The 72089-nt window shown below is 46.2% G+C and overlaps 1 pseudogene; it reads left to right on the top strand.

Moving 5' to 3' along the window:
* The first annotated feature begins 42004 nt into the window (after positions 1 to 42004).
* Positions 42005 to 47932, top strand: LOC146196148 (uncharacterized; annotated as a pseudogene).
* Positions 47933 to 72089: the final 24157 nt, after the last annotated feature.

The following is a 72089-nucleotide window of genomic DNA, read 5'->3' as shown; positions in this document are numbered from 1 at the left end:
CTACTCCTGTGGATTGGGGAATGGATAGACGTGCTGCCGCAAGAATGCATGCTGTAAATATTTCATTCATTTTGTCTATATCAATTTTCTCTGAATAAATTTCATTTAGACTGGCTTCTTGCCTGAACAAAGACCAGTCAGCTAAATGCAGTTTCCACCGCCTGGGTTTTGTCGGGATGACTGATGGTGAGGATGATAAGCTGATCATGACAGGAAGATGGTCGCTTCCGTACGGATTATTTAAAACTTCCCATTTAAAATCTGTAAAAATAGAAGGTGAACTAAAAGACAGATCTAAACAACTCGCTTTGCCTGTGGCTGGGGAGTAGTATGTTGGATTGCCAGAGTTTAGGAGACACACATTGCTGCATAAAATAAAATCTTCTATAAGCTGACCACGATTATCTGTTTGCTCGCTGCCCCAAAGACACGAATGAGCATTAAAATCACCAACTAAAAGATACGGCTCGGGAAGCTGTTGTAAAAGGTCTTCTAAATCATCTAGTGTTATCTTCATGTGTGGTTGGAGGTATACTGAACATACTGTGATGGTTTTATGTGTTAATAATGTGGCTGCTACCGCTTCAAGTCTGGTATTAAGAGTCAGCTCCTGAGCAGCGATTCCAGTTTTCACGACGATGGCTACACCACCCGAGAGTCTGCTGGACAGCTCCCGGTCCCGGCGGATGATTTTATAATTTTTAAGGAAATTTTTGTTCTGAGGACCTAAGTTGGTTTCCTGGAGACACAAAGCCAATGGGGAGAATGTAGCCAGGATGTCCTTTATGTCGCTGTAATTATTTAGTAGTCCTCTACAATTCCAATGTATTATACAAGCCATCTTATTTTATGAAAAATGTGAAAAACTAGCTTAGGTTTTTTTTTGGCCCAACGACTCGGGGCCTGTCTTTTTTTTGACGGTCTAAGCTGTGCCGTCGTCCGTCTGACGTCGAAGGCACAGCCCTACCGGGGCTCGTGTCCATTGCCTCCTCTTCAGAGGCAGCGGAGGAGCGCGCCCCAGATAAGTGTTCTTTCGTGTTAGGCCTCGCCTCATGAGGAGAGACCTTCAGGTTTGTCAACCCGGAGGGCTGCATAGGCTTCTTTTGAGATGGAGGTGGGGGAGCAGCATGAGCCACTTCCACCTGGGGCGCGGGTAGCCATGCCCGAGGCTCACTCTGTGTGGCCTGGGCAGGTGCTATATGTTGGTGTGGCACCCCGCGCTGTTGTGCCATACCAGAATAACTTGGTTTTGCAGTGAACTGAAAAGCAGGAGTAGTGGCCAGTTTTTGTCGCGCTTCTTTATATGACAAGTTTTCTTTTGTTTTGATAGTGATTACTTCTTTTTCAGTTTTCCACGTGGGGCAAGACCTTGAATAAGCAGGGTGTTCTCCTTCACAGTTAGCACACTGCAATGTGGTTTCGGTGCATTCATCAGTTGAGTGTTCTTTTGAAGCGCATTTCGCACAAGTTCGGCGACCGCGACAACTCTGTGAGCCGTGGCCGAATTTCTGGCAGTTAAAGCATCGTCTAGGGTTCGGTATATAATGTCTTACACTTATCTTCAGGTAGCCTACTTCAATGGTGTCAGGGAGAGCACTGGAAGCAAATGTAAGGACAATGTGCTTTGTCGGGACTTCTTTGTTTTCTTTTCTTATCTTAATCCTCTGGACATTTACAACGTTCTGATCAGCAAGTCCTTCTAACAGTTCTTTTTCTGTCAAGTGTATGAAATCATTTTCTGAAATCACACCTCGGACAGTGTTCAGTGATCGATGAGCAGTGATCGAGACAGGTATGTCCCCGATACACTCAATGTTGGACAGTTTCAAGTATTGCATGTAGTCTTTCAATTCAAGCAGTAGGTCTCCACTTGCCAGTTTTTTCACCTTGTAACCTGCACCTAGTGCACTTGTCAGTGATTTCTCAACTATGAATGGGGAGATAATTCTCGCTGATTTTTGCTCTTCTTCACTATGTATCACATAGTACTTTGGGAAGACTTCTTTGTTTTTTTGAAAAAATTCATGGGTTACATCGGTCCGCCCTCTTTTGAGAGGGCGATCAGTTCCAGAAAGAGAAGCAGCCATAAAATGTGATATTTTTCGGCCAAAGTGGCAGCCACCCACCATGGAGCCCAACAAGGGGACGGGAAAGGAGCTTGTACAAAGAGTCCTGGCCACGTCAGCTGTACACTCTGACTATAACCAAATACGGCGTAACGCAGGGTGGTTAGCCACACAAGGTTAACCCTCGCCGCCAGGAAAAAGGAAAAAGCGAGAAGGGAGGAGAAGACAGGAAAGTTCTGAGAAAGAGGATAGGAAAGTGAAAGATGGAGGGGAGGATAGGAAAAGGCGACTGCCGATTTCCCCCGGGTGGGTCAGCCCGAAGGTGCCGTCTATGGGAAGCGTGGGCCAAAGTGGTGTGTTGCCTCCACCGAGGGGCCTTAAGGGTCCATACACTCGGCATTGGCTCAACCACCAGGATCCCCTTTTCCCCAGACACGACGATGCCACGCACGGCTAAGCGTGGGTGCTCGGGGTCCGTGGTGTCGCACAAAACACACAAACACCTGCTTTAACAGGTGCCCCCTGCGGGGGAAAAACTATACTTTTGTTAAACTCACTACAATGTTCACTGCATTTCGTTGCTGCTCATTGTGGTTAGGGTGGGGATTGAACTGTTCTTCATTCTATTTGTTCATTTCTTTCAGCCGGCATTATGCTTCATGTTGTAGTATACCCTCTCAATTTTGCTGCGTTTGTTGTAAATTTTTGTACTGCAACATCTCGAAGATCGCGCTGTCGAGACAGAGTATGTAACAGTGATAAGCTGTCATTTTCTTATTCTTGGCTATTTTGCTTTGTTTGTCACATGTTCATATAAAGCATATGTATTCCTCCAATTGTACTCCTACAATATGCCCTTGAGGTACTTGTATATATGTAAAAAGAGTGCACATATGAAGCTGGTGCCAGGCTGCAATATATGCGGAGGAAGGCGGGGTGGGAGCAGGCATGACCTACTTCCGGGACACCACTGATTAGTGAAATGGCTTGTGACTAGTCGCGCAACTGGAAATTCGAGCAGTGCCCGATCCGCCCGCGGCAGTCGCTTTTCGACCAAAACGATCACGCGACTGCTGCTAGTGGCAAGTGTGAACGAGCCTTTAGGACTCACTTGTGCATGGGTGGAAGTGCTGTTCTATTTACTCCATTTTATTCCAAACTGCTTTTCCTGCTCCAAAATGCAATATTGCTCCAAAACTGCACCAAATTGGCTGCCTCGAGGTTCTGCAATCAAATTTTGCGGAACACGGGAACGACGTCCCAGCATCGGGGACAAAGATAGCGCACTGTGCGCTGGCTTAATACAAATCAATTTTTGTAAGAAAGAGAAACATGGAACATAAATAAATTTTTGTTCGCAAGTAAATTTAGTATGAGCCACAGGCAATTGAAGGGAATGGCGGAAAAAGCATGCACGGTGCTTGTGACATAGCACCTTCTCCCAGTCCTTTAAATCGCTGGTAGAGAGAGAACAGAGAGCAGCAAGCGAAGCTAGATAGCACCAACTACAGTGAGCCACGAGGAAACCTGTCAGACTGCAAAAGCTGCATGAATTATTCTAATGGTTCAGCTGTGAAAACAAGATTTCACCATCGAACCTCTTTGCAAATGGCAAGATTTTCAGGCCTACAGCAGACATAATCATACTTGAAGCATTAAGCATTGGTACGCCAAAGTTGTCAATCTCTAGGAAGCATCTCAACAGTGTTGGAAAGCCATACAGGGCCTATGCCAAGATGTTAAAGATGAGCCCCAGCTTTGCTCAAGTAAAGAATGAACTATTGGCAGGAGGCAGTGAAGTAAAAATGCTTAAGGATGAAAAGGCTACCATTCAATGGCATCTATCGTTCCTGATGGCACAACTGACCAGTGCTCAGGAATTCATCAGCACAGAAATAGGATCAAAAGGATATGCACAAGATTAGTGTAAATTTCGTGCCCATTAATACTCTAAATTAGTGGCACTGCTGGAGCACATCAATGTGGTAGACTCGACATTTGAATCTATCAAGTCAAAATAGGCAAATGCATTAGGTCAAAGTATGTGTTCCGTTATGAAGTGCGCAAGAAACCATTCCATTTGCTGCTAGTCTGTTCCAAGTTGCTGCTAAGGTTACCCTGTGTTATACTGTATATCTTTACTTGCTTTGGCTGCTTGTCTTGTCAGCGATGAGTACGAAGTTGGAAAAGCATTGAACTTACATAAAAAGGAATCGCATTGGATGGTTTGGTTTGTGGGTTCAACATCTCAAAGCGACTCGGGCTATGAGAAACGTTGTAGTGGAGGACTGGAAATTTCGATCACCTGGGATTCTTCACTGCGGAGTGAGATCGCACAGCACACGGGCACCTTGATTTTCGGCTCCATCAAAAAGCAGCCACCGAGGCTGGAATTCGATCCCGCATCCTTGGGAACAATAGTCAAGCGCCGTAACCACTGCACCACACCGGTGGGGCAAATCGCATTAGAGATTTTGTTTTTGAACAAGAGAAAACTACAATTATCAGAGGCGCTAGACCTTAGAAACCTGCTTCAAAACATAATTCAAAAGCTGCAACTCTCGTTTCATTGCTTCAAAGCTGCTCCAAAATGGCTTTATTACTGTTCCCAAAGCTGCTTCAGAATGCTCGAGCCTGCTTCCATCCCTGTTCGTGGTTCTGTGCAAATTTAGTGGTGATTTTGCCAGCCAGTTCATTCGTTCAGTTAGGGTTATACATCGCTTAAATAATACACGGCATTTAGTTATTGTGATTAAAGCTAGGCTGATTCCGCTGTACATATGGCAAGACGATGCCACTTCCCTGCGTCTAGAAAGCAGTTTGAGACTTCTCAACTGTATAGGGAGGGCAGCCAAGCTAAAGGCAATTAAATGCGGTTTCGGGCAAGTGTCACTTGCATAAAACATTTTGCAAGGCACTCCTGCTGCCTATTAATGGGCTTTTACTACTAAAGTGGACATGGGTTTTTACTGTTTTTACTAGTTAAGTGGTTTCCCGGTGCAGCCTTCAAAGGCGTTTCCAACCTTGCCTTGTGATGGTAAAAAAAAAAAAAGAAAACTTAAACAGTCGCTCATTCGTTACTACACTCCTACAGAGTGACGGCAGGCATTGAAGAGAGATTGCACTTTATCTGCACATTACCCAACTGTTTGGGCTTTAATAACCGTTTAAAAGCTCTTACCTTTAAATTTGCTGTGGTTTTTGCTGTTGCTTGGGAGTCAGCTATCAGTTTTCTGAATTTATTCTATTTTAGCCACCCTCAAAATTTTGTGCTTGTCCATTGCTTGAATTTTTCTTTTATTTAACCTGTCTCACAGTTAGCGAGATACTGGTGCACATTTATATTTTTTCTTACACATAATGCTTTGTAATTTAAGCTGAACGTTGCCCTGTGAACACTGGATGGTTGTGTGAAAATGTTTGCCACTGTTTGTGACGCCCAGCAGAGGTTTACATTGTAGCATAATATTAAACTTCCTGATTGCTTTAGTGAGGCCAGGTAGCACTATTCTTCAACCTCATTTGACTCAGATATTTTGGAGAATGTTCAATCAAGCTTTAGTCTCATGTATCAGGTCAATGATTTGCTACATTCAAATCCATGAAGACAAAAAATAGGTATGAAACTGCTTTACATAGAGAATTTCTAGGTAGTTTTATACAAAAACTGCAGAAAGCTAGCAGCTGTCACTTGCAGAATCCCGCTATCATACTCACGGCAGACAAGCGAAATTATGAAGAGCGTGTAAGGCCGCAGTGAAAAGCGACTCGCACGTGGAGTCGAGCTGGAGGTCGAACCCCCCACGTGCCGAGGCCAAGGAGCGAGCGCTGTTGTTTTTTTTTCTCCTTTTCTCCCCTTTTCTTTGGCGCCGGCGCGCGGGAGGCTTGGTTTGTTTCGCCCCTTCGCCCCGAGGCATCGCCAAGAAGCGAACGGCAGACGCATCCTTATCGGCCGGGAACAACAGCAGCACGCTTCTGCGAACCACTTTACGGCCAGCTCGTCCAGCGATGTCCCGCCGTGGCGCCAAGCATGGGTGCAGGGAGATGCCGTTAATGAAGCTTTTTGCACTGCCGCAAGCGCTCACTAAATGTCCTGCAGAAGGCGACAATAGGCGCGACCCTTGGCCCTCCCAAGTAGGCAATCAGCCCAGCGGCCTCCCGCTGTGTCGCGAGACATTGGGTCCGAGCAACGGCGACTGTACACTACTCCCCCCCCTTTTCCTCGAAAGGGACGGCTGGGTGGCCTAGTCTCCAGATCCTCCGCGGCGTTTCTTTCACAAAGGCGCCAGCTGCAAGGTCGTGTCGCAAACACGCTGAGGAGGGGAGGCAAAGACAGGCGCCGTGTGAGAGGGTTTGGGGACCAGCGAGTAGAGAGAGTGTGTGTTTTGAATGTTGTATTTTTATTTGGCGTAATTAAGGACCTGGGTCCAAGATTATTCCCAACCCACGGGCGTTGTGGCATGTTTTTAAATAATTTGATTGGCTGCTTCATTTTCGGGGCGGATCACCTAAGGTGACCGCCCTTGGGTCTTTGTTGATGTCTGGTATCAAAAAGCGGTCCTCGGACCATGTTCGACAGTCAAGATTGAGGCTCCGTGCTTAGCACGTATTTGCACCCCCTAGGCTTTAACCGAAATGCTCGGTAGGAAAGTAAGGGCCTGTAAAGTGACTTCTCTGTGTGAGAGTCTTCATTTTCTTTTAAGTTACAGTTGTCTGTGTGACTTGTTGCTGTAACTGTAAAGAGACAGGGGGAGATATAACAGATGACAGCGAGCAGTCGCAGCAAGCGACAACTCAGCCTGTAGCATAAGCGCTACGTGAAGTAGCGGAGATGTCGGTGTCCGATGCGGTTGTAATTCGCCGCATGGAACTAGATTTTGAGCTGGAAAAATTGAAAATTCTTTCACAGGAACGCCTAGAGTTACAGAAACTTGGGCTAGATCCAGCGGTTGCAATAGCGATAGCGGGAAGCGGGCAGACGTCTGTAAGGTCAGACATTGACGATCAGCGTCGAATGGGGCCCGATCCAGTCTCCCAATGCGCTAGTCCTTAAAGGGACACTAAAGACAGCCAAAGATGGTATGAAAATCTAATAAACTACATATGGTGACACTGTCGCCGCATATCCGGCAGCAAAAAATCTTATAATTGCTGAGATATTGCGATAAGAAGTTGAGGTTTTTTCTTGTTCCCGCCGGTCGAATTCAAACTGTGGCCTCCAACTACGTAGTTGGAGTTGAGTGACGCACACTATGACGTAAGCGGAGACTCCGTGATAGCTAGCGAGCCGGCGCGGCCCGCGGCGTCGCATCCCTCAAGGGCCAACTTGGCAACAGCGTACTCGCAATGACGGCCTCAGCCGAAATAAATAAAACGATGCAAGAGAGTAATCTACCGATCGATGGGCCCATAAAGGAAGAAAAACAAAACATAGAGCGCTTGTATTGCACAATACTTTACATGTTTCTCAAGCTTTTGCGCTCCTTCTTGCACTGTGTATAAACAAACCGAGCCCTCTGTCATCGCAACGCTTCCTGACATGTTTACATACAAATAAGATTTAGTTACCAGCAAAATAGTGTCCTCGCTGCTGCGCTTGTCAGTTTTGAAGCTTCGTCGCACTTTTTTCCTTCAAGGTTTGTGCTACAGCTCCGTGTTCAGCGAAAATTACGTCCACGGTAGCAGAACATGACCGAAGTGCCGGCGCCACTACATTTGCCAGCGCTGTGAAATTCCACATGTTAAAATGGATCCAGTGCACAATATAGTGCGCATAGGCATCCAGAACATTAGTTGCAAGACGTGAGAGCAGGCAGCATGCGCCGGTGATCAAGAAGTTGTAATTTTTAGACAGGCAGCAGAAACACTTTATTGTAAATGGGGCCATGACATAAAAACTAAAAATATTTGCAAGGTTCTCGTGGCGCGGCGTGGCCGAGCGGTTAGCGCCGAACGTTACGGAGCAGGCGGTAACGAGTTCGAGTCTCACCGCTTTTGGCGGTTTTTTTTTTTTTTACAAATCGATTTTTTTTTAACTTTTTGTAATGTATTTCTGGTGCTTCGTTATTTTTAGTTTTTACTTTTTACCCGAGGCCCTTTTTTTCGCCGGGCGACGAGCGCAATTAATATATATCGACGCTCTCCTTGGTATGAGCGGCAAGTATGCACCCCTTTTGTTTACGACGCCTGCAATAGCACGTTGAAGGTCTTGTTGACGCAGTATATGTTGGTCAGATGTGCCATGATTTAGTGAACAATTGAATGATAATGCGTTTTTCCTTCAGTACTTAGCATATGTATGCTTTTCGTGGCGTACGTAGCTGCAGTCAAGCGGTCAGGTCGCAGTCGAAGCGGCAACGGCGGCGATTTGTTGGCGCAGAAGTGTGAACGAAGGAATGTGTCGGCGGTAGCGGATTTCGCTCGCTCGTGCCTCCGAATGCTCAAATGGGAACCATCAAGGCGCATCTGCTGCTCCAAGCTCATAATTCAGGCGCTGCAGGTTCAAACAAACTATCCGAGTGCGCACGAAATGCCTGAGCCGAAACATAACCAAAACTGAAGTGGGCGCCTGTGGCGCCTCCAAGTATATTTTTGTATTTGCCTTGCAACGTTTACGTTGCCTTTTCGCCGTCGTTTACGTATGATAAAAGCGTGTTATCATGTTTGAGAAAAAACGTACTACCGCATTCAAACATGCAACGTAATTCGCATTTGTCAGCCTCCGGGATCCCTAGCGCGTCACGTGATTTGTAGTTGCGAGCCTCGCCGCGTTTGGCTGTGGTGGCGATACCTGTATTTCTGCTATTCTTCTTTACTACCTTATAACAGCTCTGTTTTCAGTAAGAGTGGTCTTTTGTAATCAGGAACTGGTATTCTATCGATGCAAACCCACTTCCTTTCTCTCTTTAGTGTCCCTTTAAGGGACTGAAGCGGACGTGCCGTTATGGTTCGAGGAAGTCGAGAGAATTTTCACGACGTACAAGGTGCCAAACGAAAGCCGCGTTCACTTAATCATGCCAGCACTAGATGAGCGTGTCAGGTACCTTCTCCGTAACCTCGGGGACGATGAGTGTGGCAGCTAAGAGTCGGTAAAAACAGCCGTTTTAAAGGAGCTGAAGCTTAACCCCTCAGAATACCTCGAACGCTTTGAGCGCGCGACGAAACGCCGTGATGAAACTTGGGCGCAGTTCACCTCGCGCACTAAGACGTACTTTCAGTACTACCTTCGGTCACGGGACGTAGAAACCAAAGACGACCTGGTATCATTGATCATCGCAGATCGCATAAAGGGTAGCTTGAGCCCCGAGGGCTTACAGTATGTGCGTCTTCGTGAGGAGGAGAGGTGGCTAAAACCGGATGAAATATCCGACATTCTCCAAACGTTCGAACAGGCTAAGGGCAAGGGGCGCGCAGCGAAACAAATTGTGTATGCGGAAAAACCGAAGGGACCCCCGCAAGCGGCGAACAATGATAGCAAACAGCCAATTCAGTGTTATGAGTGCCGCGCATCTGGCCACCGAGCCAAGGAATGCCCTCGCGCTTCACAAAACGTGCAGAAGAAGGAGACACGCGCTCGAGCTCAAAAAGTAGCTGTAGCCAACGTAAAGGCATGCGAAACACCGGCGTCAGTAACCTCCCAGACAACCCTAGTAGCAGAGATGAAAACACCCCAGTCATTCGACGAGGTATGCAAATCGAAGCTACAGCAGGTGGAGATTGAGTGCGCAGGGATACCGGCGACAGCTATAATTGATACCGGTAGCGAGATAACCTGGTTAGGGAAGGCCTCGTGCCAAGTATATGTCGGGAGCCATCCGGCTTGATAAAGCTAGTTTCGGCTTTTGGGGAGACGGTTAACGCAAAACTGGTCATTCTTGCAGTAAGCATCAGGCGGCCCACCACACACATAGCAGGGCCCGAGGCAGTAGACATTGTATGCGCGCTTTCTGATAAGCTGGCGGAGGGAGTGGATTGTTTGCTCTCCAGGGAGGATTGGGAACTGCTTTCGGAGATAGACAGTCGTTACGAGGCACTTGTTATGAATAAGGCCTGCCCTCTGTCTGAAGCAGTTAACGTGTCTGTCACCATGGCGGAGCAGAGTGCAAAGCTGAGCTCTACATCACACAAGGAGCAAGCGGCGGGGCCTGAGGCAGACAAACTAATGAGTGGTGAGCAGGGTGTGGCGACGGAACAGCCCTGTGAAGTAGATCTGGAAGAAAGCGAGAAGGAAGATGTAATCTCGATCCAGGATGACGCGGACGCAGCCCTAAAACAGCGCCAGGTATTCAGATCCGACCAAGTATCAGACGAAACCTTAAAGAAAGCGTGGGCTGACGCAAAGACAGGCATGTTTGTTTCAGACGGCTTGTTGTATCACTGGGACTCGATCTCCGGTAGCAAAGTGAAGCAGCTTGTGCTCCCCCTTAGCAGGCGTGAAGAGGTACTCTGCCTTGCGCATGAGTCCCTTTGGGGAGGCCATTTGGGGCCACGGAAGACAAAGACCAGAATTAAGTACAGCTTTTTCTGGCCAGACTTAGAAGGGGACGTAAAGCGACACTGCAGGACATGTCACGGCAGTCAAGTCCGCTCAGACAGGCAAATTAAAGATAGGGTTCCCATCACACCTTTCACCAGACCTGACCATCCGTTTCAGGTCGTAAATGTCGATATAATCGGGCCGCTCGATGTTCCGTCGAGCAGGGGTCATAGGTACGCTCTCTGCCTCGTTGACTTGTGCACGCGGTGGCCGGAACTAGTCTGTTTGCGATCCCTAACCGCTAGGGCAACATGTGACGCCTTGCTTACGATTTTCAGCCGCACAGGCATACCTGAGGTAGTCTGTTCAGATCAGGGAACGAACTTCACGGCGCAGCTGACGCGCGAGATGTTAGCAAGACTAAGATGCGCACCGAGTTTTTCGACTCCTGAGCATCCGGAGAGCAACGGGACAGTGGAAAGGTGGAACCACGTTTTGAAGAACATGTTGTTCCATGTTATTGAGAAAGATCCCAAGAACTGGGATAGACTGGTCCTGTTCGTTCTCTGGGCGTACAGGGAAGTCCCCCATGACACTACAGGCATGGCGCCGTTCCGGCTCTTATTCGGTAGAAACCCTATCGGACCGCTAGCAATTCTGCAGCGAACATGGACAGGCCAGCAACCCCTCGCGAACACACTCAGGGAAGAACCCGCGAAGTATTTGCGAGAGCTACGTGAGCAGCAGAAGTAGCGGGTTTGACGGCGAGCGCACGTCAGGGAAGTTATGCGCAGGCGTATAACAGGCGCGCACGGAGCAAGACGTTTGTCGTCGGAGACCAGGTATTGCTCTTTGACACAGACCCTGGCAGTAAAATGGCCCCCAAATGGCTCGGTCCATTCGTCGTAACCGCGCAAGAGAGGCAGAACTCGTACAGAATCGACAAGGGAAAAAAGGCTACAGCACTAGCGCATGCGAACAGGCTGCGACCCCACTACGCACGTGTCAGCCATGTCGGAGTAGTTTTCGAGGAAGACGAGGAGTTTGGTGAAGTCGAGTACACCCCTCGGTCTGTGCCTGATAGATGTGGTGGTTGTCTGATAGATGCGGAGAAACCTGCACACCTAACTACTCAGGACCGCCTCAAGATCTCGGAGGTGTTTGCCGCTTACGCTGATTTGTTCAGCGAAACGCCGGGAGTCGCACGAGTTGGGGCACATAAGGTAGAGCTGCACAAAGGCCACCAGCTCAAACGCACTTTCCAATATCGCGTGCCGGAGTTATTAAGGAGTGAGGTGAGCCGCCAGGTAAACGAGTTGCTAGACCTCGGGCTGGCGTATCCGGTGGAAAGCGAGTGCGCCGATGGGTAAGAGGGATGGATCGGTGCGCATGTGTGTTGACTATCGCGCTTTAAACGCAGCGACGCGCACGGATGCCTTTCCAATGTCACCCCCTAAAGAGCTCATCATGAGGGTGGGCCGCGCTAGGTATATCACTCTTATCGACTTGCGACGCGGATACTGGCAGGTGCCGGTAGCTCCGGAGAGCCAACATCTGACCGCCTTCGTAACTCACGAGGGACAATATGCTTGGCGCGTCATGCCGTTCGGGCTAAAGAACGCCGCGGCCACCTTTCAGCGGATAATGAACACCCTCCTCTCGAAACATCAGGCTTATGCGGCCGCATACCTCGATGACATCGCCATTTTCTCTTCCTCGTGGACTGAACACTTGCGGCACTTAGAAATAATTTTTTATTTGTTGCGCGACGCCAAGCTTAAAGTGAGCTGGGAAAAGTGTCAGGTCGCACAGGCCCACATTAAGTACCTAGGACACACAGTGGGAGGCGGAACCCATGGGCCCGACCCAGAAAAGATATCGGCCATTCGTGGGCTCGTGCCCCCCACAACAGAGACAGCTACGGAGTCTGCTAGGCTTATGTGGTTACTACCGCGATTACGTTGAAGGATACGCCGAGGTGGCAGCACCACTCACGTCTTTGACGAGGCGAGGTGTACCTAACACGATTCCGTGGAGCCAGGAAGCGCAAAACGCGCTCGACAGGTTCAAGTTAGCTCTGTGCGAAGCTGCATCGTTGAACACCCCCGACATTAAAAAGCCATATTGGCTGTTCACCGACGCGTCCGACGTTGCAGTGGGGGCTTGTTAGGCGCAGATGGGAGACGAGGGACGGGAAAGGCCGATAGCGTTTGACAGCCACCGATTCACGCCAACGCAGACCGCGCTGGTCTACGATCGAGCGGGAAGCATTCGCCATTATCTGGGCCCTAAAGAAATTTGATCATTGGGTCTACGGGGCAGAAATTAACGTGGTGTCTGACCACAACCCCCTCTCCTATCTCACTACTAGTACGCCTCATGGGGCAAAACTCGCGCGGTGGGCGCTGGCCCTACAGCGCTACAATGTGACGGTGACCCACAGGAAAGGGTCAAGCAATGGTAACGTCGACGCGTTAACCCGTGTCCCCAATGTGACTTGGGGCGTAGAGCAAGCACACGCTTGAGCCATGGCATTTCGGCGACGCGTGAATGTTCCCGCGTACCCGGTGCAATGTGTGATGTGAACGGTGGAGTGCGCGTGAACTTGGCGTGAGGACATCCAATTGCTCGCGCACGGGACTTTCACGAACACTGTCCGGTCCGCCGATGCGAATGTGTGATTTGTTTTGTGTTATACCCATCTTATGTCGCGAGATTCATTTGGTGTTCCATTCACATGCGAAGTGTCACATGTTTTGTTTTCTTCGCGGGTTGTTGCGGCCTTTGTTGTATTAGGCTGAAATGACCGGATTCCAAGCTCATTTACCCTCTTAGGAGGGACGTGTAAGGCCACAGTGAAAAGCGACTCGCACGTGGAGTCGAGCTGGCGGTCGAACACCCCACGCGCCGAGGCCAAGGAGCGAGCGCTGTTGTTTTTTTTCTCCTTTTCTCCCCTTTTCTTGGGCGTGGGCGCGCGGGAGGCTTGGTTTGTTTCGCCCCTTCGCCCCGAGGCGTCGCCAAGAAGCGAACGGCAGACGCATCCTTATCAGCCGGGAACAACGGCAGCACGCTTCTGCGAACCACTTTACGGCCAGCTCGTCCAGCGATGCCCCGCCATGGCGCCAAGCATGGGTGCAGGGAGACGCCGTTAATGAAGCTTTTTGCACTGCCACAAGCGCTCACTAAATGTTCTGCAAAAAACGACAATAGGCGCGACCCTCGGCCCTCCCAAGTAGGCAATCAGCCCAGCGGCCTCCCGCTGTGTCGCGAGACATTGGGTCCGAGCAACAGCGACTGTACACTGCTCTGAGACAGTGCCCCCCCCCCCCCCTTTCCTCGAACGGGACGGCTGGGTGGCCTAGTCCTCAGATCCCTCGCGGCGTTTCTTTCACAAAGGCGCCAGCTGCAAGGTCGCGTCGCAAACACACTGAGGAGGGGAGGCAAAGACAGGTGCCGTGTGAGAGGGTTTGGGGACCAGCGAGTGGAGAGAGTGTGTGTTTTGAATGTTGTATTTTTATTTGGCGTAATTAAGGACCTGGGTCCAAGATTATTCCCAACCCATGGGGATTGTGGCATGTTCTTAAATAATTTGATTGGCTGCTTCATTTTCGGGGCGGATCACCTAAGGTGACCGCCCTTGGGTCTTTGTTGATGTCTGGTATCAAAAAGCGGTCCTCGGACCATGTTCGACAGTCAAGATTGAGGCTCCGTGCTTAGCACGTATTTACACCCCCTAGGCTTTAACCTAAACGCTCGGTAGGAAAGTAAGGGCCTGTAAAGTGACTTCTCTGTGTGAGAGTCTTCATTTTCTTTTAAGTTACAGTTGTCTGTGTGACTTGTTGCTGTAACTTTGCTTTGCCTATGTATACTATTTTGCTTCTGTAAATATATATCTCCTCCTGACCATCATCAGATCATCGTCTTCTGCTTCTTCACTGCCGAATGACCACGTTTGGAGAGGCTTCAGCCCCTCCGAAGATTGGCAACGAAGGAGCTAAACATCACTGAGCGTTTCACGATTCAGGACATAGCCAGTGGTAAAGTGCTCGGCTGGGGATCCAAGGAATAGAGATTTGAATCCCTATGGAGGCAAGGTTTATTACCTTATTTTTAACTATTGCTCCCGAAAGCGTGACACCTCTGCTGACGGCCTCTGTCGACAATGATGAGGCATTAAAGGCTTTAACCTTAATATGGCTCGCAGGTTGTTGTTTCAAGTGTTAACATCTGAAAGAGGTATGGCTTCGATCCATTTAGTATGTGAGACCAGGATCACTAGTCTTTTAATCGGACCGACAAAATTTATGTGAATATGTGACCCTTTTTCATTGATTGGTGACCAGTTGACTGGTGAAGTGGCCGTTGGCATCGGCAAGTTCAGATGCAACTCTCACAAGTAGCTGATATTTGCCTAATGTCTTTTCCCAACCCTGGCCACCAGAACAGATCGCACAACTGCTTCCGTAGCCGACCCCTGATCCGTTTCATGCAATACTCTAGTACGAGCTTTTTTTTGGTGCTATCACAATTGTCCCAGTACACTAGCTCATGCACCACTGACAATTTCAGTTTCCAGTCAAAGAATGGCAGTAGGAAGTTGTGTAAGGAGTTTGCAGTTTTCGGCCACCCGTCATTATGTAACATTTAACCTAAATTAAAAGGTTTGTGACTATCAAGGCCTTTAGCTCACTTTTCATGCCACCCTCGCCCAGTCTTTTCAGAGAAAAGATGTATTCTGGAGGCTTATCATTGAAGACAGGTTCCGGAGTGTGTGGTAGGTGGCTTAGGGCTTCGGAGTTGAGCCTTCCCGGAGTACACTGCAGCTTGTAGTGGTAGGCCCCCCGAGGCAGAGTTCTGAATGCATGCAGTGGCCATTGTTGGCATCTGGTCTCAGCAGGCCCAGAAGGAGCTGGTGGTCAGTTACCAGTGTGAATTCTCACCTAGAAGGTAGTCACGAAATTTCATTGCACCAAAAATAAGTGCCAGGGCCTCTTGTTCTATTTGGAAACAGTTCCATTCACCTTGTGTTATTGTTCTTGAATGGAACTCAATTGGCTTATGAACGTTCCTACATTTAACAGAACTGCTGCCATATTGTGAAAAGAGGTGTTGCATTACAAGACTCAGGGTAGATGTAAGCCTTTGTTTAGCTGTTATAAATGCATTTTCCTGTGCCTGTTTCCAATGCCAGCATGCATTCTTTTTAAGAGTTGATATGACAGGAAAAGAGTAGACAACATGAAGACTTCATATAAAAGTGAGTATTCAGAGAAATGTATGCAGTTCCTCGACATTCTTTTCGGTTGGGTGAAGCCATCTCGGTCAATTTGGTGCCCCAGATAAGATAGTCGGTCTGCGCAGTTCACACTGATCGTATCGAAGTTTCACTTTGCGTTCATGGAAGCGTTGCATGTTTCTTAATAACTCGCTGCTAGCGTTTTTCTTTTTGATAAGCACGTCGTCTAAATAGGCTTGTGCACCCGGAAGGCCTGCCAGCACCTTTCTGCGAAATTGCTCGTGCAGATGCTATCCTCAAAGGTAGCCTATTAAAACAGAAAGGGCCTTTAAGCGTGTTAATGATGCAGATTTTCTGTTTACTGGCCATAAGCAACTGAGGCTATCATGCGCCAAGCTCGAGGTTAAAAAACCAGTTTGGTGTATTTATGGATTGTAATTTGTTCTGGGTTATACTGTATGTATGCATGATGTTGGCTTCTTTTAAAAACCAATAATGCAGGATAAGTTGACAAGGGTACTTTCACTTAAAGCCAATGCTTGGTGAAAAGGAAAGTTCGTTGTAGAACTTTGTGAACTGTTCTTGCCTTGGTGTTTCAAATTTTTTACATGAGTATAAGACATGGTTTACAGTGAGGCGATCACTGCATACATCACATAGGGGTTTGTGAGTAGGAAATTTGTGTGAGATATGTGTGGCCTATACGAAAGTGACATATCACTTCTTTAAAACATTTCTGGCACCTCCTATTCTCCCAACAGAGGCTTTATCAAATGAAGTTTACTTACTGCATTATTGCAAGTGGACCACCATATATCTGTGTTTAGAATGTGCTAACTTCATGCAATCTTTAAATGGTAAACATACTTTATATGCTGCTCTTGAGCTTTAGCCACACATGCATCTACTCTCTCATTCCTTTTGATTCCTACGTGACTTCGTACCCAACAGTTTTATGTTTAGTCCCTGTGCAATGGCATTTGCTGTTGTGCGTGATATTGCCTATTAATGGATTAGCTGCATTTCTAGGGTGAAGGGCGGTGAGTACACTCAGGCAACCAGTGTAATTGATACTGTTCTTTGCATTCTCATTTACAGCTGTTTCAACTGCTAGGGAGACAGCGTAAGGTCCATCTCACATGATGCGATTTTCGCCCTACGAAGCCGCGATTCTTGTCGGTCTAGCCGCAGAGGAGGTTCCAATTCAGTCACAGCATCGGCGTGCTAGTTCTGCGACCAATGAGGAGCGTCGTGACGTCACGTGACGTCTGTCCACATGAAACGACTTGGCGCGGCTATAGCACAGCTATAGTTTTGGCTAGTTTTGGATATGGCTTCCATCCCAGCTGGCAGCATACTGCCAGCTGTGGAGTCGCCTCAGGGGTAAACAAATGCACGTGATGGCTTTGTGTGGCAAATGCAAAGCAGATTGTTAGTGGAGCTGCACAGATGAGCATGTCGTCGGTTCACCAGGAGCTTACCCGCGCCTCTTTTAATAAGCTGCTTATAGAGGAAATGTCGAGGCGTCCACTTTTGTGGAACACCAAGTCTAACGACTACCGAAAAAAGACTTGTAAAGCCAGCCTGTGGGAGGAAGTGCGTAATGTTCTGAGGGTAATCGATAGCACAAGTTTGTCTTGCGCCATCTCTTTGTTCGATAAAGAATGCCTGTTTGTTCTTTTCTTTTTTTTCTTGTCAACGTAGAATCTGAAGAACTGAGGACTGGGCGAGTTTGTGCTGATCCATCATATAAAAACCGGTGTTTACGAACACAGACCGGACGAGGCAAAACAAACAGAAGGCACTGAACTTACAACTTAGATGTAATTTGTTCAGCGCCTTTAGTTTGTTTTGTCTCGTCCTCTATCTGTTCGTAAGCAGTGATTTTATTAATCAGAGCGGAAGCAGTAGTTCATCTGTTAAAAGCAAACAGCAATGAGCTCGGCAGGAGAACGCTTGTAAATTTGTCTCCAGTGGAACCTCGCAAAACTCCGAAAGTCAGCTTTCCCGCACAAGAAAAACCCCACTACCATGTCCGCGCACCCATCGTCAATGTAAAAGTTAGGTACAGCACATCATGCACGAACCTGATGATTCATTCTCTATTGAATGGTGGGAGAGAAGGAATGGAGGGGGGCTCATGAATGGTACAGCAGCAACGGCAACAATATTGTCACGGACAAGAGGGCTAGATGTGACTAAGACGACGGGACGAAGCTCAACCAGCCGGCAAAGTTCCGCGCACAGCACGCGAGACAACTTCGGCGTCCTCTTCTACCAGGTGTCACCTAAAAACATCTGGGACACCAGGTGGCATTACTCCCCCTCCTAAAAAAAACGAAAGCACAGACTGGGCGCGAGCGATGGGCGATGCAAGTCAGTACAGAAAACGAATATAAAACAGAGGCGGTGCCCTACACAACTAAACAAGTGCATAGTACACCGCACATTACTGCGTGAAATACGGTTTCATGCGGACAACGTGCACCACCTCGGAGCGTGGTTGTCGACGCGAGGTCTGCACAGTACCCGCTGGAAGGACTTCGTATGTCACTTCTGTGACACGGCGCAGAACCTTGTAAGGTCCAAAGTATCGCGACATCAGTTTTTCAGACAAGCCGGGCCGGCGCACCGGTGTCCACACCCAAACTTGCTCTCCTGGTTGGTATGTGACGTGTCGATGACGGAGGTTGTAGCGACGCGTATCCTTTCCCTGCTGTTGCTGAATGTGGATGCGGGCAAGTTGACAAGCTTCCTCGGCGCGCTGAGCAAACTGCTCAGCGTCTGGGATGAGAGGATTATCCGTGCAGCACGGAAGCATGGCATCTGACATCGTCTGAACGTCGCGTCCATAGAGCAGGCGAAATGGCATAAAACGCGTAGTCTCTTGGATGGCAGTGTTGTAGGCATACGTGACGTACGGGAGAATCTCGTCCCAGGTCTTGTGCTGGGAGTCTATGTACATTGCAATCATGTCGGCGATCGTTTTATTGAGTCTCTCCGTGAGGCCGTTCGTCTGTGGGTGATAAGCAGTGGTTTTGCGATGGCTCGTGTGACTCAGCTCAAATACGTCGTGCATAAGTTGTGCCGTAAACGCCGTGCCTCGATCGGTGATTACTTGGGACGGTGCGCCATGGCGCAACACGATCTGCTGCATAAAAAACTGGGCGATCTCAGATGACGTGCCACGCTTCACCGCCTTGGTTTCCGCATACCGTGTGAGATAGTCGGTCGCAACTATAATCCATTTGTTACCGACCGATGTCAGCGGAAATGGGCCCAGAAGGTCGATGCCGATTTGGTCAAACGGTGTTCGGGGAGGCGCAATAGGTTGGAGCAAACCCGCTGGCTTGAGAGGTGGCGCCTTTCGACGTTGACACTCACGACAGCCTCTGACGTAGCGATGAACGGCGTCAGCGAGTTTAGGCCAATAATAGGCTTGACGAACTCGGGCGAGTGTGCGTGTAAAGCCCAAGTGGCCGGAGGTGGGCTCATCATGGCAGGCAAAAAGGATATCGGCACGGAGGTCGGCTGGCACTACGAGGAGGAACGCTCGGTCAACAGTGCTGGAGTTCTGTTTGTATAGAACGCCATTCCGGACACAGAAAGCAGACAGGTTTCGAGCAAATTGCCGAGGGATATCAGCAGCGCGACCCTGCAGGTGGTCAATGACAGGTCGAAGGTCCGGGTCAGCTCGCTGTCGGGTCATTATGTCTGAAGCACTCACCAGTCCAAGAAAACCGCTCTCATCGTCCGTGCTCTCATCGACTAAACCGACGGGTGCGCGCGACAGCATCTTCGTGCTTCTGGCCAGATTTATACACAATGGTGTACACCTGGTGTCCCAATATGAAGAGGAATGCAGGAAATGGAGGACGCCATTATTGTCAAAAGAGACGTCGCTTGCGCTGCACCCTATTTCTGCCCCCAAATGTAGTACTGCAATGATTAAAAAAAAATATATATATATAAGCAGACAATTGAAGGGAAAATGAAGGGCTTGTTATTACAGAATTTAAAGGAGCAAACAGTATATGAGTCCAAGGCAAACGTGCAGGATAGTGCCGATGATGGCAGTCGAATAGGAGGCTGTAGGTTCGACTCCCACCATCGGCGGCTTTTTCCTAACGCTTTGCATTTAATATTCTTTATTCCTAAAATCATCATGACTAATTCTTGTCAATACAAACAACAAAACAAAAAAACTATCCCGCATGTTTGCCTTGGACTCAAAGACTGCTCCTTTAAATTCTATATATATATATACACAGTCAAAACTCGATTTAACGAAACCCGATTTAACGAAGGTATCCTAATTCCCCCTCAGACGCCCATAGGGTTCAATGCTTTGACTAACCCGAAATAACGAAACCGATTCCATGATCTGTCCCGATTTAACGAACCTTTTTTCGAGAAATAAAGGTGAAAAAGTGTTAATTTTTGGTCTATTTTGTAGACAGCACCCCAAAATTTATTGATTGTGAGTCAGCGGTAACAGCGCGGAGCATCTTCATCCCGTCGCTTTTTTCAAACTGTGCGGCGCAAAACGAGTTTTAATTTTGAGTCGAGCTCACGAGATGGCGCCAGCAGTAAAAAAGTTTCGTGCCACATTTCATAGATGGTGCTGTTGCAGTTCGCGTGTTTTTTTGTGTGTCTTTGTGTGTTGTGCTCTGTGTTCGCTCTTGTGCGGATTTCCCCGTGCCTTTGAACGCACGTCTTTGTCAAGCTCAGCTTGTTAGGCCTCCATCAGTCTAGCCTTGCTATCGTGAACACGGACGTGGTGTGTGCGAGCAAGCGCGCCGCTAACCCTCCTGACTAGCAGATGGAGCCCTGCAAGAAACGAAAAAGGCTTACCCTGGACGAGAAAGCGGACATAATTCGTGCTGTGACAAGTGGACAGAAGAAATGTGACGTGGCTGCATACATGGCATTCCAGCGAGTACTCTCTCCACAATATTGAAAGGGAAAGATGACATCCTCCGCGCCACTTCGTCGGGGAATCTCTTGCGCAAAAAAAATACGCTGAAGACCACTCCTCAAAGCAAAATGGAAGAGGCCCTCTTCGCCTGGTTTATGGATTTGCGGGCGAAGAATAGTATTCCCGTGAATGGAGACCTGCTCCAACAAAAAGCTAGCGCGCTAGCAGCGCCGGTCGTGGTGTTGGCGCTACCCACTCGAAAGTAGCGCGGGGGGTCATGACAATGTACGGACCGCCAAAGATTGCAATAGTTGTATGATTACCAACTTTGGCGCCAATTTGTCATTAGCTGTGTGGCTTGCCGTCCCGTCGGCGGTATTTAGGGAAGATTGTTGCGCCGCTAGCCGAACCGTCCTTTGGGTCGGTGCTACCGGCGTGAATTCGTCACGCGCGACTGCGACGAAAAGTGAAAATGGTACGTGCTAACTGATATGACCGCGATAAGCTGGTACGGTTTATGCGGATGCAAAATGCATTATGTTCAATGGATGCTCAGTCGGGGACTTGACTTTACTACTTTTAAAACGAAAGTACTGTTTAAGCAGGTATGTTTTAACGAGGTTTTACTGTAATTGAATGTACTGAATTATGTGCCCAAGAAATGCCTCATTCAATTTAACGAAGTTCTCGATTTAACGAAATAATTCACGGCTCCCCTCAACTTCGTTAAATCGAGTTTTAGCTGTATACATAACCTGCACGTTCACTGCAATTTGTGCATTTCGTGCTATAACTGCTTATAGTGATGATTTCCATCAACTTCATTTGGTACTTTCATTATAGTTATGATTTCACAATTTCTAGGTTTTTAGTCCAATTGTGTTTCGTTCTAGCTGTACTTGCCAATGTTTTTTACATTACTGCCTTTGTCAGCACGTTCAGCTGATGCATATTTATTCAACCCTGCAGAACACACACCAGTGTTGAGGATGAAACTTTTGATCTAGATGACACAACATCCCAGCCGCAATTGCCAGAGCCCAGCAATGCAGTGGTCTCAATTGCGGATTTTTCGTTACCGTACTGCCCACAGCCAACTACTTCACAGACGTCCACCACTGAAGCAAGTGGCGGTCGTGAATGGCCCAAAGAAGGCACCAAAGTGGCACAAGGCACAAGAATAACTTGATGCTGTGAATTTGGAATTGAATTCTGTGCGCAGTGCCCATATTGTCCGGAAGCTAATGGATAGTGATGACTATTTTTGCTGTGATTAAAGAAGTAGTTAGTAAAAACACCAGAAAATATGCGCCATCACTTAGAGCTTGAAACCGTCAATAATTGTGGGCATTACAGTCAAGGAACATATCCCCCTTATTTTATAGTGAGGCTGCCAGACCAGACACAATAAATGCAGTATGTGTGCAATGTCTTTTATTTGGTCTGTCAACCACAATTGGCAACAAAAATAATTCGATAACAAAGAATCCTGATACAACACCATAAATTTAGCACTTATATATTGGCAAATATTAACACATAGTACAGTAGAATCTCGGTGATACGAAATTCAAAGGGAGACGAAAATTTTCGTATCACCCGAAATTTCGTATCACCAAAAAACGAGCAAAATCCGTTTTCAAGCCTTCCAACAGGTACGAAATATTTATTTTCGTTGAAAGAAATCGCGTATATCCTTCTGCACCTTCTTTTCCGCGAGATCTGATAACAGAGAGTTTTGAAAACTGAAAAATTGGGCCGCTGTCTTCTCCCGCACAGACTTGGAGGTCACGGCGCGCCGCAGAACATCGATGGCGTGCATCGTTTCTGCTGCCGTCGGCGGTGGGTTATCAACGCTTTGGTTGTCGTCATCTTCATCACTGCATGGAATGCCAGGCTGTGATGACGCTTCCTCCGCAATATCTTCAACCATGCGGAGACCACAGGTGGCGAGGTCGTCGTCCGCGGTGACGAAATCGTCGACTCGCAACAGTCGACGTCAAGTTGATTCCAGACATCGATGGGAATCGGGTCTGGCACTTGTGAGGCAGTAGCCACAGCGGATTTCTAAACCCCACACTTTGCGAAACAATTGGCAACGGTCGTAGGAACGACGCGATCCCAGGCAATTGCAAGACAATACACAGCGTCAGGAAGAGTGATCTGGAGATTCGTGTCCTTACTTTCAATCTTCGCGAGGAGGCGGCGCACCAACAAAGCTTTAAAATGGTGCTTAACATTCCTTATAATCCCAGCACCTAGTGGTTGCAAATGACTTGTTGCGTTCGGGGGCAGGAACACCACCTTAACACTCTGTAGTGTCATTTGTTTTGGATGGGCGGTGCACTGGTCTAGCAGCAAAACTATTTTTCTGTTGTGGCAAGACATCTTGCGGTCGAGGTATGTGACAAATTCCATAAAGAAGACGTCATCCATGCTTTTTTGTTCGCCTTGTAGACGCAGGGCAATCGACCGGCTGTCTAGCATCGGGGCTTTTGATATTTGCCAATGACTGTCAGTGGCATCTTTTCCGATCCATCGGCATTGCAACAAAACAAAACTGTGATCCGCTGCTTGCTCTTTTGTCCGCCCCGGAAGGCATCACCTATAAAGCACAAACTTTTTTCGGGCTGGAGATTGTAAAACAGCCCTGCTTCATCTACATTAAAAACATCACGTGCCTCATATCCCGCTATGTAAGACGGCAGTGTGGTTGTCATCCAGTGTTCCACGGCGGAGGCGTCGACTTTTTTTCCTTCGCCACAAACGGTCTTGTAGGAAAGATTATGACGCACCTTGAACCGGTGAATCCATCCACCGGAGGCCTGAAAGTCATCAATTCCAAGTGTGAGTGCGATGTCCGCTGCCTTCTCACGAAGCACTTTTTCGTCGATGTTGACGCCGGCCGCCGTGACCTCTCTGAACCACATTAGAAGAGCCTCTTCCAACTTCACATGGTGGGCAGTTTTGGCTTCTTTAGAATTCATCGCGAAGTGCTGCACATTCTGCATAATTTGGTCGCGCTGACCAACGATCGTTGACAGCGGCAGGCCTAGCTCCTTGGCCATGTCAGTGTGCCTTTTCTTGGGCTCTTTGTCCACCTTTTAAAATTTCCAATTTGTCTTTAAAGGTCAGCGCCTTTCTCTTCCGTGACATTGCAGTATGATGTATCTTTTCGCGTTGCCGAGATGATCACAAACGACGCTCTATCAACGCGTTATCAGCCTCAACAAATGAGAAAACGAAGCAACGTATTGCCGCTGCAGCGGAGACTCCGGAAAGCGGAAGAGCGTGGCCTGCGGGGCGGCGGAGAAATGTGGAGAGGGCCGCCAGGCCGTGCCCACAACAACAACAATAGCAGAAAGCAACGAGATAAAAAAAAATGCGGGGGGAGGGGAGAGAAAGAAAGAGAACGGGAAGGGGGGGGGGGCAAGATATCGCCGCAGGCCGTGCACACAACACCAATAGCAGAAAGCAACAACGAGATAAAAAAAAATGCGGGGGGGGGGGGAGGGGAGAGAAAGAGAGAGCGGTGGGGGGGGGGGGGGGCAAGATAACGCCGCCTTCCTTCGCCAACTTCGCTGCTGCCGCGGGCGGGTTGCCAAGCCGGTTTTTTCCTGCTGTATTTTTTTTTCTTCTTTCGCGCGCGTGTGCGTGATCCGTGCTATCAGTGCTGCGCCGCTGCGCGCTCTTTTCTCACTGTGCGTGTGTGCGTGGGCCTCGACCGGTCTTCATACCGAAGTTCGTATCACCCGTAGCGAAAAGAAAAAGTGTTCTGAACATCTGATTTTTTGCCCACTGAACGCAATGCAATTCGGCCGGGGAATTTTATGAATTCGTATAACACCGAATTTCGTATCAACCGAGTTCGTATCACCGAGATTCTACTGTATTTACTGCCCTCCACTTTTTTTATTCTTGATTAAAATACCCACAGCACATTCATTCATACCACATACTATGGAACCTGGAATAGAAATCTGCTTAGTTTTTATTCATGTCATAACTCGCAACTCTTGAGAGCTTTTCTACAGCTAAACCACTGAACTGTCTGTAGTGAATGCATACAAGTTCGTATAAAAATATGCCAACAAAGTTCGGGTGATATACTGCTTCCTTCCCCAAGAAAAAAACATGCATTATTGCTAAACCATATAATCTTTAGGTAGGCATGCCTTGCATCATACCTTTAAGCAGAGGGTTTGCAGCACCTTCCAGAGGAGCCGGCAAGTGAAATGAACAACCCCTGGAGCTCTGGAGATGCCAACCCTGAAGCCCATGGCCACATCCTGCATGTGCATCCCTGATGCAAAGTATCTAAAGAGTGGAATGGAAGGTTTATGCTAATGCAAGATGTTTGCCACTGTATTCCACTTTAATGCCGAGAAACAAAGTACACATCCAACAATTCTTTTCCTAAAATTAGGTTACGTTCCCTGAAACTGCAGTGGTTTTTCCCAAGTGGTTGTCATGAACATGCATCCTTACTACCTTCTGACTGGATTAAAATAAGGGAAAATAACCTGGGCTCAATCCACTCAATTTCTTTCAGTAGAAATTGCACTCAAGCTTTACGAATGCTGTGGCAACAAGATTACGGATATCTGGGGTTCAGTAAGTACTTGCGTATAGTGATCACGATCACTGATAACAAGAATGAAAATTATTGTGATGCAAGTGGGCATCCGACATCATAAATAGCAGTAGACACACAAACTTGTGCACAGCCAAGCTTGCCTGAGGGATTACCTGAGGGTAATCGCGAGCCTCATCTGGGAAGGAAGTGGCTCACGTATGATATACTCTTTGGCGAGTGCCTCTTCTAGGAGAGCATGCAGATTTTCAAAACGCTCCGGCAACTTCCGGTAATACTTCCGGAAGTAATCCGGATCTTCCAATATCAAAAGCGGCATCTGCACAGTGAGATCATGGCGAGAAAACAGCCCAACGTGAAGAAGCACGCTAAGCGAAAATCAAAACCTTTCAACTTATCGCCGTGTAAAATTCTGACTGTGCCTTCCTGTTCTCCCAGATTGGGCGCACCCACCCCGTCTCGTCGTCGGCGAGCTGTCTAACAGCTTCTGCTTTTCCAGAAGGAAATACTCCTTTAACAGCAATAGCCGGACATCTTCCGGCTCTACAGAAGCGCTGAGCGCCGGCATATCGACGTCTTCATCCTCTTCGGCGTCGCTGTACTTTTCAGAATGAGTACCGAGGAGTATCTTCTTTTTCTCCAGTGCATATTATTCGTACAGAAGCAGAATTCTGACATCTGGATGGAGAGATTATAGCAAAACAAAGCCACAGAGCGGGTGCGGAGCTATATTGACACCTAGGCAGCCGGTGCTACTTTCATGTCCGAGTGGATTCATTCGGCACAGCAGAGCTCTTTTTGTATAGTGAGACTGCCTGTTTTCGTAAATATTTAGAATAAAAATACATGTGAGTATAATAATTAAATATGTTCTGTGCATGTGTTTTCTACCAAACGTCAAACAACCCTGTGGGTATCTCAACGAATTCGCACGCGGGTTTGGTGCTACAACATTTTCTCTTTTATCTTCTATTACGGCGCTGCCTACACAAAATGCTGTTTCAAAACTATCGGTATAGGATATTTTATAATTTCTGTAAACAAAATTAAACGGAGCATGCTTTTTCTTTTACCCTTTTTCACTCTGTGCATATTTGAAACTGGTAGTCGTGGTGCGTGTGAACCGGAAGTAGATGCAAGTGTCCTTTCACTTGAACAAATATTTCTTTATCTCGAGTGCAGAAGGTGTTATTTTAATTTGACTGAAAAAGCGTGCTCCGTTTACTTATGTCCACACCTGTATATGTGCTGTGCAATGTCATTCAGTGCTGTGCAGCGTCTCGCCTGAGTTGAATTTGGGACGAACTCCAAAACCAAATCTGACTTATAATAAAAACTAACATAGCACACTTCAATACAGACGAACTGCACCCTACCCCTGCATCCCCTCAACCACCTAAAAAAATATTTAGTTTACAGTGCGTCCAGTCTACTCTTGATCTTTGAACACCTTTATATGCATGTCTTTCTCATTCATGAAGCAGAAAATTGAAGGGAAAATGGGCTCGTTATGATACAATTGATGAAAGGAGCCGACAGTCCGAATCCAAGGTAAATGTAGGTTTCTTTTTTGTAATACTTTTGTGGTTGATATTGACCAGAATTAGTTCTGTAATGAGTTTAGGGAGAAAGATAATTAAATGCAAAGTGGAAGGAAAAATAACATGCAGTATATAGATAAAAATAAGATATCCCCTATGTTTACCTTGTACTTGCAGACTGTTGGCTCCTTTTATTCTCATTCATGTGCAGAATAATGAAACTGCCATTAACGCAATGTTGATTATGCACAAATTTCCTTCCTTTTCCTTGCATGGCAAACCATCATCGCCACGAAGCCCGAAAGACTTCAGCACTACACAGGTTTCTTCTGGACAGGTTAGCACTGTGATCACGGTATTACACATGTATACACTTAACCCTTTGATGCCCAACGTTGCTCTCGGGCAACAATTCAAACATTTTTTTTTTTCTGTTGCGCATCTTGCGCTTTTGGTATGGCAGCGCCATCTAGTGTGTCTATACAGAAGCATTTGCTTCTGTAGCTAAAAAACAGAGGGCAGCACTCATCCAGTAGCTACAACAGCAGACAAGTTTTTGGACTCCGAGGAGCAACGTGTACATTGCTACGCGAGGTGAGATATTTTTATTTTGATCAGCAACTAGGCGCTATTTGCAAACTTTATAGTATGTGAAGCTCATCGATTATGAGACGGGAACTGTTTGTGCGCAATCAAATCGATAGAAAAGTTTAGAGTGGCCTGGCGCAAGGCGTGCAAACTATTATGTTGCTCAGGAGCAACATCGGGCACGTGTGGGTGGCATGTAATAATGAGCAAGCTTAGGGCGCCGAGCTCTTGCAATTGACGAACTGCTCACAGGGGGCAGAATTTCATTGGATTTGCCTTTTTTTGTGCTTGCATGAAGTGAGAGAAAAGAATAATGCCTTTATATTCAGATGGAGAAATCAAGACGACGGGCCCTCACGGACGAGGAGATCCAGGAGATAATTTTTTTGCCTGATGGAGAAGTGTCTGATATAGACACAGACAGCGACCCCGATGATCCAGACTACGAACCAACTAAAGAAGATTCTTTTCTTCATAACTGCCCTTTGGAATTTGTCACCAACCTTCGGAGCGACAATGCACCAGAAGGCGAAAACAACGAAGTTCCAAGCGCGTCCCCTGAGGCTCTGTCAAGCACCGCTCAAAAACCTAGGGGCACTAAGAAGCCAAAAAAAAAGAAGCCAACGCGGAATTGGCAACGCAAAGACTTGCCACTCATGGATATTTCATGGAAAGGTGAGCTGCCACCCCCACCTGCTGATGTGCTGACTCCTTACGAGTACTTTTCAGCATTCTTTGACGCCCGAATGGTGGATTCTTTGTGCTTCCAAACGAATTTGTTCTCTACACAAAAGAATGGTACTTCTATTGGCGTCACACCCGAGGAGATGCGGAAGTATTTGTCAATCCTTGTGATATCGGGAACAGTACGCATGCCCCACTTCCGCATGTTCTGGCAGAACGGAACCCGTTTTGCTGTGGTGGCTGACTTGATGTCAAGAAATCGCTTCGAGGCCATTCACCAGAGTTTGCACATGAATGACAACTTTCTAGCGAAGCCGAGAGATGCAGAGGGCTACGATCGTCTGTACAAGGTGCGCCCCATTGTAGACCTTCTGAAACAAAATATGAAAAAGGTGGCACCAGAAGAGCGCCAAAGTATTGACGAACAAATTATCCCTTTCAAAGGAAGATCCCCTCTAAAAGAATACATGAAATCAAAACCCCACAAGTGGGGATACAAAGTCTTCACGCGCGCAGGTTCCTCTGGAATTATTCACGACTTCCGAATTAATGAAGGTACAACCACAACGAATGAACATGGATTCGGCATATCTGGAGATATCGTAATCGACTTGGTACAGGACTTGGAACCGCATGTCAATCATAAATTATATTTTGATAATTGGTTCAGCAGTCTGCGGCTTGTGGAGGAGTTGAAGTCGAGAGGATTTCACAGCGTTGGAACAGTACGAGCTGACCGGACAGAGAAATGCCCTCTTGCCGCCGAAGCAACACTGAAGAGCCAAGGCAGAGGATCCGTCGATTTCCGGACAGACTCCAAAACAGAGATTGAAGTCACAAAATGGTATGACAACAGCTCTGTTGTCCTCGTGTCGAGCTACGCAGGGGTTCAGCCGACCGACACATGCAAACGATGGAGTGCCAAGGAAAAACGCACCATTGAGGTTCCTCGACCTTTTTCAGTCAAAGAATACAATGCCTTTATGGGTGGTGTGGACCTTGCTGACATGCTTATAGAACTGTACCGCACCGACCACAAATAAAAAAAAATGGTACATGAGGATATTTTTCTGGTTCATAGACGTCTCCATTGTGAATGGGTGGCTTCTCTACAAGCGGCACTGCATGCAATTGGGCATCAAGAAGAGACTGCCTCTGCTCACCTTCCGCGGACACATTGGGCAAGCCCTGGCTCAAATAAACACAAAGCCTCTGAAAAGAAAGTCCAGCATGGCAGCAGGAAGTCAACATGCACCTCCGAAGCCAATCACGTGACCTCTGGCACCACGGCTAGTAGCGGATGTCCGTTACGATGGTACGCACCATTGGCCTCAGTACGGCAAAAAGAAGAACAGGTGCAAGTTTTGCAAAACAGGCTACACCTACCTCTTCTGTGAGAAGTGCAGGATGCATTTGTGCCTGCTACCGACAAGGAATTGCTTCCACTCCTTCCACTCCAAGTAGAACTGCAAATGCCCGATGTTGCCCAGGAGCAACAATTCATTACGAAGTAATGAATAAAGAAATATTTTTTCTTTCACCTGTTTCGTGCTTTTGGATGCTATTTTAACTTGTATTAGCAAAATCAGCAGCCTGAATTGCGTGCAAGTTTTGCAAAACAGGCTACACCTACCTCTTCTATGGAGAAGTGCAGGATGCATTTGTGCCTGCTACCGACAAGGAATTGCTTCCACTCCTTCCACTCCAAGTAGAACCGCAAATGCCCGATGTTGCCCAGGAGCAACAATTTATTACGAAGTAATGAATAAAGAAATATTTTTTCTTTCACCTGTTTCGTGCTTTTGGATGCTATTTTAACTTGTATTAGCAAAATCAGCAGCCTGAATTGCGAATTGCAGGTTTGGGCATCAAAGGGTTAAATTTATGCTGCATATAAAACTTTGCAATATGTTGCACACATATATGATGGCTCTATTGCTACAAGCTACTATATAAACTAGAACTGTTGATATGGCTTTATGCTTTCATGCAGTTATGTGCTCAACCATTGCTTCAGGCACCTACTGGAAGTGGTCCGAATACCACAGCTTTTCCTGTAGAGGTGAGAATATTTTGGATAGTTCGTTTTGTCCAGTGGATGATGAAGTCTTTTGACATATGTACATCCATGATTAATTTTCAACTGTACTGAACAGCTTTGTATTATATTGCATATGATGGCTCTATTGCCTGAGTAAGCTATGCAAATTAGTACAAGTGTTATGTCTACTTCCATGCACACATTCGATCATTGCTTGAGAAACCTTCTGAAACCAATTCAAGTGTAGTCCTTCCTGTAGACATGAGATTATTTTGGAGTTCAAATAGTTAATTTTGTTTAGTGGTTGATGCAAGGCTTTGGTGTGCACTGGCACACCAAAAAAAAGAAACTCTCAGAGCACATATATTAACTGGATTAACATGGGAGACCAGACGTTCAAAATTAATGAGCTGCTGGATAGGTTCATGGAACAGTGTATTAGTCTACTCTCCTGCATTGTGTCTTTTGTTCGTGCTGCTAACATGCCTCCAAATTTCGCAGAGGTCTTTAAACTCATCAAACTACAGCTTGTCTATGCAATTTTTTTAGACATATCAGTTCTCCACTTTTAGAATATTTGTGAATGTGTAGTAGGTTGACAATGTTTGCATTTTGTTACGGGCAGTTCACTCTATACAGCACCAGAAAATGAAATCAGGAAAAATTTCAAATCTGCAATCATCCTTATAATTATGAATATCTGTCTGCAGAAAGCATCGCAAGCGGGGCCTTCAGCTACTCGCACGCATACTGTGGCAACACAGACAATGTGGGAATGCCATTCTGATTGTGTCATTACTGATAAAGCTGTAATAGCGTTAGGAAAATGCATTAAAAAGGACTATATGACTGATTACATTAAACACAGATGGGGTGCTTGCCAATAATTCTAAATACATGAAAATTTTCCAGGTACACAGGTGTCTATTGGACTGAAATCTCTAGTCAGCACAAAGGTTGAAACAGAGAAGCCTGCCAACAGAGAAGTCGGGATAAAGGCTGACCAGGGAGCCTGTACAGCTAGAAAAACACACCTAACTGCAATGGTCCTTGATCCGCTACCACCTGTGCCAGGGCATTTTCAACCTCCTCCTGGCTCAACACCCATCCCGATGGAAGTGGATGACTGTGTGCACCAAAAACGAAAACGAGCCGCTAACTGCAGACAAGGACATCCGTTATGTGCTGCCGTCTGATGCCAGCTTCTGCAGGTGTTGGTATTTCCACTTCAATAGAGTCTCATTATTTAAAACCAGAAGCCCCAGCTGCAGACACATTTTATAGTGCATTACACTTTTTCTGCTTCCTGTTGATAGAAAGAAAAAAAAAACTGCATACCTACTATTAACTTTGACAGCAGCTTCATTGAGCACAACATTTTACAGTCAAGACACTCCGAGATGAACATCCACAGCTGCCACATATTAGTTCATAATATTAACAATCACATGGCACCAATCGCTGATGTCACTGCACTTCTTTTTCAGTGACCATCAAGATGAAACAGGCCAGTCAGCGATTGAGGAACCCCTCTACAAGGAGCGAAAATTCCTTGTGTTCGAGGGTTGCCTGCGGCAGCTTCTTCAGAACTGCACGTGCGGGCAAACAAGAACCCTTCACTTCAGCATAGTGGGAAGTCTTCTCACTGTGAAGGGGACATGCTCACTGCAGCATTTTTTCCTCTGGAAAAGCCAACCACTCGTTGAAGCAAAGGCAGCAGGAAACGTCCTCCTGGCTGCACACATCTTCTCTGGCTGCGGTATAGCTTCAGTTCTTCGGTTCCTGCTATCCATAGGGGTGCAAGGCATCACAGAGAGGACCTACTACAACTATCAACAGGCATACTTGCTACCTGCCATAAATGAGGTTTGACGATAAGGATATCTCTCGTACAAGCCAAAGTATGCATTATTAACTCCATAACTAGATGTCGCATCCTTTCATGATAAAAACTTGAAGCTACGATAAAACATATACAATGCAGCACATAAGCAACAGCAGTGGCATTGCAGTGCAATGCACCTGCTGTTGCACATCTCTGTTGCCTTTGGCTACATGTTTAATAGACCAGCTGCATGCTCTAGTACTGAAGACATCATTTTTGCAATCATTTTTTTTTAGTAAATGTGCTGCGAGAAGCATGAAAGGCAATGCAGCACTTGAAACCTGCCCCCCTCATCCTAATATGCATTAAGGCAACCATATGACTGCAAGTTTGCAGCCTCTAAATTGAACATATCCTCCTTTGCAGCTTTTTCAGCAAGGACAAGCAGAACTTGTTAGTGAGCTTGTAGGCACAACAGACCTGGCAGGAGATGGTCGCTGTGACTCACCAGGCTACAGCGCAAAGTATATGACTTCCAGTGTACTAGCTATGCAAAATGGAGCCATTTTACACACTGCACAAGTTCAAGTCGACGAGGTAAGCCCGAGTCTGATTCTTTCCCAAATCAATTCCATGCTTGAATTTCCTGCCCTGCTTCAATGGCTAAAGTGATGCCACACCCTAAACTTCAGCCAATAATAAAGAGCAAGTGCAAGGCCAATGAACAAGAGAAATTCAAACATGGCACAGAACTGGTTTTGGAATCGTTATAATTTCTAACTATTTTTATAATATGCTAACTACTGTTCACCTGTGCAGTCACCAGAGGTACCAGATTGTTTCGATGGCCAAATAAGGTCTGATCAAGTGCTTGACCACAGTGGCAGAGATGGGAATTGGCATTTCTTCACTGACTACAGGTATCATCTAATTTTCTTGCACATGTTAATCTTCATTACAATAATATATATGTCACTATCATTTCATCAAGTGTTTAGTCTGACTTATGGGGGTCCAATGAACCAAAACTCCAAGTCTATGGCTATAAGTGGTGCCATACTAAAGAATACAGAATAATTTTGACTCCCTGGGTTATTTAATGTGCCCTGAAGTAACCTAGATGATTTACATTTATCCTCCACCGAAACACGGCAGCTGCAGTTGGGAGTAAACATGGGTCTCCTGGCTCTGTAAGTGGCAAGAATTAAGCAAGCAGAATAAATATTAAGCTTGTCTTACCCTTGCAGATAGGTACCAACTGGCCCAATTTATAGCTGTGATTACACAAATAGTCTGATTGAGATTAATGTACCACCATTAAAAGTGCTATGTTTACCTCTGCTCTTACCATTTTGAATGGGCGTCACAGAGTTCCTGTTCTCCTTTTTAAAATTTTTTTTTCTTAGACCAGTGCCCAGCTGCTGCGGTCTGCGGTACTGCAGTACAAGCAGACCAGGCATGAAGCACTTATTCGATGTCTGGCATATTGCTAAAGGTAAGGAACCATATTTTCTCCTCTCCTTGACAAGCTTGTAAGCATCTCTTTCCTCGTGAAATGTAGGTCTCAAGAAGAAACTACTTGCTGCCAGCCACAAGCATGTGATTCTCGCAAGATGGATTCAGTGCATTATAAATCACCTCTACTATGTGGCTCGATTGAGCAAGAGAAATGAGGAAGTGGTGATCGGCATGTGGTGAAGCTTGCTAAATCATGTATGTAACAAGAATCACGGACATGATGGTCCTTACAAGCAGTGCCTACATAAGCCACTTCAGGACAGAAAATGGCTGAAACCAAGTATGTAGCATTTCAGATCCTATATAGAATGTCTATACAGCCCTTTTCGCATGACAGTGGTGGGATTGGTGATGGACCTCCAGTAGTAGGCTGTGTGTCTCTTTTCAGCACACATCAGGTGAAGAAGCCAGTCATGCCTGTGCACATTAGCCGGTAGGTAGCCTGTGAACACTTGGCAGCAGCCTCGGCCTTCTTGCGTTCTCAGCCCTAGGTACCTGGAATAGTATTTTAGGGCAGCCTTGGTGTAATTTAATCAAAACCTGTTAATCTGTAGCAGTATGTAACAGGCTTATTGCAAAGGTAGTTTGGCACAATCGGCGCAGTATTCCCACTACTGTAGTGATAACATGGCATTCAAGCGTATTGGCTAATAACCCAATGTAAACAATCCATTTGTAGCAACACAAGCGTTCCTGGAGCTGAAGAAAATTGTGGAGAGAGCCCACTGCTGCTTCGAGACGAGGCAAATCTCTCCAAATGCACAGATGTTTTCAATGGATTCATTTTACAGCGTGCTCAACCAATTTGCCCCAAAGTCAAATGCTTTTTCAGAAGAGGAGATGCAAGAAAGGTACATAAGCTACAAAGAGCAGCGACAAAACAAGTCACACTGCCTGCTTCATTCTTCAGGACTCACCTCATTGTGATCCATTTCAACGAAAATGTTTCAAGACAACAAGCTTCCACCCGGGCTGGCAAGGAAAGGTGGAAACTGAAAACTTCAAAAGCAAGTCACTTCACTGTGAGTCAAGTGAAGGAGGAGCTAAGGTACAGTAAGCCCAGCAATGAAAGCTGATCACTAGGTTGTGCAAATATGATTCACAATGCAACAGCCGAGCCCGCTAAAGTGAACATGACATCATGCATATTGTATTTGTCATATCCAAAGTTGAACACACCTGTTCCCTTAAAGTGGACCCTATCAGCCACTTTCTAAGCTCTTCAGCGTAGTCTGACCGATACCCTACCTGTGGACAATTCATTTTAGGGATGTGATAATACAAATGGAGGTTGAGGTGTACCTGACATGTGCATTGGTGGTAGCTTGAGAATCTTCTTGATTGTTGACAAAGTTGTAAGGATGCAGGGGCAAAGCTATAAGTAGCGTACGTTCATGCAGACTGTGTCACCCTAGTGCAAAACGCCACAGCAGCAAACTGCGATTCTAATAGTGACAATTCACTTCTGCTATGTTCTTGTTCGGAAGTTAGACCTTTTAAACCTAAAAGCAGAAAGCGGCTAGACTTCAACTGAAAACCTTCGCTTGCTGCTTGAGTTCTCTATCCTTTTGCTCCGCACTTCTTGGCCACTCCACCCAAGGCTGACAGAAGCACTTCTGTTTGTGTGTGGCCTGCACGTGCAAGCATCGCAGAAGGTGAACATCAGAATGGGTTGCAAATGCATTACTCATGGCTCATACTGAGACTGCAGATCACTGCCACAGGTTTATCATCGTCTCTGTGCAGTAGCTTCACTTTCTGTGCTACTCCTGTCGCTGTTTACTAAACTTCTTTGAATTCAATTTACATGCTTTTTCCAGTTTGGCACATACGAATGCAACCAGTGATCTTGTACAGCCTGTCAGGTGCACTTGGACAACTCTATGTCCATATTTTTTTTTCTGCGGGAGGGGGGGGGGAGATTAACAACACTTTTTTTGAGGGATCATGGGTGCCCAGCAAGCTCAGCACTGGTGGGAAGCCCATGCTTTTTGGCCTGTGGGGATGTTAATTGTGCTTCCTTGTTCACTGTAACCAAGCAAAGTGGTCACAGCTGTGCATTTCATGTTAGACACTGCAATAGCTCTAATGGGTATTTTGACGATTTTCCCCTTGAATAAACCACGCTTTTTGTTTAGAAGTGTTATTCAATCTCATTTGTATTTCCTCTCCAGGGGCTAATGTGTTTTTATGTGGTATGCTTACTAAACAGGAATACGATGTAGTATATAGGCAGTTCTAAGATGTATGCTGAGAGGACTGCTTCCTTCTTTTTGCACAGACTATGTTGAAGCACTGCTGCAGGACACGTTGGAGCGTGCACAAAGCTCATACAAAGAAAGCTTTCAGAAGAGGCCCCAGCCCACTCCTCATCGCATGGTTGCAATGTATGAAAGGCCAGACAAAGCTGATCTCATAGCCACCAAAAAAAGCCGGTATGCAAGCACGGCCACCCCAAGAGCCATGAGCAAAGCCACAGAGTAAGACTAAGCTGTTCTGCCCGCTCACCACTAAGGAGATATTGCAACAACCAACATGCCAGGATGTTTGGTTTGTGGGGTTTAACATCCGAAAGCGACACAGGCTATGATAGACGCCACAGTGGTGGAGTCCAGAAATTTCGACACCATAAAGATGTGCTGGTGCAAAATGACAACAGCTATGTTTTATTGGAAAATGCAGCTGTTAATCCACTACGGAGGACTGTATACTTGTGGCACAACCAGTGGAAAGCTGCCAAGTTTGGACCGTTAGGTAATCCCTTACTAAAGCTGCAAGAAAAATCAGCATAGTATGCAGCTCAAGGTAAGGCAAGCCACATAAAAACTTTGTGGCATAACAATATATCAAGTGCTTTGTCTATCATAACTACCTGATGAGGAACTTGCTTTAAATGCGTTGACATGTTTTTTTTTCTGTACTGAAAAAGACCTATGTAAGTAGTGATTCCATTCTACTCCTCACTGCCCTCCCTTCGGTGTGAGCTGAAGCAGTACCGTGCCTTAGCCTCTGGGAATGACAGACAGCAAAGGCAAGGTGTGGCTTAGCTGGAGCAGGTGATGAAAGGAGGGAAGTATAAATGTGAAATAGACATACGTTCACATTTGCCGCTAGCTTGACTTCTGATTTCAGATGCCTGCATTGCAAGTTATTACCTATATCACATATTCATTGCACGTTACTGCAACACACTCTTTCATAGAATGGGTGCCAAATAGAAGCGTTTTTAAAAATGAATTCAACACCGTTTCAGTAGATAAAGCCAAAAATTTAAGCTTTACAAGATACCACCATAACATGCATTAAAATAAGCAACACCTTACTGAAGAAAATACATGGTTCCTGGAGCACACCAAAGTGAAAGTGATGTGAAAAAGCGAAGCCTATAATTTTTAAATCAAAGCTTTTTTGAGATCAAAAGCCTTAGGAAGGTGTGAGAAAACACCTGAAATGAATTGTTCACTAGAGTAGTTAACTAAACACTGCTAATACAGGTTTCAGGTTTCGAAGGCAACATAATATTACCTCCATGAAGCGTTTCTGGTGACTGCATGACTTCCATTCTTCAACAACTGGTTTCACGAGGTGCAGTTTGTTGTTTATTTCATTTTTCCATGAGGCTTGTGACTTTTTCCTGAGTTTTCTTTATATGAATTTCAAAACATCTTTAGGTTACATTTCCTTCTCCTATTTTTGCTTTTCAGGCAGCTGCTGCACATGCATCAGCTGTCTTGTTACCTCTGATTCTGACATGGCTAGGTACCCAGCACTATTTTGTAACCTCGTGTTTTGGCTGCTATTATGCAATGCATTATTTTTCCCATTAAGGGTTCTGTTGCATTTTTAGAGTGTAATGCTGTGGTTGAGCTGAGGGATTCAATGTAGATTATACTCTTTAATATTGCATTATTTTTTCTACAGCTATGGATATGGCGTAACATTCCGCAGTTAACACTGATCCACAATTGGGCAACCTGTTTTTTGGCGATTGTTTTCTACGACACCACTACCAAAATACGAGGTTGTTTTGGAACCATCAGTATAAAATGTTTTGTGCTCTATATTTTTCCTCTAAGGTCAGGAATTCTTGTAATGTGTGTTCGTGTGGAGTTCACTGTTTGTCAAACTGTGCTAAAGTAAGGTTGCATACAGAAGAAAATTTATACCAAGGTGGTAAAGGATCAGGACATTAAAAATACTCGATAGACTCCCCGATATTGCACAATTCTTGGCACATCTGTTCAAAGCAAAGGAGGAAGTCTGACTACTCGTGGTTTGTTGTTAAACAAGGTTTTGGATGGGCAATTTGTGGGGTACCAAAGGTGTGTTGGTAGTGAAATGATATTAAGGATGTATTAACAATATATCATGGTTTTTCTGTCCTCAAGAGATGGCTTGTTGGTTTCTACATACACTTTTAACAGGTGACGTACTGCATGCCCCAGCCGAAAGATGCTAACCTAAGTTGTGGGCTCGGTCTAGTCGTTTTAGGCATGAGGGTCTTGCAGACCCGTAAACTATGCAACCATAGTCCAAGCTTGAATGTAAAACTGAACGATAAATCTGCAGAAGGCATGTCCTGTCGGATCCCCAGTGTTTATGTGACAGCACTTTAAGTATATTCAAAGATCGGGAGGCTTTCTTTTTAAGAGTGTTTATGTGTGGCAGGAAAGTCAGCTTTCTGTTGAAAGTAATGCCTAGAAATTTATGTTCGTGTTTTACTGGTAGCGCAATGTCATTGAGGTAAACTGTAGGGTCCACTTGCAAACCTCATCTAAGTGAGAATAAAACGGCTACCTATTTCTGTGCAGAGAACCTGAAACCAATTCTATCTGCCCATGTCGTTAGTTTATTAACTGTTAATTGAATTTTTCTTTCGCATGTTGATACATTAGAGGAGTACACGCTATTTGTAGTTCGACATAGACTGAATGCATGATGGTCATTGGGATCATTTTTGCTATAGAGTTCATTTTTACTACAAACAGCGTTGTGCTCAAGATGCACCCCTGAGGGACTCCATTCTCTTGAGTGAAATGTTTTGACAGAGTAGCACCGAGATGAACTTGGAATGAACGGTTGGACAAAATCTTTCAAGCATTCTAACATTCTACTGCGGATGCCTCCCAGGTACCGTAGGATTCCATACCTCCACGTCGTGTCATAACCTTTTCTAAATAAAAAAATACGGCAAGGCAGTGTTGTCTGTGTATAAATGCTTCTCGTACCATATTTTCCAAGCGCGCAAGATGGTCAGTCATCGAACATCCTTTTCTAAATCCACATTGGCAGGTGTCGAGAAGTTCGCGAGATTGAAGTGTAAACATAAGCCTGATATTTAGAACACTTTCAAACGATTTAGCGAAGCAACTGGTTAGAGCTATGAGCCTATAAATGCTTGGGGATGTTGGTGGCTTTCCATGTTTCATTAAAGGAGCAATAATGAGTTTCTTCCAGGCCTGTGGTATTTCTCTCGACATCTATACTGTGTTAAAAAATTTTAAGAGATGCTTCAGCTGCGGATTCAGAAACATGAGCTAGCATTTGATAGTGTATTTCATCTGGGCTTGGTGCTCTGTTTGCCGGAAGAACTGTTTATTTCCTGTAGTGTAAGGGGACTGTAGGTTTTTCTGTCCTTCCACTAGGCTTTTACACTTTAAAAATGATTTTAAATAATGTGATGGGCTAGATACCATGAAAATATGTTCACCTGAAATGTCCGCTTGCTCTTCAATGCTTGTCTGGATATTTGGGTCTGTAAGAAGAGGAACTATAAACGGGGAGTACTTGCCATTTAATTTATTTACTTGCGCCCACATATCCTTGGATGTTATATGGCTGTTTATAGAAGAGATGTAATGTGCCATAAAATTTTTCAGCATTACGACATACATAGCACGCTTTAGCTCTAGCCTTTTTGAAAATTATGATTTTCTTGTGTCGGGTACCTGCGAAATACACTCCATGCCATTTGTTTTTTCTTTACCTCCCTGCAATCTTATGCCCACCACACTTTACAGTTCTCGCACTACTCCAGTAGATTGAGGGATGACTCGATGTGTGGTAGCTAATACCTCTGTAACACAGGCTTTAAGGTCTTAAGAATTAAGGTTCTTTTCTGCAAAGGCAGTTGACGCGCAGCTACGCGGCAAAGTCGCACGTGCGCCCTTTGCGATAAAGGACCGTAGTGGGAAAGGCGGTCATAAGCGGCCTTTAGCTTCGTAAAGGTGCAGCCCAAACCTAAGTGCCACCGAGCGGGCTAAAAAAAAAAAGAAAAACAAATGTTGACACAAATGTAATTTTAATATTATATTTAAGCCTACACGATTCTATTTAGCATTAACTATGCATTTCAATGAACTTAAAAATCTCGAGTGTTGATAGAAGACTTTGAACAATTTCAGCAGCCGCATCGACATACGTCTGTTGTGATGTGCGTCTTCTTTCTTTGTTGCTTTTTCTTGCGCCATTTGTTGTTTGCTTGCTTTTTACTATTTATTTCCTTTTGCCACACTTTATTCAGCTGTTTTCAATATTTACTCTGATTTTTAAAATTTCCTGTATTTTAATTTTCGACCAAATGTTGATGGAGCCGGTTGATGAGGCCTGTCAGGCGGGCACGCAAAAGTCTGCGCCGAGAAATGCGGCCAGAGGGCCACATGTGCATTGGCCATAGCGCGAAATCTGGGCCCTTATCCGCTTGTGGGAGGACCACATTTCAGCTCTTCGAGGTGCCAAGAGGAACAGGCCCTACGAGGCCATTGCCCGTGCACTGGCCGAACAAGGCATTATCAAAACAAAAGAGCAAGTCCATTCGAAGATTGAGAACCTCACAACGGAATATCGGACTATTCTCTTGGATGAGTGATTGCACAGGTACGACGTCGTATTCACCAAACTGAGGCCTGGCGCAAGTTGAGCACCACTTCGCGCGCTTCTTCGACCTCAGAAGATTTGACAGGCCTGAATTGTGTACTGATGTGTTTTGTACGGAGGCATTTTGGCAACTTTGCACGCTTTAAAAATTTTTTATATCAGAACGAGCTATGGCACGTAGCGGTGAGTGTGAATCGGCTGGTATGATGAAGCTTCATGTTAAATTTTAGTTCACCAATTTTAACTACTTATGCAAGCACTTTTACAGATGGGCATGCTGCTGAATATTACTCGGCGCCTGTATTGAAATGTGGATAAAATGTAGCTAAACAAGCCAGTGTTTACATAGTGCCGGCCGCTGATCACAAGCTACAATCTGCTGGAGTCGAATAGATCAAATCCCCCCCCCCCTTTTTTTTTAGTTGCGCGAAGTACTGCGTTTTTGTTCTTGCAGGCTACGTCGTGCATATAGTCTCATTTGCTTATATACCACGGAATCACGTTAACGCATTAAGTTTCTCGACATTTTGTCCTACACTGCTGATCTCATTTCAACCCTCATGAAAAAAAAGGGCTAGTGCATTGGTTTGGAGCTAGCATGCAGAAATGCGTACTTACCGCAGTAGCCTTGATAACTCAATCGCAGCAGCTAAAATGGGCAACGGATGAAAAAATTCTTTGGTTTGTCCAGTTGCTAGGAGCCTAGTGCTCTCTGAACTCTGATTACTTACAGGAGGTGGTCACGGAAGCACAGCGGCCAAGGTGCCATACCTTGGATTTTTTATTGGGAAATAAACAGGTTCCTGGGCAGCTTGTTCGTAAACGACCGTTCTTTCGTGGAGGAAAGCAACTGCAACCCTCTTGGCACAGTCGAGAAGGTAACTTCCATGGAATAATATGCATCTCCATCTATCTCCATCTACATAGACGGCATTTCAACCCTTAATATCTCAACAAATATATATGACAGGCTAAATACACAAAGTAGAAAAGTGCTAATGGGAAAATTCAGTACCCTGCATTCCAGCCAGAAATACGGCTAGGCTCAGATCATGCGGTTAGGATGAAATGTCATTGCTTCAAATCTGAAGCCCGACTGCTCAACAAATAACTTCATGTCTGGCTCAGCAAAGGCTTGAATTTCTATTTCAGATAACTCTGCAGATGTAATATGACAAGTTTATTAAACGTAAGGATACAAGGTTGGGAAGTCATGCCAAGGACCAAGTTAAAACATTAGCAGGTGATCACAGCTGTTATACACAAAAGTATAAGGCAGACAGAAGATTATGTAAACTCTTGTGGTAGCTACGAAGATGTCTTGCAATTATACAAGTAAACATGGTTTTCATGTTGAACACTTTGAGCTCACTGAAAATAAAAAGAGGACTGCTTGTTGGTTGAACTGTTTAATTTCTTTGCTAGCTGTCTCTATCTGGATGTTTTTATTACTTAAAAGCGCTACCCTACTACATCGACAGCCTTGAATGCTGTTCATGTTTCATCTTGCTTCAAACTGTTTTCATGCAGATCATCACTGCCATGGAGACAGGCAGCGGAGATGAGTGTTCATTTCATCTTGATGATGAAGGTAGTGCATCTACTGCTGCAGAAGTGCATGCAGCAGATATTCAAACGAGCATGCCGCAAGCTGTGGTTGGCAGTAGCCAACCACAGCCACCTGCTGTTGTTGCCACTACCCAACAGCAGCCAAAGCGGAAGCGACCACTGACTACAGCAGAAGAAAGTCAGCTCTCAATGATAGCAGAACAGTGCCTCCTGCGACAAGGATTGGAAGACTACAGGAAGCAAAAGCTTGTGCTTCGGGAGTGCCAAATGAAGGCCGAAGAGCTTGTCGATGTAATGAAAGAGTATTTCAAAGTCAGTTTGTGTTATTGTTACATACATGCTACTATTGATCCACATCCTGCATGGACTCAAGGCAGATTTTTTGCTGCGATGCTGGCAGCTCAACAAGGTCTATAGCAGACAGCACTCATCACGTCTAGTCTCCTTACAACTGCTGGTGATGAAAATGATGCACGAGTGCTGCCCGAACATTAGCTCCCCTGTCAACTTCCATTTCTGTCGTGTGAGCAGGCTGCTCAAAAGCTTTGTCGTGTCAAGCAACTTTATCCAACCATTGTGGTTGTAGTCGGGCCCTGAAATGCTCACAGATGTTTAGTGTGCAGCAGGCTCTGATGATCATGGGAAGATGCCTTATGTTGCACTCCATTCTTTTCATAGTTGAGCGAAATCGAGCTTTCAACCTCCCGAAAGCATTTTCTACAATCCTTCTTGTCTTCAACAGGTGATAGTTGAAGAGTTTACTTTCTTCCCGCAAAGGTCCATTATGACAGATTCTGGGAGGGTGCTTGAGGCATAGGTAAGCACAATGTTTGGTTTGGATTTCCTTGCGTCTTGGCTGATTTTAATTCTTTCATTCCGTCTAACAGTTCTGCAGTGAGGTATTTCAAGTCATTGTTGGATATTACTCTGCAAACGGTATTCAGCGATCGGTGTGGACTGACTGTCACGGGGATCTCTGAGAAGGATGTGATGGTTGTCAGTTTTTCATATTGAGCGTGTAGAGTACCTCCAAAAGGAGCTCACCACTCGCCAGTTTTTTATCTTGTAGACTTGTCCTACAATGCCTGTCAGAGTCTTTGCTACTACGAAAGGTGATATTAGTCTTGTGCTTTCCCTGGGTTTTCAGAATGAATCACATGGAAGCGTGGAAAGCTCGTTGCATTTTTCGGGAAAGACATGCAGGTCATTTCAGTGCACCTTCTTTTGGTGGGAGGGCGATTGGTTGAAGAAGAAGAAGCCATTTCGTTTATTATTTGGCCATGGTGTCAGCCACCCACCATGGAGTCCAACAAGGGGACGTGACAGGAAATTAAAACATAAGTCCTGCCTATGCCACCTGCGTGGCCAGCCACTCAAGGTTAACCCTCGCTGCCTGGAAAAGGGAAAAACGTACGAAAATAGAAGACAGGACAGTTGTAGGACAGAAATCAGGAAAGTGAAAGATGCAGGGGAGAACAGGAAAAAGTGACTGCCGATTTCCTCCGGTTGGGTCGGGCTGGAGATACTGTCTGTGGGAAGCTTGGGACAAAGTAGTGTGTTGCCTATGCCGAGGGGCCTTAAGGGTACAAATACACGGCGTTCGCTCTACCACCAGGATCCCCTTTTCCCTAGACACAGCGATACCATGCACGCAAACATCTGCTTTGTCAGATGTTCCCTGCGGGTCGGATTTTTTTCGCAGCTTCATAGAGTAGTATTTGGTTGTGTGCATCTCATAGGTCCGACATACTGAAACAGACACCATCGCTTCAGCTGACAAATATGTCATCAATATTGCGCAATTAATATGGCTCGGTGGCACAAGGTGGGTTCAAGGTGATCGCTCATATTGTCCTCTTTCCTGCAGACCTCAAGTGGCCACCTTCGCCAACTATCCATCTTAGAATCCGACCATTTTTTCCCCCGGTTACAAAAAGAAATCACCTGAAGAAGAAAGGGCACTCAGGTATTAATTCTATTGAAATGCAAAGTTTAAAACATAGATTTGCAACACTTATGGCTATAAATTTTTACGTGAAGTTACTATGTACCTAAACTAGCCATATGAGAGCTAGATCGATTAATACTTATGCCGTTTATATATACCTTGTTTAATGTCAATTGCAAAAGTGCTTAATTAAGAAAGACCAGTGCACCTCAGGAAAGAGGGGATTGTCACAAACAAGTATAGGGCCAACTTCAAATGAACAACCTCAAGATAATGTCAAGCTGGGCAAACAACATGAGCTGCCAACTGACTGCGGTGATCCATTTCTGAGAGATGAATCAGTTACAGGCAGCAAAAATGATCTCTTGACGGCAAAAGCCGATGTTGTAAGCATGTTGTTTTATTCACAAGCCTGCAGGCATGAAATCAGTAGAATTGCCCCTGAAGCATTGTAATTTTTGCTTCTCAAGGTAATTCGGTTTCGATTATCAGTTTCTAATGGCAAATATTACTATCTCGAAAGGTTACTGGCATGGATAGGACCTATAAGAGGAGCTGCGGCTATCAAGGCTTCAAATCTCTCAAGCAAAATGAAGATGCATTACAAGAGGTATGTGGCATAACACTGCCCGTGTTTTGCATTCTCTTGAACTTGCTGCAGCCAACTTCAAGGTATCGGAGCACAGACGTGACAAAGACAAGCTTGTCCTTTTTCTCGATAAACTCTGTCTAGGTTTAACGTACTTGCTGCAGCTAGCTTAGAGGTATCGCGCACAGACGTGGTCTAGGTTTAACGTACTTGCTGAAGTGCATTGCGCATAGACGTGACAAAGACAAGGTTGTCCTTTTTTCTGCTAAACTCCGTCTAGGTATAACATACAGTGCTCTCACAGCAACATTTGGAGTAACGTCTACAACTGCATCAAACATATTCAAAAAAACACTCGACACACTAAGCATAGGATTGACTGAGTGGGTGTTCGTGCCATCTAGAGAAATTATTAAGCTAGTTTTGCCAGTTGTATTAAGGGGAACTACCCCGATTGCACGTTTATTACAGACTGTACTGAGGTGAGGACAGAGATGCCTTTGCACCCAGACTACCAGCATTACAAGGGAGGATACACGAAGTTTCTGGTGGGGGATCATTCCCAATGGGGTGCCTCGTTTACGCCATGGTTCAGTACCCACTATATTTCCAGGCTGCCCTTCGTATTTTTCGAAGGTGCAGCAGACGTCGAGAGAGGCGCCCGATGTGAAAAGGAGCAGGGAAGAAGCTTCTCATCTCGCACAAGACTCTCTTGCTTCGTTCGCAGCCGAGAAGAAAAAGTTTTGTTTTTCAACATTCGAAGAAATGAAAACATGCCTTCCAGCACAATCAGTGCCAGAACCCTGGACTGTAATCTATGAGAGAAAGTGTACAATGTTTTTGAACATAGTGGACAGAAGTGAACCGTGCCTGAAAGCTTCTGTGACAGTGTTTGATCTTTGCGTTTGCGCATGTTTTCAGGGAGCTTCTATCACGAGGCTTGGGAGCAGTGTTGTACCCGAAAAGGTTCATCATGTACGTTCACTGCTGTTGATTTTGGAAAATCTGTGCTTGTTATCCACTGAAAACAAGGCCGCTGAAAACCAAAGCTGTGAGCACTTATTCATTGCTATAAGTGTGCTTCTTGAGAAGCTGGAGATTAGTATTGCAGATAAAAAAATAGAGACTGTAAAATTTTTAAAAGATCAGTTATTGCTGCTTAGTACAAGTCGCATTCAGTACAATGCACAGCTGATGGTGTCTACGTGCATTCTGTACACAATATCAGCTCATGCTTATAAGTTCTTCAGAAGTACGGGAACACTGACCTTGCCCCATCCGAGCACCATAAGGAAAGTTTGCTCCTCATTCCAAATGTCTCCTGAAGCCGAGTCCTCAGACAATACTTTTTTACAGTATGTGGTGCAGAGATTCAAGCAGCTGAAGCCCCACGAGCACCATGTCATTTTGATGCTAGACGAAATACACATTAAACCTTGGCTAGATTATAAAGGCTAGATTATAAAGATTATATATAAAAACATTTGTGGTGCTGCAGTCAATTCTAGTGATGCTGCAACGTCAGCTCATGTGTTCATGATTCAGAGTCTTCTCAGTAGTTTTAAAGAAGTGGCACACATTGTTCCTGTGAAAACGATGACTGCTGACCAGCTGCATTACATTCTAAAGAAGGTTATTCTACGCTTGGAGCATACAGGCTACAAGGTTTTGGCAGTTGTCTCCGACAACAATTCACTGAACAGAAAAACTATGATGATGTTTTCAAAACCATATAAATTAAGAATTCTTTACCCACATCCTGCAGACCCTTCACGACCACTTTTTTATGTGGTTGATGCGGTACACCTTTTGAAAAGCATACGGAATAATTGGATCAATCAAAAAAACCCAGGCACCTGTCTTTTTTACCCCCATTTTGACCTGTCCAACAACAGCATCCATCCTGATCGTATCGATTGGGCATCATTTAAGGATGTACGAGAGCTGTATAAACAAGAAGCAGCAGAACTTTTGAAGTGCGGATATGGGAAGTGCTCTAGGGCACTAAATCTCAGCAATTTTGAGCGCCAAAATGTCAAGTTGGCATTGCAGGTTTTCAGCCCATTTGTAGCGGAAACCTTGAGGGCTAATAAGAGTGAACCAGCTTTACACCACGCGGAATCAACAGCAGATTTCATCTCGATTATTGTTCGGTGGTGAAGCATCGTAAATGTAAAGACACCTTTGAAGGGCATCCACCACCGCAACATTTTTGAAGAGCCAATTTCAAGAACTGAGAATGATCCCAAAATTCTTTTTCTGAATGCCATAATCACATGGCTGGATGTTTGGGAATTCCTTAAACATGACGCTGGAATTCTCACCAAAGAAACGCTCAGTGCATTGAGGTTATCCGTGTACTCACTCTCGGAGTTTGCAAAGTACTGTTTGCAGGAGCTCGGCCACAGATATGTGTTGCTCGGCAAAATTCAGACCGACTGCTTGGAGAGCCGCTTCGGGCAATATAGACAGCTGGCAGGCAGCCAATATCATATATCAGTGCGGCAGCTCTATGAAAGTGAGGGCAGAATACGCCTGCAGAACACTCTACCTGTAATAACTGCTGATGACTTGCAGAACATAGAAAGCAGTACTTCGAGCAGCGTGGAGAGCACTTTCTCTATTTCTGTCAGTGAGAATGACCTAAATGCTTTAAGTTCTCGCATGCCTGTTGTTGCCTACGTTGCGGGATACTGTGCGCATGCTGCATTGAAAGCACTCAAGTGCGACACTTGCTGGGAAAATCTGGTCACTGCCAGAGAGCAGGCTCAAACAGAGAATGATGATGATGACATTAATTCATTAATTAGACAATTGGATCGAGGTGGTTTAAAATTTCCATCACTATTTGTTGTCACCCTTGTAATGCATGCAGAAGTGATAGTGAAGAAGCTTGCCGAGAAAGAAAATTGTGCAGAGTTCCTGAGTGGCTCTAACCAAAAGAAGCTGGTCAGCAAACTCATAGTGGAATCTCTTCCGGAAAGTGAGGAAATGATAACATGCATGAAAGGGCACACATATGAACAATTAACCAGTTTGCTAGCAAACTGTGCAACAAACATACTTTTGAATAACCTCTGCAAGCAGAAAAATGACCTTGCACGTGTTGCAAAACAAAATGAAAAAAAAAGGAAAGCTCGTATCTTTACTGAGAAATGAGCATTTGTGCTTTAGTACTACACTGATGTCTTTCCATTCTGTTAGCTGTTGTTCAAAATGAATGATTCTGAATGTTATGTATGCACTGCTTCTGACTTGTTTTCATGTGCCATGTACATTGTGTATTGTGTGCTGCTGCTTGTAACTAAACCTGCTTATTTTGTGTAATCGAGCACTCTTTTAATTTAAGTTTGTGTACACCATTTTCTTTTTCTGCTGCAAATCTATACGCTCCTTGTGAATACTTCAATGTCAGTGTAGTGTTTAAAGATCTGGTGAATTCAATTAATCGCATGAAGAGCAATAATTGACTATTGCAATAAAAAGCTTTTGCCTACCTAATTTATGCTGTACATACTTGTGAGTATTCTTTGCTGATATCCTGGCCCACACTCTATTTTAACTGCCTTGTATGTATGGGTTACACATCGCAATAATTTGAATTTCAGAGACATTACAGTTCACGGTACTTGTTCTTTTGTGCTTATTTTGCAAACTACCCTCTTGTATGCTCCCCTTACAATCTGTTAATGCTGTATCACTAAAGCCTTGTGAATCATTTCAAATAAATGCTGCGCATTGCAGTTTCTGTATGTATTGTAACATTTGGGTTGATATTTCCGCTAATTCAGTGACCACCGCTAAGCAAACAAACCTAGGTCTACTGCGTCCATTTTGAAGGAAGTAGCGCGTATTGTGCTTTGCAGTTCTGATAATTTAATTGTCCAGACCGTTCAGCATTCTCAATGCTAGCGTGCAATACTTTTCATTAAATGTTAGCAACTAGGAAACTGAATTGCATGTAAAGAGAAAGAGGACACTTGCTGAAACCGGGCACTATAACGTATTCGGAGATTCGGCACGCACCGCGCTCGAGCGAGCGGGTCGGCTGCCGTCACGTGACGTCGCTGACGTCATGACACTTTGGGCGCAGGCCTTGAGAATATATAGGAGGTGTTGGCTCGAGGCACTGAAGAACGGCAAATTTACCGTGAAACCAAAAGCATGCTGCTGCATTTAGAAGCACTCGGTTACGATAAAAATACTGCCCTGTATTCCATTCCGCAGCAGTCGCACAAGCCACAGTGACGGTAGAACTCAGCTGTATTCAGGAGACTGGATTGTTGGCAGGATTGTTGAGTTTCTCGTTTGAGCGCTACTTATTACGCTTCATAACGTGGCTTCGCCTGCCATAGCGTACATATAAAGTTTTGTTTATTCGCTTTTATCATTTGCACAGTCCGATGAAAACGTGTTGTGAAGGGCACCTTTTAGAGCGGACCTGAGCTTGAGGTTCACGTGCGAGCATCGAATCGTTGAGCGTTGGAACTTGAGTGGGGCCGTTGCAAGATGGACGGCAACTCAAAGTCGACAAAGGCTGAAAGTAAGTGGCATCCTGGTGTGCGTATTGCGATCATCTATAGATGAAAAACTGAGAGAGTTAAGCACCTAACCGAATATGCAGTATTTTGTCGGAAGTGCAAGGAGTCCGGTAATGCCATAACCGGCATGCTTTCAGGCTTCCTGATTTAGACTATCGCAAATCCCTAGTATCCCTTCAAAACCTTCCCAATGGGTCAGTAAGTGAGCCGGGTTTTAAAAACCACTCCCCAATAAGAGAATTAATTTATTCGTAATTTACTTCGAATAAAAGATGTATAGCTTCAGCAGCACAGAAAGCACTTTTTGCGTTTAAGTTGAATATTTTAGTTTGATGGCAGACATATCGCTGAAAACATCGTGCAATTATACCACACGTGCAAATCTATAGGTAGATAGCCTTCATGGTCAATCCAGAACAACTTGCGCATTGTAAATATCACGATGCACGATCTAGCTTATTCAGGATGAATGATTGTTGTATGGCACGTATGCTACTAAGTCACCATGACTGCTTGAGCCTTTTATTTGGGCATGAAATATATCAATCTTTCTATCAAAACCGATCGAGATCGGCGTATCGGGTCTAAATACGCCGATCTCTAGTCGCAGTCGGCGCACGGGGTGGCTGGGGGAGGTGGGAGAGAGGGGGGGGGGGGGAGGTCAGTTTTCGCAGGACATGGACAAGATGTCAGTTTTCGCAGGACATGGACAAGATGTATGAAATCGCGTCTGGATTCACGATGAGCACGATACAAAGGATAAAAATCTATAAAATTTTGTCGAACAGGGTGCCTTTGTGTGCTGCTCTTGTATATATGTAAGCATTTATAATCGGGCAGTAAGGTCAATGTTCACATTACATTATTTGCGCTATTTAACATTCCATGGGTCAGTGGGGAACATCGCAGTGGAAAACTCAAAAATATTTAGACTACTCAGGGTTCATCCTTGAATTTGTGCTGATATCGTACAGCACACTGACGCCTTTTTCCATCAGGATTGCATGATCGAATCCTGGCCACTGCTGCTGCTTCTTGATGGAGACGAAAAGCAAGGCACTCGTGTGCTGTGCGATGTCAGCACACGTTAAGGAACCGAGGTGGTCGAAATTTCTGGAGCCCTTTAGTATGGGGTCTCAGCCTGAGTCATTTTGGCATGTTAAACCCCATAAACCAAAACAACCGAAGTGTGGCCTTGTGGCAGAGCATCCGCCTCGTATTCGGGAGGTACCAGGTTCAATTCCTGGTGCTAGCGGGTACCCACCGGTCTTTCAATGGGTAAAGCTATACCACGCCCTGGTGCTCGGCACTTACAGGGTGGAATGCTTGGGAAAGGGGCCATGGCCCGAAAAGTTGTGCCGATGGGAGATTCGTTCCGCCATCGGCCAACCGTAAGTCCGTCTCGCGCTGCAGAAGCCCTTATGTGGTCCCTTCTTTAAGATTAAGATCCTCGAATCCTAATCCTAGTTTTGTTCGCTTGCTTGCGTTGTAGATACCGCTCTTTCTGCTTGGCATTCCCCATTCCAGCTTCATTCCGTCAGAGTTAGTAACCCATTGACCTAAACTGTTCACCGTTTTGAAAGAACACTCGTGTCTTTGAACCCGAAAGGGATCGGACAATGTCGCGTCATTGAGAGCCGACTAACTTGATAACATAGTTTTCACTGTGCTCGTAGTGGTCGCAGTCTCTTTCTCCACCGAAATAGACTAGCTAGTTTGTTCTAGCAAACCTTGTGGGGATTCATAATCCCCTGCCCCCATTATAAAGGGCCGCGCGTAGTTAACACGCTTGATTACGTGCGCTCTTGGGGAGGACCGCGAGGAGAGGGCACACTGGCCACCCTCCCAGGCTCCCGCGGCGACACCGCACGGGTTTTCTTCTTTCCTACCGGCATACCCGGGAAACCTCCTCTCCCCGAGCCGAGGTGAGATGCGCATCTGTCGCAGCTCCCTCGAGGTCTTTTGATGGTTGGGCGTGCACGCGCACGGATCAGCATTCCCGTCGGGAGACCACCGCCTTCACCCTCTGCTCCCAGTCCAGCGCGCACTGACTGCCGCGGGCCGTGAGCACGAAGCCGCACGCAGGTGAGCAGACTACCTCTCACTCCTCGTGCGTGCTTCTCCCTTAGGTGGTTCTATTTCACCCCCGTACGCGGCGTTCGCTCGCTACACGACTATTGTTCTTTAATGTATTTTCCTTGCCGTTACTCGAGCACAATAAACTGTTCGAGTACGTAACTCGGTGTTTGTCCCCTCTGACTCGAACCCGCCGCAGTAGAGATTTCTCGCACCGCGGGTTGGGGGTCACAGCTCTGTCAGGGCTGCACGTCGGGGCTAGAAGGCGACTGTAGCGTCTAGTCCCCCGTGGCGCATTCTTGCGAGATTAACCTCCATATCTTGCCGCCCGAACGTGGGGCCAGAGGTGCGACAAACCGAGTGTCTGTGTATCGGGTTTTCGACACAGACAGGCCATGGAAGCGAGCATGTCCGACTTTCAGTCTCTGCTAATGCTTTCCGATATGGCTTCCCAACGACAACCTATTGGCGCGGCCATATCTGCTACAGCCGGTCCATTCACAGAGGCTGACGCTACCCCCAGTGACCTCATATCGTTTGAGCCGAGCTGTGCTTCACACGACACACTCACTGAGACGCGCGGCGACGCAGGGCAGTTTTCGCCAAGCGCTATGCCGCGAGGTATGGAGTGCACGGAGCGGCCGCTACCCTGCACATCCCAGCCAGTCGTTCAGCCAGATTTCTCTGGCCAGACCAATCCCCAAGAGGCTATGCTATGCGATGCTTTGCGCCTCATAGAAAGCCTCACGGGTGTCGTGCAGACGACGCTGCACACATCCGCGCCAGCTGTGAGACCGAGGCTAGAGGTGGTTTTGCCCAGTTATAGCGGTTATCATGATCGTATGAGTACCAACGAGTACCTGGACCGCATGCTGACTTACCAGCAGGCGACAGGGCTTCCCGATGGCGAGATTCTGACATGCGGTGTGCCAGTCTCACTGACCGATCAGGCTGCCCGCTGGTTCCGCCTCACTGGCCACCGGTCAAGCTCACTGGATGAGTTCCAAACGCGGTTTCGCGAGGAATTCTTGCCCGCAGATTACGAACGGCGTCTGCGGCGCGAGCTGGAGCTCTGTACTCAGCATCCGGACGAGTCCTTGCTCGAGTATGTGAGGGCGATGGACGAGTTGTATCGTCTCGCATACCCCTTGGCTCCGAACGGCGAGAAGGTAGAGCGTGTCACGCGACAAGCTCACCCTACCTTCGCAGCCTACCTACGAGGAGTTCAGTTCAGAGATTTGGACGAGCTCGCCTCGGCAGCCAAGCGCATACAGGCGGACATACTCGCTTCGCGCACCTATCGGCCACCCCCGCCGGCGTCGCACGCACTTGAGCCGCGATGCGCCTGGAACGGAGGCCTTTTTCAACCTCGTTCCCGGGGAGCCGAAATGGTTGCATTCAGTGATGGACAAATGAGAAATGGTTGGGACTTGTCTGACCGAGCTCTCGACCAGTACACGTATGCCATGCGTACAGCACACGCTACGCCCGGCCAAGACACGCAGAATCGTGGTCGGCATCCCGACACGAGGACGCAAGTGCAACACGCACCTGCAACGGTAAACCCGGCAGGGAGGTATGGTCAATCGGCGCGCGGCGACAGCAGCCCCGCCCGACAACGGCCGACTGCCCTCTGCTACCGGTGCAACCAACCAGGGCGCTACGCCAGGGAATGCAGGCGCCCCTCTGCCCGAGCAGGGTTCGTACAGATTGCAAAGAAAAAAATTCAAGGATATTCAAGGAATTTCAAACCCCCATAGGAGGATTTTCAAGGCCCCCTTCGAGGGCTTAATTTTTTTTTCCATGTCAAAGATCTTCAAACAGTGCTCTCAAAACGTCTGAAATATTTATTCCACAAAAAAAAACATCACTACGCAGATTTGCTGCTATTGCACAGAAAAAAATTAAATATAGCTTTATAAAATATCACAGTGAAAGTTTGGTCATATCCCGCAGAAAAGTAAAAAATTGGTAAAAAACGCGCTCCCTTGCGCTACCTTCATTGCGCAAATATGCTTGCCGCTTTTCATGTGACTTTTTAAAGCGGATTCACCCATGGCAGTCACATTCATAGTTTTACCGCAAAGCTTGCACTTAGCCCGTTGTGGACTCCTTGTATCAGGCGCAATCCACTGCTTGTATTCGTCATGGTGGAGCCACGTAGCCTGAAACTTGCACTTTCCGGGCATTGTGTCACATGAAAATATCACGTGCGCTGACAGGCAGAAGCCACGCTCATTCCAAAAATGCAAGCACTAGGGCAACGCCAGCGTAGACACGGCCGCACGGCTCGGTAAACCTATCTAAAAACGTTGGGCTCGGTGAGTGATGGCGATGCGATAGCGATGGGACGGCGGAGCCGCGCGCCCACTGCAGTGTTGCCAGCCGCCTAACGAGAATGCGCTAAATAGACTAAAAATCGATACGTTTCCTTCCCCGCAGTTCATTCAGAACTCAGTCAAGAATAAAAGTTTAGCAACAAAAACGTTTTCATGACGAAAAACACCAGTTCAAATTTAGTATTCAAGGAATTCAAGAATCTTCAAGGACCAGTCATAAATTCAAAGTTTTTAAGGGCCTTGAAAACAGACTTCCGTAATTCAATGGTATTCAAGGTTTTCAAGCACCTGTGCGCACCCTGCCGAGAGCACGCGCTTTCGGGAAACGAGCGGAGCCGCCGCTGAGCACGACTGCACAGCCGGCGACGTCAAGAGCGGTGCTCACTGAGTCACACGAACTCCTGGCCCCGTTGGCTTGTCGTTTTGGTCCCCCCAGCGACACGCCAGTGCCACTTATTGAGCTTACTGTCGTCCGGCGTAAGTTCATGGCTTTACTAGACACAGGAGCGTCCGCTTCGTTGTTTGGCGACGAGGTATGCGAGCATCTCCGTCAGAGTGGGATCCGATTGCGAGAGAGCAACCTCGCCTTCCGACTAGCCAGCGGCACGGCGTACGCGAGCGGTGCCACGCGGCTTGTGGTGCGATGGGAGAAACGAGTCAGGCGCCAGCGCCTCACCCACCTCCCCGGCCTGTCGGTCCCAATCATTCTTGGTAGAGACTTCCTCGCTAAGACGGGCATTGTTATTGACGTCTGCAACGGAGGATATAGGGAGCGAGCATGTGGCACCCTGAAACCTTTCGTTCAACCTCAAAAAGCATCAGAAGTACCCTTGCTATCAGATTCTACGCGCGCAGACGTACGCAACAAGCGCCCGAAAAACCTCCTCGAAACGCCTTCGGCCGGGCAGACAAATTCGCCGGTCAACCGCGCCGAGAGAAAAGGTGCGGAGGGGACTGACTCCCCTCCCGCGCGACCCCCTGCCCCTTTTGTGGTTGCCCTCTGCGCCGTGGGGGAAGGCAGGCCTCTCCACCCTCTGCTGAACTTGAGCAGTTTGTCAAGAGAGGAAAAGGCGCGCTTGTCTCAGCTCTTGAACGAGTACGACGCAGTATTCACTGAGCAGCCTGGCTGTACTACGCTAGTAAGGCACAAAATTGAGACAGGCGACGCCGTTCCTTGGAAGTGCAATCCCCGGCCAGTCAGCTTGGCTAAGAGGAAAGCGCTTGATGACACTCTGGATGAACTTGTCAATACAGGCGTCGTGGAACGTTCAAACAGCCCCTGGGGTTTTCCAGTGGTGCTGGTGCCCAAAAAGGACAAAACTACCCGCCTTTGTGTGGATTATCGCCGCCTGAACGAGGTGACGCGGAAGGATGCCTATCCACTTCCGAGTATTCCCTCGACCGTGTCCAATGTTGGCGGAGCGAAGTACTTTACTACGCTCGATGCCAGTAGAGGATACTTTCAGGTGGAGATGGATCCCGGTGACAGAGAGAAGACTGCATTCACCTGTCACAGGGGTCTTTTCCAGTTTACCCAAATGCCATTTGGCCTGGTTGGAGCTCCGGCGACGTACCAGCGTCTTATGGACCGTGTCCTAGGTGATGCAAGGTGGCACTACGCTCTTGCCTACCTAGATGACATTGTGGTGTATTCGGCAACCATTGATGAGCACTTACGCCATCTCAGGGACATACTGGAAAGACTGAGGTCTGCGGGAATCACTTTGAACCCAAATAAGACTCAGATAGCGGCGACCCGAATAACCTTGTTAGGGTTCACACTAGACAATGGACGCCTTTTGCCGTGCGAGGAAAACCTCCGGGCGATTCGGAAGTTCCCCTCGCCGACAGATGTAGGCGGACTAAGACGCTTTCTGGGGATGGTGAACTTTTATCGCCAGTTTATCCCAGATTGCGCCGCTCTGCAAGCCCCGCGGACAGCGTACTTGTCACGAGACCACTGAGCAAGCCGGAGGCAAATTTTAACTGCTCGACGCAAACCCCGAAGCAATGCAGGCCCAACAGCCCAATTCCATCGGCCATAAGGGGCAGGGACGCAATGATCACCACCGCCCGGCCAGTACGGGACCCGCTGGAAAGAGGCGCTACTATCCGGAGCACGGGACTCCAGGAGGCCCCCCGAAGAAGAACGCCCGCCCGGGACCGACTACCCTCAATGCTGGGGGACGCTCGGGCCGCTCCGGTACTGCGACGGCGGTCGCCGCGCCGGAGACACGCTCGGTTGCAACCTGGACACACCAGAGGGGCACGGAGGCGCCGGTGAGTTATTTCTCGGACCGGCCCTGGAGAGTGCAAGAACGAACGCCCCGCAGCAAGAACAACCACAGGCTGCTGAGCATGTTCCAGGGCCGGACCGTGGAGGACGAAGATTGCCGCGCTAACGGCGCCTCTCTGCCTCCGGCGCCCGGCTCCGTGTTTTGTGTATGCGGAGGCCTGGTGTTGTCCAGCGTAAGTCACCGTGGCTCCAGACTTCACCGCGGCTGGGACGAGAGGAACCGGGCGGAGACTGCTACACCGCCGTCATCATTCATGCCACAGCTCGGCTCCGCGGCGGCGGAGATGATGCGTCGGCTCGCCAAGGACCCGGCGTACGTGCAGCGGTTGCTGGCGATCGCTCGCACCGGTCCTGGGGCGTCGGCGTCACCGCTGCCGGGGCCGAGCCAGCTGAGCGCCACCGGAGCAGCGGAGGGGCCTGCCTGCAGCGGTGTTCCTGGTGGCCCTTCCCCAGCGCGGCCGGGTCGGTCCCAACTGTCCCCGAGAGCGCCAGAATGGACCCCGTCATCGCCCTCGACGACATCATCGGCGGACCCGCTGATGGATTTCGCGGAGTTGATGGGAGATTAAGAACCAACAGCCCCCCCCTCCCCCACTTCGTAAAAGGTGATACGGCGGTTTTAAGGAGGGGGGATGCGGGGATTCATAATCCCCTGCCCCCATTAGAAAGGGCCGCGCGTAGTTAACACACGTGATTATGTGCGCTCTTGGGGAGGACCACGAGGAGAGGGCACACTGGCCACCCTCCCATCCTCCCAGGCTCCCGCGGCGACACCGCACGGGTTTCCTTCTTTCCTACCGGCATACCCGGAAAACCTCCTCTCCCCGACCCGAGACGATGAGCGCGTCTGTCGCAGCTCCCTCGGGGTCTTTTGACGGTAGGGCGTGCACGCGCACGGATCAGCATTCCCGTCGGGAGACCGCCGCCTGCACCCTCTGCTCCCGGTCCAGCGCGCACTGACTGCTGCGGGCCGTGAGCACGAAGCCGCACGCAGGTGACCAGACTACCTCTCACTCCTCGTGCGTGCTTCTCCCTTAGGTGGTTCTATTTCACCCCCGTACGCGGCGTTCGCTCGCTACACAATGGTTGTTCTTTAGTGTATTTTCCTTGCCGTTAGTCGAGCACAATAAACTGTTCGAGTACGTAACTCGGTGTTTGTACCCTCTGGCTCGAACCCGCCGCAGTAGCGATTTCTCGCATCGCGGGCTGGGGGTCACAGCTCTGTCTGTTAGGGCTGCACGTCGGGGCTGGAAGGCGACTGTAGCGTCTAGTCCCCCCATGGCACATTCTTGCGAGATTAATCCCCATAACCTTTCTTTGCTCTCATCAAATAACCCCTCACAGTCATCATGTCCGAGATTCCCATCACCGAGATCTTTGGCTCTCACAAGTCACTACCCGCGGCGGGAGAGACCGAACAGTCAAAGGCGGCGCAGCTCGAAGCCTTGAAGACGTACCGAAAGGCCATGCTTTCTCTTATAGGTGCAGACCTATTCTCCGCACCCACGGGAGAAGGTTCGCCCTCCGGCTACGACGTCGCCTGGCTTTCAGGAAGGCATCTCCAATTCAGCAGGTCGGACTCCACTATGGAGCCCTTTCCTTGCACGGTCAACATGCCCACCTTCAAGTACTTGGGTGAGACATTTTATGACGTGGTCATAGGGAGCGTCCCATTCACTGTAACGCAGACCAGAGAGGACGTGGTGCTAACATTTCAGCGCCTTGCTTATTTAAGGGCCTCTTACACAGGCCTACAACAACACGGGGACATAAATAAATGTGCCCTCACACTGTTAGCTGTTCATCCTCCCCCAGCCCACTGTGGAAGCTTTCGTGCTTCTGGGGAATGAAAAAGGCCTTACGACAGGCCATCACTACGTCGTGCAACCAGAGGATTCATCCACTGCAGACTACCGCAAGTGGCCCTCTGAGGACATTGCCAAATAGCAAACCTTCATGAACCGCCTGACATTATATGCCAGGATGGTGGAATTTTATCCGAGTCGAGACACGAGTCTGAGCAAAGTCCACCAGGTTGTGGTGTCAAATCTGGGCTTGATCAGAACAACTGACGTCTTTCAGATGGAGGACGCCCCATCCCGCGATGCGATGTGGGTTACCTTGATTGGTAACTACATGTAACCCGTGCGCCCAACTGGCACATGTGGTGTGCTCCCATTATTAAATGGAAGCTTTGTTTTTGAGAATAATAATAATAATGACGATTTCTGTTGTGACCAATTTCTTTCAAGATGATAAGAGTGCTGTTAAACAAATCTGTACCCATCGTAGAATTGCCCCCTGAAGCATTGTAATTTTTGCTTCTCAAGGTAATTCGGTTTCGATTATCAGTTTCTAATGGCAAATATTACTATCTCGAAAGGTTACTGGCATGGATAGGACCTACAAGAGGAGCTGCGGCTATCAAGGCTTCGAATCTCTCAAGCAAAATGAAGATGCATTACAAGAGGTATGTGGCATAACACTGCCCGTGTTTTGCATTCTCTTGAACTTGCTGCAGCCAACTTCAAGGTATCGGAGCACAGACGTGACAAAGACAAGCTTGTCCTTTTTCTCGATAAACTCTGTCTAGGTTTAACGTACTTGCTGCAGCTAGCTTAGAGGTATCGCGCACAGACGTGGTCTAGGTTTAACGTACTTGCTGAAGTGCATTGCGCATAGACGTGACAAAGACAAGGTTGTCCTTTTTTCTGCTAAACTCCGTCTAGGTATAACATACAGTGCTCTCGCAGCAACATTTGGAGTAACGTCTACAACTGCATCAAACATATTCAAAAAAACACTCGACACACTAAGCATAGGATTGACTGAGTGGGTGTTTGTGCCATCTAGAGAAATTATTAAGCTAGCTTTGCCAGTTGTAATAAGTGGAACTACTCCGATTGCACGTTTATTATAGACTGTACTGAAGTGAGGACAGAGATGCCTTTGCACCCAGACTACCAGCACTACAATGGAAGATACACGAAGTTCCTGGTGGGGGATCATTCCCAATGGGATCACAGCTTTTGAACCTAAAGCGTATAAAGGAAAATACAGATTCTTTCATAACTCAGGACTCTGGCTTCTTGGAACTAATAAGGTCGGGTGATTTAGTCCTTAGTGACAAAGAATTCCCTACTATAAGGACAGATATATAGAACAGCAAGGAACAGTGCTGCTTAGGCCCTCTTTTAATTTGAAGGATTATGGGGAGGAGGTCAGTTTTCGCAGGACATGGATGAGATGTATGAAATAGCGTCTGGATTCACGATGAGCACGAAAAAAAGGATAAAAATCTATCAAATTTTGTCGAACAGGGTGCCTTTGTGTGCTGCTCTTGTATAGATGTAAGCATTTATAATCGGGCAGTATGGTCAATGTTCACATTACATTATTTGCGCTATTTAACATTCCATGGGCCAGTAGGGAACATCACAGTGGAGAACTCAAAAATATTTAGACTACTCAGGGTTCATCCTTGAATTTGTGCCGATATCGTACAGCACACTGACGCCGTTTTCCATCAGGGTTACATGATCGAATCCTGGCCGCTGCTGCTGCTTCTTGATGGAGGCGAAAAGCAAGGCACTCGTGTGCTGTGGGATATCAGCACACGTTAAGGAACCTAGGTGGTCGAAATTTCTGGAGCCCTTTAGTATGGGGTCTCAGCCTGAGTCATTTTGGTATGTTAAACCCCATAAACCAAAACAACCGAAGCGTGGCCTTGTGGTAGAGCATCCGCCTTGTATTCGGGAGGCACCAGGTTCGATTCCTGGTGCCGGCGGGTACCCACCGGTCTTTCAATGGGTACAGCTATACCCCGGCCTGGTACTCGGCTATTACAGGGTGGAATGCTTGGGAAAGGGGTCATGACCTGAAAAGTTGCACCGATGGGACAGTGATTCGTTCCGCCATCGGCCAACTGTAAGTCCGTCTCGCGCGGCAGAAGCCCTTATGTGGCCCCTTTTTTAGGATTAAGATCCTCGAATCCTAATCCTAGCTTTGTTCGCTTGCTTGCGTTGTAGACACCGCTCTTTCCGCTTCGCATTCACCGTTCCAGCTTCATTCCGTCAGAGTTAGTAACCCATCGACCTAAACTGTTCACCGTTTTGGAAGAACACTCGTGTCCTTAAACTCGAAAGGGATCGGACACTGTCGCATCATTGAGAGCCGACTAACGTGATAATGTAGTTTTCACTGTACTCGTAGTGGTCCCAGTCTCTTTCTCCACCGAAATAGACTAGCTAGAGTTTGTTCTAGCAAACCTTTCTTTGCTCTCGTCAAATAACCCCTCACAGTCATCCTGTCCGAGATTTCCGTCACTGAGATCTTTGGCCCTCACAAGTCGCTACCCGCGGCTGGAGAGACCGAAGAGTCAAGGTGGCTCGAAGCCTTGACGGCGTAACTAAAGGCCACGCTTTCTGTTATAGGTGCAGACCCCTTCCCTGCACCCACGGGAGAAGATTTGCCCTCCGGCTACAACGTCGCCTGGCTTTCAGGAAGGCATCTCCAATTTAGCAGTTCGGACTCCACCATAGAGCCCTTTTCTTGCACGGTCAACATGTCCACCTTCAAGTACTTGCGTGAGACATTTTATTATGTGGTCATAGAGCACGTCCCATTTGCTGTAACGCAGACCACAGAGGAGGTGGTGCTAACATTTCAGCGCCTCGCTTATTTAAAGGCCTGTTCTCAGGCTTAGGAGAACAGCACGGGGACATCAATAAATGTGCCCTCACACGGTTACCAACGCTGTTCATCCTCTCCCAGCCCATTGTGGAAGCTTTCAAGCTTCTGGGGAATGACAAAGGCCTTACGACAGGCCATCACTACGTCGTGCAACCAGAGGATTCATCCACTGCAGACTACAACAAGTGGCCCTCTGAGGACATTGCCAAATAGCAAGCCTTCATGAAACGCCCGACATTATATGCCAGGATGGTGAATTTTATCCGAGTCGAGACACGAGTCCAAGCAAAGTCCACCCGGTCGTGGTGTCGAATCTGGGCTTGCTCAGAACAACCTACGTCTTCCAGATGAAGGACGTCCCATCCTGCGACGCGATGTGGGTTACCTTGATTGGTAACTACATGAAACCCGTGCGCCCGACTGGCACATGTGGTGTGCTCCCATTATTGATGTTTTTGAGAATAATAATAATAATGACGGTTTCTGTTGTGACCAATTTCTTTCAAGACGATAACAGTGCTGTTAAACAAATCTGTACCCATCGTAGAATTGCCCCCTGAAGCATTGTAATTTTTGCTTCTCAAGGTAATTCGGTTTCGATTATCAGTTTCTAATGGCAAATATTACTATCTCGAAAGGTTACTGGCATGGATAGGACCTACAAGAGGAGTTGCGGCTATCAAGGCTACGAATCTCTCAAGCAAAACGAAGATGCATTACAAGAGATATGTGGCGTAACACTGCCCGTGTTTTGCATTCTCTTGAACTTGCTACGAGATTACTATTGGCTTCAAGAGGCGAATTTCGTTCAAGTGTTATAAATCCCAGATGCCAAAGAAATGGAGCATGGGGCTGCACTGGCTGACTGCCAAACGGGCTATATTTCTGCCATTGAGCCTTATTACTCCAGAAAACCGTAATTCTAACTGGCACTGTTATGATCAACAGGAAGAAAATGCCGCCGCAACTAACAGAAAAACTGAAGAAAGAAGTGGCGGTTTACCGCCAAGGGGATTGATACATGGCGCTTGCCTGGCATGACAAACGTCATGTTACGATGCCGAGTTCGGCTCACAATGCATCAATGAAAGAAAACACGCGAACAAAAGCAGGAGGGAAGAAAGTTACCCTTCAAAAGCCAATTTTTATCTGTGACTACACAGAAAACACGGGAGCAGTCGACAGGGTTGACCACTACTGTGCCAGCTATGCCTTTACTCGGAAAACCATGAAATGGTGGAGGAAGCTGTTTTTCTGACTTTTGAGGGTTTCGATAGTGAACAGTTTCGTTTTGATGCGACTGCAGCAGCTCAAACAAGGCCTAAAGGAGCAGCGACATCTGCAGTACCGCCGTAACCTGATCGAACAGCTGGTCGGGGATATGAGGGCCTGCGCTAAAAAACAGGGCCTATCTGCTCATTTAGATGGTGAGGAAAGGCTTGACGGAAAGACTAATTTCATATACAAGTTCCCAGGCTAAAGCTGATAGTTGCTTCATGGTGCAAGGAAAATGCAAGGCTCACTGCTTGAATGCCCATATGTGCTAGTATTCCCCTGCTTTTATACACATGAGCAATGATCACAATGTATTGCAGAGTTTGCTATGGCGTGTGCAATAATGGCATTCCTTGTTCTCGGCTACTTATAGTGTAAGCTATAAGGTCTCTATTCCTAGGAGCTTTTCTTCGCTCTGTCTGTAAGAGCAGTTCATGAGCATGCATGTGAAAGTTAATAACAGCATTAACATATGTTGCCCTTCCGCAGTAACCCAAAACATTTCAGCAGGCGATAAGGTCTCAGCATTTAGATATGAGCTAATTCGACGTGCACAACTTTCGCTACAAGACGCACATGGCAGCACAGACTGCAGAATAGTTGCCTGAAGCACAACTGCTTTTGTTGGTTCTGTATGCTGATAGTTGCTTCACAGAATTTGATCATTTCTGCACCATTTCTGAATTTGATCATTTGTTTCTGCACAGGCTCTCTTGATAATTTCACTGTAATTAATGTGGGTGCTTCCGTGCAGGACATGAGTAGGATAAACCTATCAGTCTGCACCTTATTATGCCTGACAAGAGATCCAAATTTATATGCATTAACACTTTTACTGAATCGTTATCTGAACAGCTAAGTCATGTGCATGTTTGGGCATTTTATACAGGTATTCAGTTGGCATGCCATAGACACGGCAATGCGATTACAATATGTAAGCTATAGTCGGATATAACTAAAGAAAAATGTATTTCTCTCAAAGGGCCCCCACAAGCCAATAGCATCGACAGGTTTTCATGATGTCTCGGCTAATCCCTTGGGCATGCAGCATGACACTGCAGGAGGTGGTGGATGAAAAGTGAATAACCGTGGTTATATTAAATTAATCACATTGTAATGAAAATTGTGCGATGCTATTAGCTGCAGGGGAGTCTTTCGATGAGCATCTGCCACTTTGTATACAAGTTGTCCGCCTATAGTGAGGTATTGCTGTAATGACTAGCTTTACTTTTAGGTTTTTTATTCCTTTTTTTTTTTACAATGTGTACTTTGTCTACATTTGTCACACTTTGTAAAACAGAAGCACAAAAGTGCAGAATTGAGCTGATTGGTTTGCCATTGATTGTGATGCAGCGCACCAGGAAAAGACAAAGACGGGCCTGTGTGTTTTCCTGCTGCACTTCTTTATAATCAAGTAAAACTGAAGCATGTTTACCAAGTATAAACAAAGCAAAGCAAGCCAGTGGCTAGCTTGAAACCGCTAGCACTTTCTTTTTCAGAAGTTACATCAAGGCCCTTAAGTTCAAACATACATGGACCAGAGCATAGCTTGACTATGAACCTGCACGCACACTTGCAAGAAAGGTACCTAACAAATGTCATGACGTATATGAATGAAAAGGCAAGTAGATATAATGGCCCAATAATGGCTACTTCCTGCCCTATGGGGCTATGTTATTGCTGGGTGTTCAGAGAAGGTAAACTATTACATATGGCTTCCTAATGAGGAAGCATTTCACTGTGTAGTAAGCCTCTCTTCAAGAATGCAGCCGAGGGGCAAGGGAAAGAACCTACTAGCTCAGAAGGCCATGTGCCGCTCGTACTCATGAGACTGCGTCTTGACTTACACCTCTGCTTTCTCGCAGATGTTTGGAATTGGCCAAAAATGCTATTTCCGAACTATTTGAGGTTGGAGTAACAGTATTGGTGACCCAGCTCAGGGGTCTCATTATGTGGCCGGACGATGAGTCATTTGACAAGCGATGCCAACGCTGCTCAGACAGAGAGCATTCAGATGTGTCAGTGTAATAATAGATAGCACAGAGATTCGCATTGATATGGCAAGTGCCACAACTGCTCAGTGCCACGTGGTCTCCGTACAAACACAAACACTTTGAACTTCCTTGTTGGAATCACTCCAAATGAATTGATCTATGCATCTGACTGCTGGGGTGGGAAGATAAGTGATAAACAGCCCAATCTGGTCCGATTTCACAACAAAGACTATGGGAATGATGTGATGGCAGAAAACCAGGAGCTGGAAGTTCTTAGGACTAGTGCCTGCCTGCACCAAAGCAAAGCGAGAGCTGTCAGAAAGACTGAAAGAGAAGTGACAAATTCAAGCGAGATATCTTGCCGCCGCATAACAGTCGAACAGGTTATCTGACCGAATGAAAAGGTTTGGAACCTTAAAAAATTTGGTACCTTATCTTATGAATGACTACATTGATGACATCAATGTACTCACTGCTGCACTAACAAATTTAATGCCAAGCTTCAACTAGAACTAGGTTGTGAGGCACTACATGGAAACATTTCTTAGCACCATGGCTCCACTGTCCCCCAGAACTGCTGTTGATTTTTCCTCGCCCATTTCAGCTACTGGAAAAATCTATAATCTGTAAAGATTTGTAAATAAAATAATGCATTTGCCAGTGTGCATGTAGTGGAAAGAACAAAGCGGTTTGAATATACAACAATGTACTCTGCTGTGGATGCTATGATGAGAAAATATACCATTCTTTATAAGTAAACCTAAAAACAGTACAACTGCAGGCATCAAGGTATACAAAAATTGCCAATCTGAGTTCAGCAACCACACACCAAGTCATTATAGCAAAACTCAAATTACAATTTATTAGAAACTTGCATCACTTTGTTTCAGCATGAAAAACATCACATGATTACACATGCATGACAAAACTCAATTCTGATTTACAAATTATTTCACAATGGTGATATTGTTTCATACTGTTTGCAAATGACAAAAGAATTAAAGCTGAAATTTGGGTGTGTTCCCACATATAGATGTCAAAGTGCAAAAATAAGTGAAACCTACAATGGTATTGAACAATTCAAAACCAACAAAGAAAAGTAACACACGCTTCAGCAAAGCGCCCCAGCAGCATTATTTGCTGCCGATACTGAATGGGAAGCTGTACAGTATATGGCGTGCTACAGAAATGCAAGAGCAAGGATGCTTGAAGAAAGACAATGGGTGCTTACGTTTCGTTATTGCGTTCCCCTTTTGTTTTCTGTAGTACCTTAGTGCTCCTATCTTGGTCCTGAACAGACAGATAGCATCTCAATAAGGGGCACCATATGTATCGGTAGCACTTGTTTCACAAGCACTCTCTAGCTTTCGTGGCCCACCAATGTGACCTAATCTGTAGCCTGGGTGCTTTCTGGAAAGGCAGTAGCAACAGCTCCAACCTTGCATACTTCGATGTAACAGCTCCAACCTTGCACACTTCGATGTAATGCACAGTAACCAGGTGGCCGTGCAAGAATAATGATGGCAATGGATAATGAAGTAGCCAAATGCCTGAACAAAAAAAGGTGGGGTTGGGTAATGGTCACGCTTACATGCTGTAAGCACCTTTAATAATGAGCCTGCAATCTGAAGTGTCTAAATACTGCATTCCAAATTATCCCATTCCCTATTGATGTACAGTGGTAGGTGTGTTGGAAGTTCATCCCTCCACTGAGGCTCCGTGACTTCGATGTTCAACTGCTAACCCAACAAATGTGGGTTCCATGCTAACTGCAGCAGCAATATTTGGATGGAGTGTGAACACTAGAGGGCAGTGTTCGAGATGTTAAACCCCATAAACCAAACTGCTATAAAGTCAAAGGAGTAGACAAATAGTGTTTCCTTATTTTCCCACTGTAATCGGTGACAAGAAACTTATGTAATGATTAAAGAGGGGGGTTTCCAAATCCCAGCATGATTTACATCATGCTATTCCTCATCTAAGACCACTAAAAAATTTATTATTTTATCTTGATGTTTCAGCTTCATCAACTGAATGACGGCTATGGCATGTAGTTGTGTTCACGTCAGGTGAGGCATAAAAAAGTGCAATATAACTCCCGCATACTGTTGTCCTGTCTAGGTGTCGGATTATAATGCAGTTTTTTTTCATGCCGCATATGACCTGAACACAAACAACAAGTAGCAGCCACTGTTAAGCTGATGAAAACAAACAGCAAGAAATTAAGTGTGTAAGCCCCTATAAACCTTGTGAAGCACATGTCTGTTCATAACATTACCTTCGTAAGCATCTGCTTGCTTTCTTGTGAGCAGCTGTGGAAGCATGCTCCTGGTAAAGCACTCCAAAGCTGGCATGTGTCAATCGAGAAAATCCTCACCACTTTGGATGCGCACAACAAAACCTTTTTTTAGTCCAACAGACAAAGTCAGTACGAAACATCAGCGCATGCCATCTCTGCTTGGAATTGATACATGTAATCATGACTTTCCTTAACACTTTCCTGTCTGCGCCTATTCCCATTGATAGCCCGCTATCGATGATTTTAGGATTCGAATTTTCCCACTTTCAAGGCGCTCTTTGACAAGTGCCGTCATCCAATGGGAAATATAGGAACCCTTTTTGTTTTTCAGTTTTGCTTTTGATTTAGCTTTTACATCGTGCCGCGGCCATCCAGATGGTCTCCGAATTCTGGTGATCGACGCTCCTTGTTTACATTATGGCGTCGACGTCGCACGCTCCCGCTATGCGGAAACGGGCATTTCCGTGGAAGTTGACGCTTTGGAAAGCTCGTTTTTGGATGCGAACAGCAGCAGTGATGACTCGGAAGACGAATTCAGCTCTTGCAGAAACGGGCATTTCCGTGGAAGTTGACGCATCGGAAAGCTCGTTTTTGGATGCGAACAGCAGCAGTGATGACTCGGAAGACGAATTCAGCTCTTCAGATTTAGCACAGACAGCGAAACTGCGTCAAACTGACCCGGAACGTCGACAGCCATGCTCCGATAAGTGTCGCCTGCTATCGATGGTTGAATTTTCCCACTTTCAAAGCGCTTCTTGATGAGTGGCACCATTCAGCGGGAAAAAGAAGAACCCTTTTGCTTTTGGTTTTATTTTTTCTGCCATGCCGCACTAGCCCAAGTGGTCTCTGGAGTCAGGTGATCGGTGCTCTTGTTTACATCATGGCATCGACGTCGCGCGCTCCTGTCACCTTCCACCTTCCGAATGTAATACTGCCAGCGCATGTCAAATAAAGTGCCTCCTTTCTGCCTACAAAACAAAACAAAATGCCCCCCTCCCCTCCTCCCCCATCTCACCATAGCTGTATGAAAGCCCATGAACTGAAAATGACAGCCTGGGAAAACCCAACCTATACTGGCTTTATGTGGCATCATATCAGCATTCATGGGCTCCTGTAAACCATAAATGACCACTGTTTTGTTCTGCCAACTTCTCTTTGCTACATGGCGATGTCATACCAAAACTGACTGGAAACCATACTAGCGTGCTTTGCGATTAACTTCTGTACTTTTCCCTCATTCTCCAGCTGTGTTCTGCACCACTGGCATGCTCAGTGCTTGGCTTACAAATTCAGTACTGACTGTCAGTGCGGCTTAAACATATGGTCGCATGCAGCTAGACTTAACAAATAGCAAGAGACGTCAAGGCCACATACAGATGACCTTGACAATGCATGAATATCTTTCAGTGCCAGATAGATTATTGTACCACATTTCTTGTTAGCACTAACTTACAGCGTCAAAATTTTATCGGAATTCTTTACCAGATGGTCTTAGACTATATATTCATATTAACAAGAGAAATAAACCGAGACACATGCAGTTGTTTATGTGCAGATACTACTATTCTCCATGGCCAAAGCATCCATGGAAACATCAATGGATGTTCAGATTACTGCCACTGGGAAAAATGCTGCAGCCACCACTACCACCAGTCCTGTTATCTGTCATAAAGGAAATGTGTGCATGTGTGGCAGTTACTACAAACTTAAGTGGTCCCCAGCTAGAAACACTTATGCTTTGATACGCAGACTAGCCTCGTCAACATTTTAGAGTCTATGACGAGAAATGTTAGAGTGGAGATACGGGCCATGAAGGCAGAAGGGGACAAAGATTGCATTATTACACTTTTGCTAGATGCATTGATACAACCTGCAACTGCACCTGTCTGCAGAATAGTGATCTGTTTCCCTATGTACAATTCTCCATAGGCAATGATAATGAAGCAACTATTTCCATGCAACTAAATTACGATGGGGTCTCAGGCTTGTGTCCTTTCGTGAACTGTCTGTACTGTCAACACATACTTGCATATCTAGACTCCGCCATTGTAAAAGACGCATTCATCTACTCAGAGGGCTGTTATCTGCTATCCAAAGAAAAAGCCCATTTCTACCAACTCTGAAACATTAAAAGAAATCAATATGACACACTGCCAGTAGTTCATGCAAACTCAGTTCAATACCATGTCTGTACCTAAATGAGTTTTGGTTGACTTTTAAGAAGAAAAATGATGCCTTTTATCACTGGCAAATGTCCACGCTTGTCACAGTAATGAAAAAAACCTTACCTTCGGGGATATAATGCTGCCTTGTTAAAAAAAAAATGGACACAATGGCGTTCACGACACTGGTATGTCACTCAATATGCTTCACTGACATCTGGCATCAGAGGCAACTCTGAGTAACCGTCCCCGCTCAGGCCGTTACTGGGACTAGCACACGACTTCTAAATTTATGGAAAAGTATGCCGAACAAAGGCAGAAATCTGTTTCAGCGACTACAGCTAAAGAAACGGGGGCAGCAATCAGCTCACATTTTTTATGGATTCATGCGTGAGTATGAACTCCTACGGCGAGCAGCTGACATGCTTGGGAACAAGCTTCTGTCAACACTTGATTTCTCAAGGTGCCACATGTCTGGTAACTAAACTGATTGAAACCCAGTAAGTGTCTTCAGGCCCAGTTTCTCAAAAAATGCTGGTATAAAGCGCCAACGGCTTTGTTGTGATGCTGTGCCAACTACAGGTGCATCTGCTGAGCAACATTCTGAAGATATGAACCAAGAGAATATAGTTTTTGCAAGGAAGTGATTACTCATTGGCATCCACCTAAGCACAGCCGTACAGCTACAAAGGAAAGCTATACAGGTTTCTCAGAAACTTCATAGTTAAAGAAAAATTCATCGTGGTCTGGGGATCGAACATAGACCACTGCCATTCTAGGTCAGTCGCTCTACCACCAACTGAGCTAACCAGAATGGTCAGCAGATGAGATGGTAGGGCGAGAGCGAATTGATCAATAACTCAAAGTGGGAAAATGTGCTAGTCCAAAAACGTTTAGGGGCATCCGCATGGTTTGTGAGACATTTAGAATCACAATTCTGCGTGCTTTCTAGCCGTATCAAGAGCAGATGTTATCAATGAAGTCGTATGGGGATTCTCCAAAAGATTGATGGCCACATTTGGCGTAGTTAAGTTGTTAACTCATCATGACCAAATGGTGAATGTTAGTCTTCTGTGCTACAGTCAGTAGCTGCACAGAGATAATTGTATATCACCATTAATCTTATGAAAACCCAATGGTCCTCCACAAATCCAATTCGCACATTAAAACATTCTTCTGTGATAATTTTAGAGCATTGAGAAATTAAAGTCTTTCAGCATGATGAAACAGTATCAGTGCATATTTTATGTAAAGTATTATTCCATTTATGTTTGTGATTCTATATGGTGTGGTAGATACTTATGGGGTTATTTTGCAGGAGTCTCGTGTGGCAGCAGAACTGTATGAAGAGGAAAAAACATGCCGAGTTGGAACCACTACCATGTTGATGTCATTTTGCTCGCCTAATATTTCATAAACTTTATCATCATTCCACCCTCCATGATGACTTCTTTTTGCCGCCCCCTGCACTATTCCCATGCCGAGATCACAATAACAAAGTACAAAGCGTGACTTGCCGCTAATATTTTTACACAAGATCATTCATTCCGCACACAATAGACTGGAATAACCTACCAGCTTACAATGCTACTGAAGAAAACTTTCATCTTTTGGAACAACACTGTATAATAGCTTATTAATATTGACTATTGTAATATTTTGTGCTTTTCTGATATATTTTGGTATCATGTGTGTTGTGTGTATTTTCTGTGTTTCTGTTGTATGTTTGTGTGCCCCCCATGTAATACCCTCACAAAAGGGCTTTTAGGAGTACTGGAAATAATAAATAAAGGGATATGTCATCTGTAGGTTTTCATGTGAGGCGTCGTATAATTATTCTTGGAGCAACAAAATTTTTATCTTGGGGCTTTTTTTTTTTCTAACAGGAGGATGGTTACGAGATATTTTACCTTGAAGTTGGTGCTAATGTGCAAATCTTGGCAGAACATGTTCCAGGCTTTGGCACGCTGTGTTCATCGCCTGGCACAAACCAGGTGCATTCTTTGATTCACCAAGTAACTTCAATATAGCATTTGGTATTCATCCTCCTTTACACTGATCATTGTTTTCAGTATACATAAATCCAAACTGTCATAGGAGACCATACATATTGCAAGGTCAACCATCATAAAGGCACTCAGACTTATGACACTTGCATGAAAGCTGTCATCCAAAAGTAGGTGCTCATTCCTATACGTGGTATTCACTGTCACCGGCTTTTGCTACTGTAGTGAAAAAAGCTAAATGAAAATTAAGTTCTTTCATCCTCTACTGCTTTTGGAAAAACAAAAAGGCTATGCAGCCATATTTCAACTATTCCCCTGCAGGCAAAACCAAGGCATTCTTACCCAGGTTGTAGACTGATCCCATTTGCGAAACTTTAAGGCAATACGCCGGCTAAGCCTTCCAATAAAAGCACGGTTGCTTCTGTTTACCTTGCTGTTTATTTGATCATTCTTTTTATTTTATCATGTGTGTACTTGAAAAGGAATGCAGCCTACTTTTCACTGCTTTAAAAACAAGCTTGTGCCACTATTCATTTATTTGCAGGTGTGCCAACTAGCCTCATATTAAAGAGGGTAGTCTCCAGGTTAACACAGACAGAGCCACCATTGACATTCTTTCCTGCACTAAGTCTAGCATAGAGGATGACCTGCACGTTACGAGCAGGCATGGTACCCGTAGGTGCTCTACACCGAATCCTGCTGTTCATGCACTACCTGGGCCCTTATTTGGAGAGTCGTCTATGTAAGGCTTCATTTTTGTACTTTATTAACGTAACTACATCACTTACGAAGGATTACCAAACCGTTTGCCCGTTTGTCTTAAATATATTGTCCCACCATTAAATGCAATTATTCTGCTAAGTATTAACAGGATTTTACTTAAACAGAATTGATCCTGCATCTGAGCCAGCTGTATTAAGTCGACCAGGAGACTGAATGCTCACAAAAGCCTTCATTCAGTCATTCATGTAAGACTGCATGTTTGCACATGAAATGGTGCCACTTGCCAAGAATTACTGAACCCGCGGCACCTGCCAGTCTGCAACCATTAAGCAAAGTATTTAAAACTTTTGTATTTACAGCAGTGAACCTGCTTCAGATGCTCCAGGGCCATCTGCAGTGAAAGGCGACAAAACTTGCGAGCTTTCATTTGGCGACTCATTCATGTAAGACTTCACCTCCTGGCATATTAAATTTTGTGATATGTGTTCTGTTGTGCTGTTATTCCATATTTCTGAAGCCTATAGATATGCTGCTCTGGTGCTAATTGCATTTAACGTTTTGTATTTGCAGAGCCGAGCCATCACCTGAACCTGCAGTAGTAGAGAGGAAGTTTATTGTTCTTGAGAGCTGGCTCCTGATGCCATTTAAAGAGTGCGGTGTGTGCCAAAAGGGTCCTTGATTTCCATCAGCACCTACATGCGTGAACAAACCTGGCATAACCAGCTTAGGCTCAAGAGGAAGCCAGTTAGAAGCATACTTTTGCATGCTGCCATATAATTCTCTGGCTCAAGCCTAGAGAAGACAGCGAGATTGTTGAAGCAGGTCACCATTCAAGTCCCATCAGCTGAAATGTACTACATCTACCAGCGTGTACTCTTCCAGCCTGCCATCCGACAAGTATGTAACTACAAAAATGTGCATATTTTGTTCTGGCCTTCAATTGGTGCTGATTTGAAGTTTTAAAACAAGCATATTTGAGATTTTTATGGTATCGTATAACAAATTTTCTTCAAAGCTATTGTTTTTTGTTGACAGTTCACTGATTGCCAATGCTTGCATTTCAAGGTTTGCCAAGAGGGATTGGGTAGTTTTGGCTCATCAATTAGCCCTGCACTTTTTATCAGAATACCATTTGGAAATGAGCTTCGAGCGAGCACAAGGTATGCCTAGCACAACAAGCTATGTAAAAGTGGATGTCCGGGATTTTGTGCTGAGTA

Source organism: Amblyomma maculatum, chromosome 3, assembly GCF_055883805.1.
Source record: "Amblyomma maculatum isolate TAMU_Amacu chromosome 3, ASM5588380v1, whole genome shotgun sequence".
Lineage (NCBI taxonomy): Eukaryota > Metazoa > Arthropoda > Arachnida > Ixodida > Ixodidae > Amblyomma > Amblyomma maculatum.
The sequence above is the reverse complement of the archived record's forward strand: the minus strand, read 5'-3'. Positions and strand labels throughout refer to the sequence as shown.